Source organism: Hibiscus syriacus, unplaced genomic scaffold (genome assembly GCF_006381635.1).
Source record: "Hibiscus syriacus cultivar Baekdansim isolate YM2019G1 unplaced genomic scaffold, ASM638163v2 tig00111540_pilon, whole genome shotgun sequence".
NCBI lineage: Eukaryota > Viridiplantae > Streptophyta > Magnoliopsida > Malvales > Malvaceae > Hibiscus > Hibiscus syriacus.
In genome coordinates, this window is record NW_024063114.1 from 1,338,162 (window position 1) to 1,405,329 (window position 67,168).

General features: G+C 36.2%; 7 protein-coding genes and 3 pseudogenes across 8 annotated transcripts; 3 read left to right on the top strand and 7 right to left on the bottom strand.

The window, feature by feature from the left end:
- Positions 1–1,469: 1,469 nt before the first annotated feature.
- Positions 1,470–3,797, top strand: LOC120164555 (annotated as a pseudogene).
- Positions 3,798–6,372: 2,575 nt separating this feature from the next.
- Positions 6,373–16,212, top strand: LOC120164500 (protein PAT1 homolog). Its single transcript, XM_039174203.1, has 5 exons — positions 6,373–6,770; positions 7,724–7,869; positions 8,163–8,219; positions 8,870–8,933; positions 13,479–16,212. Exons 1-5 carry the CDS (start codon positions 6,725–6,727, stop codon positions 15,518–15,520), a joined length of 2,355 nt encoding a protein of 784 aa, XP_039030134.1. The 5' UTR covers positions 6,373–6,724; the 3' UTR covers positions 15,521–16,212.
- Positions 16,213–18,412: 2,200 nt separating this feature from the next.
- On the bottom strand, positions 18,413–19,766 carry LOC120164501. Its single transcript, XM_039174204.1, has one exon. It carries the CDS (start codon positions 19,625–19,627, stop codon positions 18,632–18,634), a length of 996 nt encoding a protein of 331 aa, XP_039030135.1. The 5' UTR covers positions 19,628–19,766; the 3' UTR covers positions 18,413–18,631.
- Positions 19,767–22,888: 3,122 nt separating this feature from the next.
- LOC120164503 (delta(3,5)-Delta(2,4)-dienoyl-CoA isomerase, peroxisomal-like) lies at positions 22,889–23,910 on the bottom strand. The gene is made up of 2 exons (XM_039174208.1): positions 23,223–23,910; positions 22,889–23,126 (listed from the first exon to the last, which is right to left on the bottom strand). Exons 1-2 carry the CDS (start codon positions 23,857–23,859, stop codon positions 22,936–22,938), a joined length of 828 nt encoding a protein of 275 aa, XP_039030139.1. The 5' UTR covers positions 23,860–23,910; the 3' UTR covers positions 22,889–22,935.
- Positions 23,911–37,548: 13,638 nt separating this feature from the next.
- On the bottom strand, positions 37,549–37,700 carry LOC120164659 (annotated as a pseudogene).
- Positions 37,701–39,426: 1,726 nt separating this feature from the next.
- LOC120164502 (delta(3,5)-Delta(2,4)-dienoyl-CoA isomerase, peroxisomal-like) lies at positions 39,427–40,720 on the bottom strand. Of its 2 annotated transcripts, none has more exons than XM_039174205.1 (3): positions 40,641–40,720; positions 39,722–40,435; positions 39,427–39,623 (listed from the first exon to the last, which is right to left on the bottom strand). In XM_039174205.1, exons 2-3 carry the CDS (start codon positions 40,356–40,358, stop codon positions 39,433–39,435), a joined length of 828 nt encoding a protein of 275 aa, XP_039030136.1. In that variant the 5' UTR covers positions 40,359–40,435; positions 40,641–40,720; the 3' UTR covers positions 39,427–39,432. The 2 variants fall into 2 exon arrangements, with proteins under 2 accessions (XP_039030136.1, XP_039030137.1); XM_039174206.1 differs by having other exon boundaries at positions 39,722–40,370; positions 40,641–40,679.
- Positions 40,721–55,857: 15,137 nt separating this feature from the next.
- Positions 55,858–57,096, bottom strand: LOC120164636 (annotated as a pseudogene).
- Positions 57,097–57,382: 286 nt separating this feature from the next.
- On the bottom strand, positions 57,383–61,036 carry LOC120164637 (probable glutathione S-transferase parA). The gene is made up of 2 exons (XM_039174307.1): positions 60,896–61,036; positions 57,383–57,727 (listed from the first exon to the last, which is right to left on the bottom strand). The coding sequence occupies exons 1-2, from the start codon at positions 61,034–61,036 to the stop codon at positions 57,383–57,385; spliced, it is 486 nt and encodes a 161-aa protein (XP_039030238.1).
- Positions 61,037–62,456: 1,420 nt separating this feature from the next.
- LOC120164551 (protein METHYLENE BLUE SENSITIVITY 1-like) lies at positions 62,457–63,113 on the top strand. Its single transcript, XM_039174248.1, has one exon. It carries the CDS (start codon positions 62,571–62,573, stop codon positions 62,883–62,885), a length of 315 nt encoding a protein of 104 aa, XP_039030179.1. The 5' UTR covers positions 62,457–62,570; the 3' UTR covers positions 62,886–63,113.
- A 1,716-nt stretch (positions 63,114–64,829) lies between these two features.
- LOC120164549 (tyrosine-protein phosphatase DSP3-like) lies at positions 64,830–66,585 on the bottom strand. The gene is made up of 5 exons (XM_039174246.1): positions 66,356–66,585; positions 66,028–66,121; positions 65,538–65,595; positions 65,395–65,438; positions 64,830–65,088 (listed from the first exon to the last, which is right to left on the bottom strand). Exons 1-5 carry the CDS (start codon positions 66,505–66,507, stop codon positions 64,831–64,833), a joined length of 606 nt encoding a protein of 201 aa, XP_039030177.1. The 5' UTR covers positions 66,508–66,585; the 3' UTR covers position 64,830.
- Between the last annotated feature and the right edge of the window lie 583 nt (positions 66,586–67,168).

Below are 67,168 nucleotides of genomic sequence, written 5' to 3' on the forward strand. Positions count from 1 at the left end.
GTGATCTCGGGATTGAGTGGAAACAACCCCCCAACTCACCTATAAGTACCTGCAACAGGGTAAAACAAGGGGGGGTTCTGATCCCAGGAGAAGGGAGAAGCAGAAACAAAGGCAGCGGGGGGACCTGCACAAACGAATAAAAAAGGGGGATTTTCTCTTTTTCTTCTCTCTCTCCGATCTCAATTTTCACGATGGCTGGGCAATGATTTTCAAGTAAAAACCGAGTAGAGAAAAAGAAAATGAAGAACAATACCAGCAATACCAAGCTAATCCTCATTCATCCTTACATTTAAAAACAAGGAAGTTCCAGCAAGCTATGGTTGTTCGCTTTCATTTCCTTCTTCACCATAGCTTTCGTTCTCACTCTCGTGTATACCCGAGAGTCGATAACCGGGAAAACCGCTGTGATGACCTGCGATCACGACCGGGTCAGGCAGTGGTAATGGTGTTACTGCGTCATTGCCGACCACCGTCTTCAACACCGCCTCCATTAGAGCCAACTTCGAGGATTTAATAGTCTTCGCTGTCATCGGCGTTCATTTTCAGTTGTCATCGTTGTTTACGATGGATCCATGCCCGTTCGTTCGTTTGATCGTCGAATCATTAGCTTTGAAAATCCCGCTTGCAACGACAACATATTGAATCTTTGAAGCGTCGGTTGGAGATGGAAGGCAATTCCAGCGGCTTTACTGGAAATGCTAGTTTGCATGGCTTCATGTACGTGATTTTCTTGCATGGTAATAGTAACTTTGTCATTAATTATGGATTGAGAATTGAAAGCAATACAAACTTGGTTAGAGCTTTTGTAGGTTATGGACCCCGACTGCATAATTGGTCCTCATTAGATTTGGCATGGTTAACTTTCACCTTTCCACCATTATAGGAAATCCGATTGTGATTACCAACGGGATTGGAACCAGCTCAATTTGCTTTGAGCTATTAATTGTTGCATTAGCAGTGATGTTTCCATTAACATTTTTGGAATGTTGTACACCAAGAGCGATGCTTTTATTTGTTTCCTGTTCCTCCTCTTATTTAATTATTTATTTATTTTTAATTTAACATTCTTTCTTAGCTTTTTCAGTAATACTTTCAACCAATTAAAGGTAAGTAATTTGAATCAGATTTTTTTTATTTTAATTTTAATTTTCGCTATTAAGACACCCGACAAATTGATTGGTACCGAAAGGGCGGTTCAAGGGTGCTAATCATTCCTTTACCGTAACCGACTCCCGAACTCGACATATTTCTGGTAAAGCATAGATCAAGTAAGATGGTGTCCGATCTACCTAAATATCATTTTAAAATGATCGGTGGCGACTCCTAACCCATTTAATCCAAGTCGAAGCCCAATTTCGGGGCCCAACCGAAAGACGGTTGCGACATAGACTTTTCATCTGAGGTCACTGCTGCTCTTCGTTTTACTGATGGTTCCCTTGTGGTGGTTGACTGTATTGAAGGTGTCTGTGTGCAAACAGAGGCTGTCCAAAGATAAGGCCTGTCTTGACTGTTAACAAGATGGACAGGTGCTTCCTTGAGATCCAGGTTGATGGTGAGGAGGCTTACCAGACATTCCAAAGAGTAATTGAAAATGCTACTGTCATCATGGCCACATATGAAGATCCTCTTCTTGGTGATGTTCAAGTATACCCTGAGAAGGGGACAGTTGCTTTCTCTGCTGGTTCGCATGGTTGGGCTTTTACCTTGACCAACTTTGCTAAAATGTATGCCTTGAGGTTTGGAGTTGATGAGGCAAAGATGATGGAAAGGCTCTGGGGGTGAGAACTTTTTCGATACAGCTACCAGGAAATGGACCACCAAGAACACTGGCTCTGCTACATGCAAGCGTGGATTTGTACAATTCTGTTATGAACCCATCAAGCAGATAATGTACACTTGTATGAATGACCAGAAGGATAAGCTCTGGCCCATGTTGAAAAAGCTCGAAATTGCCATGAAGTCTGATGAGAAGGACTTGATGGGGAAGGCTTCAATGAAGCGTGTAATGCAGACTTGGCTTCCTGTGAGCAGTGCCCTCCTTGAAATGATGATCTTTCACCTTCCCTCTCCAAGTAAGGCTCAGAAATATCGTGTAGAGAACTTGTATGAGGGTCCTCTTGATGATATCTATGCCAATGCTATCAGGAAATGTGATCCTGAGGGTCTTCTCGTGCTCTATGTTTCAAAGATGATTCCTGCTTCTGATAAGGGTAGGTTCTTTGCCTTCGGTCGCGTCTTCTCTGGCAAAGTTTCAACTGGTTTGAAGGTCAGGATCATGGGTCCAAACTATGTCCCTGGTGAGAAGAAAAATTTATATGTTAAAAGAGTGTGCAGAGAACTGTTATCTGGATGGGAAAGAAGCAGGAAACTGTTGAGGATGTGCCTTGTGGTAACACAGTGGCCATGTTTAGGTTGGATCAATTTATCACCAAGAATGCTACTTTGAATAATGAGAAGGAAGTTGATGCTCACCCAATTCGTGCCATGAAGTTCTCTGTCTCTCCTGTTGTTTGTGTTTCTGTTCAGTGCTAGGTTGCATCTGATCGCCCCAAACTTGTTGAAGGGCTGAAGCGTTTGGCCAAGTCTGATCCTATGGTTCTGTGTACCATTGAAGAATCAGGAGAGTACATCGTCTGGTGCTGGAGAACTTCACCTTGAGATATGTCTCAAAGATTTGCAAGAAGATTTTATGGGTGGTGCTTAGATCATCAAGTTAGATCCTATTGTGTCATTCCGTGAGACTGTCCTAGAGAGGTTTTGCAGGATAGTGATGAGCAAGTCTCCTAACAAGCACAACCGTCTGTACATGGAAGCTCGTCCTCTGGAGGAAGGTCTGGCTGAGGCCATTGATGAAGGTTGTATTGGTCCAAGAGATGATCCCAAGATCCATTCTAAAATTTTGGCTGAGTATGGTTGGGACAAAGATCTTGCTAAGAAGATATGGTGTTTTGGTCCCGAGACCACGGGTCCTAACATGGTGGTTGATATGTGTAAGGGAGTTCAGTACCTGAATGAAATAAAGGATTCAGTAGTTGATGGGTTCCAGTGGGCATCTAAGGAAGGTGCATTGGCTGAAGAGAACACGAGGGGTATATGCTTTGAAGTGTGTGATGTGGTTCTTCACGCTGATGCTATCCATGGAGGTGGTGGTCAGATCATTCCAACTGCTAGGAGGGTTTTCTATGCTTCTCAGTTGACTGCCAAGCCAAGGCTGCTTGAGCCAGTTTACTTGGTGGAGATCAAAGCCCCAGAGCAGGCACTTGGCGGTATTTATAGTGTTCTTAACCAGAAGCGTGGGCACGTCTTTGAGGAGATGCGGAGGCCTGGTACTCCACTATACCCGTTATAGTCTTTTGGATTCTCTAGCACTCTGAGGGCAGCAACATCAGGACAGGCTTTCCCCCAGTGTGTGTTTGATCATTGGGACATGATGTCATCGGATCCATTGGAGCCTGGTTCTCAAGCTGCTGCCCATGTTGCTGAGTTCCGTAAGAGGAAGGGGTTGAAGGAGCAGATGACCCCACTTTCCGAGTACGAGGACAAGATGTGAGCATCTACTGTAAGCTCTGCTATGGTTAGTTTCCGCAATGTTAATTTTTGTTGTTGGTCGGGTGGGGGTGGGTGCCATCACCTTCACCCATTTATTTTCCATCAATCGGGCGCACACTTTAGATGGTTTTTAGAATGGACACAAGATTTGTTCTGTGGTGTTTAAGCGTTTGCGATGTTTTTATTCCAATATACTTGTGCTTTGTTAATGTTTTTTGACCTCAATATGTTTCTGATTTATCTACTTTTTATCTTCTGTTCAAATTGCATTGTTGACTGCTTTGCTTCTTCGTATTATTATTAGAGAATTGTTGTGTTTGAGGTTCTATGAAAAATGGCGATGGGAAAAACAAAAGAAGAATAATTGTAGGCACAAGCCATATATCTTGTTCATCGGTCAAATTTGCTTCTTTTTTCCTCCCTTATTTATTCAAGAAGAAATAATTTACTTGTAATTAAAAATATTTGTTTTTTGAAAAAGAAACGTATCTTAATTTAAGGGGCTTCATGACCAGTTGAGTATTATATATTCTTTAACATGAAGTCTAATAGAAACTGTCAAATAATTTTACAAAACAAATTTTATAATTCAATTTGATTACTTTCACACACAAATGATTGGTATTCAAACATTCATGAAACTACTTGGGAAAAGGTTCAGACACTATAGTCCGACATCATTACATACCCAATTAAAGTGCTGCTATTACATCATACGTCAATACAAGTAAAATCCGAGCCTGAACATGAAACCCCATTTCTTATATTATCACCCATCTATCAGATTTGAAAATCACCACCAATAGACTCATTGTTCCCAAAATGATGTCATTTCGGCCAGCCTAGGGTAGAGAACTTTTCAGAAACAAGTCAATCTGTTTCAATGAGCAGTATTTTGCATTAATAAAAAATTGTCCGAATCTTTCATTGGAACACCTTATCCCTAGTACTTCTCATACGAATTCAGTAATCCTCCGTCCAAGTTCTGGCTTTGAATAAAGGACATATCATAGATTACTTGGCAACAACAATTGTATTAGTTAATCATAGAAACGCTTGTCAATGCTTGCAGGAGAATGTATGTGTGGTGGGTAATAACAGACAAACAAGTTACCTTCTAGGACTGCGGCTCCTACAAATCCTCCTTGGTTAAATTCAACAGCCAGATACTAAAAAATTAATAAATAACCCCTTGACGTATAAATAAATAGTTACTGTAGTCCTTTTTATTTTTTTTGAAGTATTTTGGTTTTTAACATTCTATTTTTAGGATAAAAAGATTTTTATTTTGGAGTATTGACATTTGTTGATTAACAATTTCATCTATGTAGATTTTTTTATCTCAAAATGAAACATTGATGGCCGAAAAAGAACAAGGATCAAAATGATAATTTAATAAAACGTTAATAACCCTTTTTTTTTATCATTATGCCAATAATAAACATAAACCTTTCGCGGGCTAGGTGATCTAAGGCCATCTCCAACGCATCGCTGGAATGACATTCATCTCCACTTTAGAGATGATCCTATGCTCCAGCCCATCGTCATTGTTATACTGGATTGTGGCGTCGGGCTATAGTGCACGCTACAACTGGCGTTGCACTGTAGCTATACTACATTTTTTTCTTCTGATTTTTTGTTTTTTTTTAATTTCTTTTGTGGAATGAATATTCTAATTCGGAGAATTAAAATATATAATTATGTAACTTATGTTTTTTCGCATTATTATTATAAATTGTAATTTTCTTATTTATTTGTATTTTCGCAGTGTTATTTATAAATGTTTTATTTATGTTTTTTTATCTTGATATTTATTAGAAATGTCTATGTTTTATTTTATATTTGTAAAATCAATATTATAATAGTTAAATATTATGAATAAAGTAGAGTTGGTGGTAATGTAGAGATAGTGCTGGAGATGAATTACTGTTTCATCTTTAGAGTAGAGATAGAGATGCTGTAGAGTAGAGATGAGGGCTGGAGATGATCTAACAAAATGACGAATATCACGTCTTGTCGGTGGTTCCCTCCCTCTATTTTAAAGATAATAAAATAAACAAGATCGGGAGACGTGGAAACACAGATACATGTTTCGTTAACAGATTCTTTCTTCTACCATAAACACTAGCTGTATAATTAAAGAAGAAGAAAATATAGGCCTGGAAAAGGGGTGGGCGGGGGGATATTACCACCACTAGTCTGGTACTACCAACACTTCTAACCCTAAATACACCATATATTTGTCACACATCCTCATGATGCCCTTGTCCAAACCCAAAATCAATGAGCAGGGGCATTAAGAGTAGAGAGAAATAACAAAAGAAAACACGTTGAGGTGAAGCTGATATTGTATAATTACATCATTTGTAAATGCATCGATTTCTTTTAGTCTATTAATTATAAGGTAATATATATTTGAAATGTTCTTGATCAATTGATAATGATTGTATACATTTTACAAATGTCATTATTTGAATTCAAAATCTCTATATAGAATAATACTCTTTTAACCATTATAATCGTTGATAGAATCGTAAATATATCGATTCTAAACTATCAAATTAATTACTTCAATAATTTTAATGATTAAATTAATTATTTAAATGCATATTTTACACTTATTTTTATTTTCAATTTTTTTCTCAATTATAGTTTTTAACTTTCTGAAGTATTCGTGTAAATTTTGCATCAATTGGAGTAATTTTATTGGCAATTAAAGTTTATAAAATTTTTAAATAAAAAATTTGATTGAGAAAATAAAATAAAACGCATTTATTTATTTGTTTATTTGTTTATTTTCAGTCAGTTCAATTCAATCGCATATACGAAAGTTCCTTCGTTATCTCTTTTGAAGGGTTCCTGTCTCTGTTTCTATTTGTCTCAACAAATTTGAGAAAACCAATTTTTAGAAAAAAGAAGGAAAATGAAGCTATTACCTTAACCATGAAATACATACAGATCTTCCCTCCACTAAACCATATTTCTTTGCCAAGGGTTTTTGCTTTTCAAACGATTTTTCTGCCCTTTCTCTCTTAATTTTTCTTTTCTTTTCCCTTGTTAGAGTTCAGGTTTAGATTCTTTTAAAGAAACCATTAGATTTGAGGTTCAGCTAATAAATAGGGTTTTTCTGCTTTGGGTTTTCCTTGTTGCGTCGTAATTTTGAAGTGCGGATAAGATGGATGTTTCTAAGGATCTTAAGCAATTAGGCGATAATTCTAAAGGTTTGATTTTCGATTCATTTTTGCTTCAATTACTCGGTTGATGCTGTTTTTAGATAAAGTTAGCTTTAGCTTCTGCTTTTTCCCCTTTTGTTAGCTTTTAGCTTAGAGTAGAATTTAGGACCTTTATAGTGTAGAAGTTAGTGTGATTCTGGGGTCTAAATCTAATCTGTTGTAGGTTGGAAGAAAATGAAAATTAGATCCGAAGTATTGTGTTTTGAATGCTAAGTGTATGATTCTGTTGCTAAAGCAATTATGGATGATGATTTTGGATTCAATCAGAACTTAGAAATAAAATGTTTCCCATTTGTGAACAATTTATACTTTTCAAATTGTTGCTTCATTTCATATTGGCATGGACATTTTTCCAGTTTAGTAATCATAAAGTTTGAATTGGATACTAAAGCACGTTCGTTAATGAGTTTCAGTTTATTTGAATTTGATTCCAATAACTTTACTAATGGAAATAAGCACAATTTATTTGAATTATGATTGAACTTGAGGAATTACTTTTTGTGCATATTGAGAAATAGTGTGCCTTTAGCTACACAAAGGGTGCTCAGTTCACTTGCTCCCTTATCGATTATCCCATTCCTTCCCATTGTCGTGGATCAAACTTGAGACTTTGGAGATAGAATATCCAAGTCCCGATTGCCTTGCTATCCCTTTGGGCATGTTGTACTTGTTGTGGTGGATTATATAGCTTCTTGCTTGCTGTTTGGCCTCAAAGCAAAGACATAAAAAAGGCCCCTTGTTTTTCCCCTTCTTAATTGCACTTATACTTTTTGTTCTGGAATTGATGAAAAACTGGACAAATGTATGTTTCAGATGTTTTTTATATCTCAATTTGTTTTTTCTCGAATGTGTTGCTACTGATTTTTAGAAAAATAATATGTTCTTTATGTTGTGAGTTGGAAGAGTTCATTTTAGTAAAACTTAGGTTTCCTGTAATGCAGGAGGTACATTATTTGATGCATCACAATATGCTTTTTTCGGAAATGATGTTCTCGAGGAAGTTGAATTGGGGGGGCTAGATGATGATGAGGAAGATTTACCCGCAATTGAACTTGATGAAGAGGAATTTTTGTTTGATCGAGAGGAGGTTAATATTCATGATTTTTCCTGTTTCAGTAGCTGAAGTCTGAGAATGCATGTGTCACTAACAATCAGTCAAATTCAATTCATATCTTCCCCTCCTCGTTCTCTCCTTGGAATTGTGAACTTAAAATGCTTGCTAACATGGTTAAAATTTGATGTTTTAATCAAGAATTTCCATCGCTCTAAATGTTTCTTTTGGAAGACCTAACTAATTTTCAAGGTTATTAATTTTATAGCTGTTTTTACTAGACTGTTCATGCACTAGATGCTTCATCTAACAACTCTTCATATTTGTAGGGTGGAATTTTGAGATCATCATCACAAATAGATGACCTTGAAAGTACATTTTCAAAGGTTAGCCTGCCACATAATTATTGTATTTTACAACTAGTAAGATCATTAAAGATATTTTCCCTTCCTAAGGATTAGTGTCTAATAGTGGTTCTGTTGACTATTGAATTATTTAGAGGTTGGTGAAAATGCCTTGGAACCACATTTACCATTGGCTTAGACCTTATTTGCATAAGATACACTAGTTTTGTCAACGTTTCAAATCACCCCCATTTTTTTAGTGCTAGTCTTTCTGGTTTCTTAAGATACACTAGAAATGTTTTACCGGCTTTGTCCCGAACTTCCTCGGACAATGTTATAGAATGATTGATCCTCCAAACTTTTATTTTAACTCTGTCAAGCAAGGACACTAGTGTTAATCTACTTTTATAGTGAACCTTAACTTCCCTTGCTATTGGCTTATTTTTTGTATAATAAATTAGAAAAGATAATTTCCTTTTAAATGATATATTCTTGCTTGCTAGTGGCTATCTCAAATCTTTGCTTTAAAAGAGAGACAAAGGATAAAATTCCTATCATTTTCTTTAGTATTTCTTAAAAATGACGATTCACCATTGGCACTTATTGGAGATGAATGTTTCTCGGTGGTTAATTCTGGCTATAAGCATTAGCCATGGAATGTTTGCTGATGGCATCTTGTGATTTTGTTGCAGTTGAACACAGTTGTTAGTAGACCAAGAGGCTCAGGGATAATTGGTGACAGGGGATCCCGAGAAAGTGAGTTTATTTACCTTGTTACTTCTACCAGGCAGTGATGATTGATGTTATGGAGGTCCAACCTTTTGTGGGTTTGTTTATTGTAGAAGCTTTTGCTATGTTTTATTCAGTATATCAGTGTTGATTGTTGACCTTTGACATGAGCATCTCTTTGTCTGTCTTAATGTGGAGTGTATCTGCATGGTCCCAGTGCTTTAATGGAGAAATATGTCCAACTTCAGGAAAACTATCTAGTGATTTGATAAGAAATTAAGATATGGAATATATATCAACGATTAGATTGACTTAACAATTCCCTTTTTGGTGGTTAATGATTTCATGGCTAAAGAAAAGAAATGATGGAGCATGAGTTAATTTTATCAGGATTATAATTGAGTTATTTGGTGGAAGTTCATTGTTTGTAACATTTGATAACTCATATACGACTGTTTAGATATTAAATGCTTGCAACGGACATGCCTTCACTGTGGATCGGTTGCAAGTAGTCATTAAGCTTGCTTTGTTTTAGCCTTGCCGTCTTTATTTTCTTTTGGGTTTTTTCTTGTGATAATTAAATCAAGAAATTTTGTATGAAATTTAACATTAAGCATCTAGATGTGAATTTCATTATTGCTATCTTTGAAGTTCTGATTCTTCTGAATATCCTTTATGCCATGACATGAAGTTGTTCTTGTTTTATGAGCCAGAATAGTTGGTCACTTGTTCAATGAATCAAAACATTTTGTTGTTTTAAAAGCATATCTTGTTACATTACTTGTGGAAATCCATTTTGATGACGCTTACCTTCGTCAAGCTGTCAAACTTCCATTCGCCATTGTTTTGGAATTTATTATGTGTTTCTCTAAGCAAGACATTTGTTGGAATAGGCAACAAAAATTTAAAAATAGCATTGATAGCATTCTCTTAGGTCATGGTATGTATGGTACTGATTTGTTAAAACGTTGGATTGTATTATTGTTGTTCTCAAAGTTGTTAATTATCGTAACACCCTAGACTAGTACGACACACAGTCGACCGATTTAAGGTGTTACATGGAACCACCAAAGTGGCTGACCAACTTTTTCTTACTTTCTTTAAATATAAAACAACTGTAAAATAAACTGAAGAATAAATAAAATCTTTGCACTGAGGAGCTCCAAATTAAAATATTTACACCTTACAAAAATGATGTAGACCGCTCTACTGACACTACGACTTAACTGGACAATAAACACAACAACAACAAAACTCTATTCCCATATGTAATGGGGTAAAGGGGAGGTAGGGTAGTAGGCTGCCCTCAACGCCAGGTTGAGAGCAACTTCCGTGGAAGACCTCCGGCAGTTAGAAAATTAAAAATAAAGATAAAATGCAATGTATGTATAAATAAATAAATAAATACATAGTTGGACAGTCTTCATATGCACGTCTGTAATAGGAAGTAATCCCTGCAAATAAATCCCTGCGTAAAAAACTCTGCATATAGACAGAAACGTAAGACCAGACAAAATTTAAAAGGAGGAAACATGAAGAGAAGGATACACAACAGTCAACGAATAGCAAGCTACGAGAAGGAATAAAGTCAAATGGGATAAAACCTAAACTAAGGCAACAATACTCATTACCCTAGTTCTAAGCCTTCATAAATTCCAATGGTAAAAACGTATAGAAAGTAGAAGTCATGGAAATTACTACAAAGGCATTAAAAGAAGACAGAGATGATACACCCTGTGGATGTGACCCGCACTACTCGGCTACCCTGGTCTTAAGTCTCCATATTTTCCTATCAGAGGTCATGTCCTCGGTAAGGGCTAAATCCTTCAGATTTAAAGCAGTCTTCCCACTTCCGCCTTGGTCGTCCTCTCCTTCTGGCACCGTCGACTGTAATCGACTCTACCCTCCTGACCGCATCCGACGGTTTTCGCCTAAGGACATGCCCAAACTACCGTAGTCTTCCCTCCCTTAATTTTTCGGATACAGACACCACCTTTAAGGACATCCTAATAGCAGAGTTTGGTGTCATGTCCCACAGAGTTCTACCACATGCCCATCGAAGCATTCTCATTTTCGCGGCCACCACCCTCCTTACGTGATCCTTCTTGATTGCCCAACATTCTGATCCATACAGCAGCGCTTGTCTTATTGTCATTCTATAAAATTTTCCCTTAACTGGACAATAAAGCTTACAAATATACATGCCCTTTCAAAAATGCTAAGACGTACTCTGAATATGCACTGGTTTGATCTGGGTTTTGGTTTATCTACTTCTCCTCACCTGTTGGATCTACTGGCCTGCCCATGGAAACAATCCGTTAGCTCAGCGACACACTAAGAGTTGAAACATACTAATTGCATATCACTGAAAGGCTAGCTATCAAGTCTACTGATCTGATATGCGTAGTGAATATCCTTGCGATACTCACTCTCTACACTACTGTAGACATCGTGATGCGGCTGAGGGATTACTGCATCTCGGAGCTCACACACTTCTCTAGTCTATTGAGATATGGCCCCTGGAATTCTGCATCGGACAACATACCCCTGACTAAACCACCCCTTGCGAGTGTCAGACCTCGGCCTTAGTCGGTTTTAAGAGCCTTGCGCCCTATCTAAGGATATATCCGGACTGCATCTATACTTTTGACTCTGCTATCTTTTCTAAAGGAACTTGAGTGTCCTGATCTTTTTCCCGAGCATTCAAACAAAGCTAGTCTTATTTGTCCCTAATTATTTGATTTCTACATTTGAATTAACATTAATTTTGCTCCACTTGTAGTCTTATTTGATGATATAATGAAGTGTTGGGGTACCTCGTGTATAAATCCCTCAAAAACTGACCTTTTTGCCCAAAACATACTGAAAGTATCGATACTAGCCCAAGAGTATCAATACTCCTGCAAAAGTTTCGATACTTTATATAAGTACCGATACTTTTAAACATCTTGTTTTGCCTAGTTTCGATATTTTCTGGGAGTTTCGAAACTATGACTCAGTTTCGATACTCTTGGAAGAGTATCAATACTTCTGCCCAGAAAACACGTTTCTACCCAGAAATGAAGAACAAGTATCGATACTAACCCTATAGTATCGATACTCTACCTGCAGAAGTCATAAAACAAGCATGAAAAACTCCATTTTTCAATCCCAAAGACCCTAGTGAGGTCCCCAAACATTCTAAAAGTCTTATGTGATATTAAGGGATCATAAATAAGGCTTAGAAACATGCTAAAAACATTAAACATAAAATCTTCCATGGAAGGCTACTAAACATGCTCATACTCAACTTTCAAGCTAAACTTTTTTCTAATGATCCTACAACTGGTATGGAAAAGCTAATAGTGGTGTTACCTAGATTCGTTGGATGCTAGAACACTTCTTGAATCAACTAGGGATCCACTTTTCCTTTTCCCTTGGCTTGAACTCTCTCTTCAACCTCTTTAACTAATCAAGGTATAAAAAATGGATTACTTACTTAACTAGGTGTTGGATAAAGCTTAGGTACACTCCCTACAACTCAAACACTCTCCTAAAATGACTTAAAACACTTGATTTCTAAAAACCCATTTTTGAAAAACTTAGCCAAACCTTGAAATTTATGGCTCTAATGGAAGCTTAGAAGATGAAGAATAGATTTTTTACCTTGATTGCTTCAATCTAGGAATAGGTTTCTTTAGAGCTTGATCTTGGCTAAGTAGAAGAAATGAAGAAGAGTTTGGAGAAGAAGAAAATGGGAAGATATTTTTGGGGAATGACTCACGTGAAAAATAAGGGAGATAAGGGCCTTTTTAACCTTTAAAACAAGCTACGGGTAAACTACACTTTTAGTCCTTTTCCTTTATAACTTAAATTAAAAACATTACTTTCCTTGACTTTTGGGCCAACCTTAAGCCCAATACCCTCTCTAAATGGTCCAAACTATCTTAGGAGGTCTAATGGGCTCTATCGACGGGTTTCAGGTTGACCGAAACTATTGACCAGGGTTCCGGGGCATTACAATTACAGTAAACAGTCCATATGGTATTGGGTCTCTCAAAATCTTCTACACATTTCCTCTTCCCTTTCATAACATTTCGGTATCTCTAGTTTAGTTTCATTTTAGGTAGTTTGATTGGATTGAGGTAGTGAGATGTCAAATCTGCAAGTTGCAAGTTTGGAGCTCTTTTCATCATTAGAGTGAAGTAAGGCATTGATTCCCACAGACTGATATACATATTATACGATGAAGATTTAGTGTTGTTATTAATATAAGCTTAGTATGTGTGTGTGTATATAACACTAGAGAGTTTGCTCCATTTCATTGCCAAATGTGTTATGTAATGATGCATGATCATAATTCATTAATTAATAGTCATCAACTGACTCTATCACAATGTTTCCTTCCTGACTATTTTTAATAAAAAGTTGTGTGAACTTTGTTACTGCTATTTCTCATGTTTTGAATCAGTATCTTAAGCACTGGGACCCTGTATCATCAAAATGAATTCAACTATATGGTGATACTCTTGTATATGATCCTATATTTATATTGAAATATTTTTCATTGTTCTGACCAAGTTCCCCTTTAAGGTTCATCTGTTGCTGAGTGGGCACATGGGGAGGAATTTCCTTACTGGCTTGACCAGCAGGCTCTTGAAACTGAAAGTATTCCTGAAGGCAAGCATTGGTCATCACAACCATTGCCCAATTTGGACCCGAAGCATCTCCTCAGGACATCCTCATACCCTGAGCCACAGCAGCAGCAGTCACAACACCACCATCTACATTTCTCTAGTGAACCTTTTCTAGTTCCAAAATCTTCTTACACTTCATACCCTCCCCCTAGTGGCAAATCTCCTCAAGCTTCACCAAATCAACATTCTGTTCAACTGAATATACCATATATGGTTGGTGGGTCACAGATGTCGTCTTCGTCAAATCTCTCCACAATCTCTAATTCCCATCCTCAAATGCCAGGTTTACATCATGGGTATGGTGGGAATATGGCTCAATTGGTTCCTGGTCTGTCTGTCAATAACCGTGCATCAGATCAATGGGGGAGCCAGCCCAAATTATATGGTGGAAATGGTTCTGGTGTTTTGAACAATATGTTGCAGCAGCAGATATCTCATCAAAACGGTTTGATTCGACCTCAATTAATGCCACAGATGCAGGTGCACCAGCAGAGACTGCAGCATCCTCTTCCGCCATCACCTAACCATATGTCAGGGATTCAGTCGCAACTATTTAATCCTCATCATTCCGTGTCCCCTCCTCTAATGAACCAATTTGAAGCTGTACTTGGCATTGGTGATTTGCGAGATCACAGACCTAAATCAGCTCAGAAAGGTAGGCAAAATCCTCGATTTTCTCAGCAGGGCTTTAATATTGGATGGCCTCAATTTAGAGCCAAATATATGTTGCCTGATGAGATTGAGGGCATTCTTAGAATGCAGCTTGCTGCAACTCACAGTAATGACCCCTATGTGGATGATTATTACCACCAGGCTTGCCTTGCAAGAAAATCTGCTGGGGCAAAGTTGAGACATCATTTCTTCCCGACTCATCTGAGGGATCTTCCACCCCGAGCACGTGCAAATGCTGAGCCACATGCTTTTCTCCAAGTTGATGCTCTTGGGAGGGTTCCTTTCTCTTCTATTCGGAGGCCTCGCCCTCTTCTGGAAGTTGACCCTCCAAATTCATCCTCTGTCGACAACAATAATCAGAAAGCTTCTGATATGCCCCTGGAACAAGAACCAATGCTTGCTGCCAGAGTTACAATTGAGGATGGTCTATGCCTTCTTCTTGATGTAGATGATATTGATAGGTTTTTACAGTTTAATCAGTTACAGGATGGTGGCGCACAGCTGAGACATAGACGGCAGGTTTTGTTGGAAGAGTTCGCAGCATCACTTCAATTGGTTGACCCTCTTGGTAAGAATGGCCCCACAGATGAGCTTGCTCAGAAGGATGATCTTGTCTTCTTACGAATAGCGTCCCTTCCCAAAGGCCGGAAGCTGCTTGCAAGGTACCTTCAGCTTCTCTTTCTAGATGGTGAACTCATGAGGGTTGTCTGCACGGCCATTTTCCATCACTTAAGGTTCTTGTTTGGAGGCCTTCCTTCTGATCCAGGAGCAGTAGAAACTACTACTAACCTTGTAAAGGTTGTGTCCTCGTGTGTTCATGAGATGGATCTTCATGCACTTAGTTTTTGTCTTGCAGCTGTGGTTTGTTCCTCAGAGCAGCCTCCTCTTCGTCCTCTTGGAAGTCCTGCTGGAGATGCGGCATCTTTTATTTTGAAGTGTGTTCTTGATAGGGCAACAAAACTAGTGACTGATTTTAGAGCTTGCAGTGATTACAGTATGAGCAATCAGTCCCTTTGGAAGGCCTCTTTTGATGAATTCTTTAATCTTCTTGCCAAGTATTGTTTAAACAAATATGATACGGTGATGCAGTCCTTGCGTATGCAGGTCAAACCGAATATGGTAATTGATGAATCAGATGCTGCAAAAGCAATTAAAAGAGAAATGCCAATTGATCTGTTGCAGGCATGTCTACCACACATTAGTGAGCAGCAGAAAAAGCTGTTATGGGATCTCTCTCAGCGGTCTATGCTTGTTGAGCAGTCATGATACATTGGTGGGAGAAGCTTAAATTCACACATTTTTAGACAGCCAAAGCAAAGTGATGCCATGTGTTCTGTAAGCAAGCAATTAGCTTATACCGTTTCATTTGTGGTTGATGGCAATCGTGGAGCATCCAGGGTGGTTCAGGTGAAGCACTAAGGGTACATAAGCTATGGTCCTACCGGGGCGGTTCAGGTGAAGCACTAAGGATACATAAGCTATGGTCCTATTTTAATTCTACAAGTTGATGTGTTTTAATCTTTAACGATAACATGCTTCTGCTTATTTAGCAAAACGTTATGAGTGGAGCTAGCAATGTGTATTTATGATAGAACGTTGCAGGGATTTTCCCTTTCCTGGGGTTCTTCCAATAGGTTGGAGATTATTTTGATGGAACTCGTGTACGGGGATGTAGTTGTCTAGTATATAGGATGTTCTGTGCAGAAGATATCCTACATTCCGGCTTATATTTTTGTTTAAAGGACGTGGGATGGATCTGTCGGAAAAACCGCTGTGCAATGTAGCAGATGCTGAATAAAGAATCAAATAATGCAGTCTACGGGGAGGTGTGTGATATTGTTGCCTTGTCAGTTCAATTGGAATGATAAATTTAGGTTTGATTTTGATATTTTTCTTTTTCATTTTCATGAAAGAGAGAATCTCTCTTGGCCCTGCACTCGGGCATTGGTTTAGTGTTGGTATAAATACTCAAATGTTCATGAATAATACGAGTCGGTAACAAGGATGATTTAGCCTTTTATCATGCATCTAGCTTCACTCTTCACTCTACTTGCTGGTTGCTTAGATATTGTCATTTTGTAGATTCTCAATATGTTAGAAAAACTTGTTTAAATCTCTTTAAGCTCTTTGATTGCATTAACAAGTCCCGGATGCTCAGTCGAAGTATCAAGGGCAATCTAACAGAAAATTTATCAAGGCAGGATTCATATTGGATAGTGCAAGTGAACAGGGTTGAGTGAAATGATAATTCTTTTGCAACGTATTTGAATATGAATCTCTCGCCACTGGAATTAAGTGTACAGGCTGATGTTGTACATACAAAGACTGTAACTTGCTGATGTTCCATAAATTAGAAGAAGAAACAAACAAACGCAGAAATGCTGTGAGTTATTTATTGCGTTTCCAGAGTGATGAGAAATCTTGTTAATGGAAGGCGTTCTGGAGATGTTAAATTTAAATATTGCAGAGAGAGGAGAATCTATGAAGGAAATCACGTTGCTTCATTCATTGATGTCCCAATTCCAGGGCTTTGCAGGATCCCTGCCTCCTATAATTATTATTATTATTATCATTTCATTGCTTGTTTATTTCCTGCTAATATTCCATTATTTGGCTGCAATGGGTTGTTGAATTGCGGGGGGTTTTTAATATCAATATTATAATATTTTTTTTGTCAAAATACATCATCTTCTCAATCATTTATCAAAACATTATTAATATTTGACTTAATATAAAAATAAATATTTAAACTATACTCAAAATTAATTTTTGATACCTAAAGAATTTTTCGTTAGAGAAATGTTGTGCATGTCACATTAAATGACTATAAATTACAAATCAACATGTATAGCGTATATGGTTAGAACTTAAAATTAGCAGATACTGTTCAACCATATAAGATGGGAAATTTGGATATCCTCGAGCCGAGAAGATGAGCCAACTAAGTCTAGATCTAGCCCTCGGAACATTTAAATCTTAAATACGAACAGATCTTATGTAATATACGATGTAAACAATTTTATTGATAAAATGATATGAATTTTATTTTAAAATGGAATGGTATTTCAGGGGGGGGGGGAAGGGACTGATTTTTGGGGAGGGAAGAATATCAAATATAATAAATGGAGAATTCCAATACAGAAGAGTAAGACTTGGTGGTTCCATTAGAGAACTAAGTTGACAAGGTCAAACTAAAAATCATTATTCATTTCCACATTTAATTTTGAAACCCCACAATTTGTTCTTTATATTTGCCCTTTTATTTTTTTTGAATTAATTACTGTTATCTGATTTATTGATCAACTAATTCAGATCGAGTACTTAGAGGCAAGGGCGATACTCTCAACTTAGTTTACTCTATTCTTAAATATCGGGGTTTGAACCCGTAACCCTACTTAAGAAATCTAGTGTCTTATCCCGTTAGAACAAGTATTTGGGGGTATATCTGCCCTTTTATTACACGATCCATTCATAAACTCTATCCCTACCTGACCTGGAATGTGGTGGATGTTAAAAGGGTTTGTTATTCTTTTGGATAAATTAAGAAAGGAAAGAAAAAAAAACACACAAAACAAGAGGGGCCAACGGAATAAATAATAATAAGACATTAAGATGGAAACAAACTTAGCACTGAACAATTGAATTATTAGTTGAAGATTATCCCACATGTTAATGCCATGTGGTCCTACCGCCACCCTAAATTTAAGCAAGATAGTCCAACTATGTCTCAAAATTTATAAATAACAAACATGATTAAAATAGATAAACATATGTTTTAGAGTTTAAGAAATCAAAACATTTGGATATAGTGGAGTTGAATATAAAATATTTCTTAAAAGAATTATTGAAGAGACAGGTCAGATTAGATGTAATCTCAAAGCTGCAAAACGAGTACTATTACCAAAAAGACTCGGACCAAAACAAAAACATATGATTTCAGTTCCCACGTATAAATAATTTAAATAATTTGATATCGTTTAAATAATATTATTAAATAATATTATAAGTTTGAGTCTTGGAGTATGTATAAAATATTTGTCGAAAGATTTATCTATAATTTTATTTGTACTTGAAAAATGTTCATCTCTTTGTTAAGAAGAAAAACAAAGAAGTGAGTCAGTCTCATAGACCACACAGTGTCAAGTCATCTATTCACGAACAGGGAAAAACAGAGATTCCATATCTTTCAGATCAGATCGATAAAACCAAAAACCTAGAGGACCCCTTTCATTTCAATCTCTGAATACACAAATCCCTGCTTTTCATCGTCTTTTTCACATCGAAATTACAATGTTCCGTTGCAGAGGCAAGAAAATGAAAATATAAAGATAAAATCTAGAAAATAACCACATGAAAACGTTAAAGTTGTTTTTTTTTTCAACTTCTGCTGTTACATTGACGCCCTTTGCTGTTGCTTCCTCCGTTTGCAGTCTTTTGTTGGGAAGACGAAAACAATCCGAAAACCGAGCCCGATTTTGAAGATCCTCTCAATGAACAAACGGGGACATTAAGTACCGGGGTGATCCTTACGTTAGCTGAATATGACCTTTCCATTCCTCTGTGTTTGAGCTTGGGACCACCATTGAATCTACTTGGACTGCTTGAGCTTCTTTCTAGGCTTTCAAACACGATCTTCCCCGACGAGTTCATTCTCGGAATATCCACTGAAACTCCCCGGTTCGTGTTTGGGTCCCTCCGGATCCGACTCCTTCCGGTTCTTGGTGGGTTCGGGTTTATACTTCTACTAGGAGCGAAAGGGTTGGGGCTGGGCTTGTCGGAATCAAGTGATAGCCTTGGAAGATCCTCGTGGTCGTGGCCCGAGGAAGATGATGATGATGAAAGGGATAGCCTTGATGAGGATATGGAAACCGTCTCGGAATCCGAGTCTTTCAACAGTGGGAGATTCAACGGCGGTGAAGACTTTGCGGTTCTGTTGAGTAAATGCTTTAGAGATTTGGGGGTTCGAGATTCCGGTTTTGGGTGTTGTTGTTGATTAGTGTTTTGGGAGGATTTTTTAAGACCGAGAAGCTCCCTCCACCTGCTGGAACACCTCGGAGCTCTGGGAGAAAACAAGTAGGGATCCATTTCTGGACAAGATTTGGCTGTTTCGAGCAACCTGGTATCAGACAATGGAGGCTGTTGTTGTTGTTGTTTGAGTGACGAGAAATGTAAAGGCAGGAGCTTGCCATTGGAGAAAAGCTCATCGGCCGGAAGCATGGTGACAGGATCTTCAAGCCTGAACTCAAACTCACCGGTCTCTGGTTCAACAATATCCGTAGGCTTAGACCGATCAGTCTTGGGTCTAGACTTAGTCGGCTCATCTTCTCGGCTCAACCAACCATATGGTCGTAAACTCTCCGGCAAGACACCCATGTTGGTTCGTAAGACTTGAGATCTAAACCAATGGGTACTTGCTTGCAAACACAGCTTTGGTTTTTTTTTTTTTTTTGGCTTTTGGGCTTTGGTTTGGATTTGTTAGGGTTTCGACGAAGGAAAAAGGAACCTGTTAAGATGAGGGGAGGAAGGGTGCATAAATTTTGTAGGGGGAAATGTATTATATATAAGAGTAAAAAGTCGAAGCTTTGGCCTTTTGGAAAGAAGGGTGCGCTCAAATTTTATTGATTTCTTTTAGCTTTTGTTTGTTTGTTTGATTCTCTTCAATTTGAATGCGTTTATATTAGTTTTGGTGTTTGGTGGTTAGGCGGTTATATTAGTTTTGGTGTTTGGTGGTCATTTATTTTTTTATATCACATCTTTGTTTTTCCGTTGATTTTTTAGTTTTCAATAGCTTTATTTTTATGACACATTTCTTCTCTACCTTTTAACATATTTCTTTTCTGCCCTCTGACACATTTTTGGTCTTCGTTATCAATCGTTTATCTTTTTTTCTCCCTCAAGGTTGGATTTCACATCGCCTCGATTGATCAAGATTATGCTTATTTGTTGTTATACTAATCTTCCATACTTTGGGCTCTCATATTGGGTTTGGATACATGATTTGCGTTTGTATATAGTTTTCTCACGTCGCTCGACTCTGATTTGTTGTTTGTTGATCCTATTTTATAGTTCATTTGTTGATGCAATCAGATATGTTCGTATATATCTTTTGTTCAAGTTTTTTTTGTTAGGTTTTTAACAGTTTCCTTATATAGTTTGTTTGATCTTAAGTGACTAGTTTCTTATGTCAAAGATTATAAGAAAATGTCCTAACAGTATAGCAGAATATGTTTGTAGGGGCTTTTTTTAGCGGCGTTTGAAAAGAAAACGCCACTAACTTTGAACATAACAAGGCGTTTACTGATAGAGCGCCACAAAATAAAAATATTAGCGATGTTTGTTGTTTAGCACTGCAATCCTGTTTCTACGTTTTTTATTTACAAACTCCGCTAATGTTTGCGGCATTCATTTTAGGGGCCATTTTTTGCGTTGGGAAGCTTTTATGTGGCGCTTAAAAACGTTGTTATAGGACTAAAAACGTCGTTATTGAACAGTTCTGTTGTAGTGTAACTATGTGTTTAGTTTTCGATTATGATTGTAAATCTTTATTATAATTTTAGATATTTTATCTTTTTGATAAAATGAGTGATCTCTATATTAAAAAAATGTATCCATAAAACTAGTGGTTTCTATGTATTGATTTTAATTTTAATTTTAGTACCTCTTATCTCGTTTTCAATGCAAGGTTAATGCACATTTTTTTCATATGTATAAATATGTCTAGGGATGGCAAACGGGTACAGTTTCGTGGATTCCGCATTGCACCCGCTCCAATTGGGGCGGGGATGGGTATAATTTTAGCGGGTAGTGGGCGGGTGTGGATTTAGAAAGTGATATCCGTCGCGGGTAGTGGGCGGGTAATGGGTTTGAGACATTACCCGCCCCGCATCCGCCCGCCCAGCTAAATATCCATTAAATTTTGGACCATTATGAATTTAGGTGTAATTTTAGAGACTAAGTTATAAATTCTAATATTGTATAAGATATAACATGTAATTTAACCAAATATTATGGATATTTAGTCTTTAATCTGATCTCTTCTTTAGTCTTTAATCTCGTTACTGCGCCGATCTTCTACATGAATTGGTGGATGAGTATGGATATAGAAATGTAAGAACCAAGCAAGTAAGAGCAAAACCAAATCTGTTGGTTTTTTCAATACCAAGGGCAAAGGAACAATGTTGAACGAGTTTGCTGAATTTCTAGAGCAAAATAATACTGCAATTTCTGAAAAAACTGATTTGGACAGGTACTTAGAAACTACTAATATACCATTTGTTGATGATTTTGACATTCTTAACTGGTGGAAAACAAATGGAAATAGTTATCCAACTCTCCAACAAATAGCAAAGGATATTTTGAGCATTCCTGTCTCCACTGTCCCATCAGAATCTGCATTCAGTACAGGTGGAAGAGTAATTGGTCCTTATCGTAGTTGACTACTTCCGGAGACGATTGAAGCATTAATGTGTGCTCAGAATTGGCTTTGGGCCGATATTAAATGTAATATTATTATTTAGTTTATATTAGTTGTTAAATTGTACTTAATTATCTTATTAAAGTTTAGTTACTAACTTATATTAGTTTTACTTTCTATTATATATGTAGGTAGTAGTGAATTTAAATTGGAGCGCTCTCAATTGGAGGAAATAGAGAATGATGATTGTAATACTGGAGTATCAGATGTCACAAGTATTGCCTAAAATTTTAGAATGTTGTGCCAAAGAACAAAAACATTATGTGTTTGTCATTTATGTTTCTAAACTTTAATTATGTCTTTTATTATGGTGTTTTCTGTACTTTAAGATAACACTTAACTCAGATAATCCTTGGATTATTTTATTATGTTTCTTAATGGACATGTTTTTTTATGTTTGTTGCTTATGTATAACTTAAGTTTGCTTTCAGGCGGGTCTAGACGGGTACGTCGCTAGTGGGTAGTGGGGATGGATTTGAAAATGTACCCGCGTGGGCGGGTGTGGATTTGAAATTTTGTACCCATTATGGGTGGTGGGTGGGTAGTGGATTGAAAAATATTAGGTGAGTATGGAGATGGGGAGGGGGTATCCTCACCCAACCCGCCCGTTTGCAATCCCTAAATATGTCATGCAACCAACATATCAAGGGAAAGAAAAGAAAAGGAAAGCATAGGTTAATAAATTGTATATAATATACCTTAGAAAGAATAATAAATACATAAAAGGGAATTAATAAATAAATGAATAAAAAGAAAGTTAAGAAGTCAGTTTGGCAATTCAAGACTTGAATTTTTTATTGGATTTTATTTCTTAATTACTATGTGGGTATAGGATGATGGTTATCAAATACCAAGACTTTTGAGGGTGGAATGGAAAATTAAAATAACTTTATTGGAATTAAGAAAATTTAGTTATTTTTCTTTGAATTTGTCAAAATTCAAATGTTTGAGAAAATTTTAATCAAAAAATTATTTGATGATGATATATAAAAGTATGTCAGATAAAAATTTTAATTTTTTTTCTATAAAATTACTTAACGATGTCGGTGAAGATAATTTATTTTATTAATAATAAAAGTACTATTACATTAGATTTTACATAGCAAGACTACCCTTGCATTTAAGGGAAAAAACATCATTATTGTTCACACCATAATATACTAAATGTAATCCTACTTAACAACAAGGGAAACAACATCATTATGATTCAAAGCTTAGCATAAGTAGGTTTCCTTTTGTGTTTCTGAGCAGAAATCGCCTGAGTTAGATCATCAGACAGAAGCATGGAAGAGTTCCATGTTGCAACATACTCTAACCCTTGTTCCACGTTCAGATCCCTGCTTCTTATCAACACCGCTTTTGTTCCCACCACCGCAAGCGGCGGCTTACTGCCGATTCCTGCATCCAGTTTAAAAACAACCCATTTCATGATCCATGAAATATCCTCAACATAAAATACTGAATTAAGATAAGGAAATCACAAGCTCAACTTACCCTCTGCAATGGTGCGAACACCTTTCATCAGCTCCTCCCTTGACCCGAAAACCCGGGAAACCAGACCCATTTCCTTGGCTTCCTCACCCGAGAACCTCCTCGCCGTCAACGACAACTCCATGGCGTTCCCAAACCCTACTATCCCAGGTAATCTCTGGAGGGTACCCATATCAGCGGCGATAGCCACGTCCACTTCCTTGACAGAAAAAAACGAATCCTTACTACAGTACCTTACGTCACAGGCCGTCACGATACCGACCCCCGTGCCCCGACACTCTCCGTGTATAGCTGCGATCACCGGTTTCCGACACCTCTCGATGGCGGTGATACCATCTTGCATGAACTTGATTTGTCTCCGTAATCGCTCCCCGATGCGGCCGTGATCTCCCGAGCTATCGTTGATGAAACCCGCGAGACTCTTAAGGTCGAGACCTCCACAGAAGTGATTTCCGGCCCCGGAAAGAACGACGACGGCGACGTTAGGGTTTTGGTCGAGAGCATGAAGAGCTCTGGGGAATTCAGCGAAGAAGTCGAGTGAAAGTGCATTGCTAACAGATGGACGGTTTATGATTAGGTTAAAAACTCCAGAAGCTGATGAATCTTGAATAATCTTCACAGTTTCATACTTGTCTTCCATAAATCTTCTTTCTCAAGAAAAAAAACTGATATGGTATCGAAATCAGAGAACAGGAGGATCGAGAGAGAAGCAAAACCTTTGCCAATAAAAAAGGAAGGGTATATAATATATATACACACACATATAGATATATGGGAATGAAATGTAATATTAACCAAATCCATCTAATTTAATAATATAGGCAGAAATAACTCAGAAAGCACCTCCTGCAATTGCGTATACTACAGCAATGACTTTGGACAGTTGAGAGTTGTGACTTTCTTTAATCAATAAAGATCGAGTCGATTTGGTGGGTGTCGTCGTTTACTTACTTACACCTTACCGAGTCAAGATCAAACTCTTAGATTTGAAATTTCTAAGGCTATTGTATTCCACACCAACTTCTTTCTTACAACTTGCAGTTAACAATTAATGAAAAGTAAAATGACGACTCAAGAGTCAAGGCATTGAGTCATTTAACGTATTTTATTTATTTATTTCTTAATTACATTTTCCCGGAATATTCATATATGAGAGAAGGAATGGCTGTCCAAGACCAAGACTTTGATGAATTTAGTTCAATGGTTGGAAATTTCAATTGCTAATTCCACCACATGCAAACATATCACTCATCAGTTAACCACATTCCCCCCTTTGGGTAAATTGAACATTTAATCATAAATTATGTGTATTTTATTTATGTCATTTAATTATAAAAAGTACCAATATAATCATCAAAATTGTTAAAAAAGTGACAACTCCATCATCAAAATTTAATATACTCCACCAACAATAACTAGTCTAGCGAGATGAAACATCACGTCTTTTATTATAGGTTCAAATCCTTACCATACGAAATGAGCAAACTACGTCACTCTTAGCATCCATTTCAAATTTGTTGGTAAATAGGTCAAAACGTAAACATCGTAAAAGGTGGATGACCAAATAAGTAATTTTCCCAAAACTCTTTTACGAAATTATAAAGAATCTTACAAGAAAAAATGAATAAAATATAAAAGGAATACTACAAATATTCTTCAAAGATATTTTACTAAGTAAAAGTAAATATTGATTTTATGTATTATTACTCGATATATAAAATTAATTAATTCGATTAAAATAATTTTAAAAAATTAAGACTAAAATAAAATGGATTGAATCGTTTAATTTATTTATTTTAACCAATCAAAATCGAATCGTTGTGGTTGGTTTCGTCATTTGCTAGTCAAGATCCAAGTCTTAGATTTGAATTACGGTTGTAGGTAATGAATGAATTACGAGTAAAATGAGGAGTCAAGACATGGAATTCTTCCATGGATTTTATTTAATTACTTTTGGGTGTGGAAAGTTTCAATGGTCGGAAAATTCAATTGCTAATCCAACCACATGCAAACATCTTGTGGAAATTCGATGAGAAATTGAACGAAACATATGTAACTGTAGACACATATTTTCGTCTGATTTTTATTTATATATACATATCTATATATTATATAGTTTACAAATGTTTTAAAATACATATTATATATATAATTTTGAGAATATCTTTTTGAAAAGTATATATTATATGATATATAATATATGTTTTTTTCGAAAACATTTTAAAAATATATATAATATATAATCTTTGAAAACATTTTGAAAATGTATATAATATATATATATATATTTTTTGAAAACGTATATAATATATAGTTTTGAAAAACATTTTTGAAAATTTATATGATATATAGTTTTGAAAACATTTTGAAAACATTTATATATTATATAGTTTTTTTAAAAAATATTTTAAAAATATATAATATATAATTTTTTTTAAAACATTTTTTAAATATATATATTATATAATTTAAAAAAAAAACATTTTGGAAATTATATATTATATGTTTTTTAAAATATTTATATATATATTATATTATTATATTATTATTATTATTTATTATTATTATTTATTATTATTGTAATTATTTTATTATTATTATTTCTTATTTAATTATTTTGTTATTGTTTTTCTGTTCAGGGTCCAGAACGAGGTCCAAGCAGATCAGGTGGGCCTGACCCAACCCAGTTGCCAAGCTAGGGTTTCTAAACTTAGTCCCAGCGCCGCACAACTTACAGCCGTTAGATCAAGCAGTGATCAACGGCTCAAATCACATGATAACTAGGGTTCTGAATCACTAAATATTTCATCAAATGAGCAGCCAGATCTGGACCGTTGGATCTGACCCAATCCAACGGCCAGAAGCAATTTCAACGGCCAGAAGCATCAGCCGTCACCGGAAATGAAACCGGTCAAACATGCAACAAACACGTTCCATAACAGAACGCAAATCTCGCAAGAATCGAGTCATAACAGCTCAGTCTCCCACAGGCCGAAAATCGCGCCACCATACGGGACTGACCCATCCCGTGAAGTTCGGTAACGCTCACCGGCCGAGAGAGTATAAATACCCCCAGAGAGAAGACAGAACAGGGGGGAGAACCCACACGGAACCACAGCACCGAACACCACACAGTACACTGCTGGAGAAACACAAGCATCATCGAGAGATACCGAGAACCATCGACCACAAACCGGTCTACACAGAACAATACCCAAAACCACAAAAACAAAAAAACAACAGAAACCAAAAGCCAAAGCAACAATCACTAGAAAAATCACAGAAAATCGAGGGTTACTCGGTTTTGGTCATCGAGAGTACGCAAAAGCCTAGCCATAACCGAGGAGTGGCCGGAACTCAAGAGACGCCGGTTTTAAAGGGTAAAAAAAACCGAAACTTACACTTTAGATCTGCGCCGTTTTGGGGATATTTGTGGGATTTGGACTTTGGATCGACGCTCGGGGTATCAAGGAGAGTGTTCTGGGCTTGTTTAGATTTTTCGGCCACCGCCGGCGGTGGCCGGCGGCGGCGTCTGACGGTGGCCGGAAATTGCCTGGGTGGAGGTTTTCTCTCGTTTGAGAGAGATGAGATTTCTGAGGAAATGAGGAAAATGAAAGGGAAAGGGTCTTTTGGCCCATTTATATACGGAGGACCATTTTGCAAATAGCTTATTCTTAAATTCTTTCCGCCGTCCCTGGAACTTTGAATCGCTTTGCAATTCGGTCACTACCTGTAAATTTGCCTCCGAATTTCCAATTTAATCAATTTAATCCCTATCTATTTATATTTTTTTTTGTATTTTGTGATTTGGTCCCCTAACTTTTTATTTGTTCTTTTGCAGTCCATTTTCTAACTCATTAAGCTCAATTTGTTCCAATTTGATCCTAAGTTTTTATATTTTTTTTTACCTATTTTTATTTATTTTTTATTGTTAGCATTGTTTGAGTAATTTTTTTTTTTATCTAACATATTTTGTTTCAGTTGTACTTCCAACCAATCAAAAGGTAAGTAATTCGAATCGGATTTTTAAATTTCAATTTAAATTCTTAATTTTCGTAATAAAAGACAACCGACAAATTAATTGGTACCGAAAGGGCGGTTCAAGGGTGCTAATCCTTCCTCGACCGTAACCGACTCCCGAACCCGACACGTTTCTGGTACAACGCAGATCAGGTAAGATGGTGTCCGACCCACCTAAATTTGTTTTAAAGTGGTCGGTGGCGACTCCAACCCAATTATTTCAAGTCGAAGCCCAATTCCCGGGGCCCAACCGGAAGACGGTTCCGACAGCTTGGCGACTCCGCTGGGGACAGGTAAGTGAGTCAGGCCAGAATTAATTTTTCGTTGTCTTTTTATGCGAAAGTTGTAAATTTAAATTTTAATTTATCTATTCGATTCCAATTATTTACCTTTGATTATTTTGTTTCAAATAAATAGTTGTACTGATGTTTTTTAATGATTTCAGATTTTTTTCAAAATTGTCATCTCTAAGCTCTAAACCCGAGCTCCGAACCCTTTTAAGTGGGGGTGAAAGCGACGCATTCGTGTGAATTTATTCACCGCATATGCCTAGCAAGTAGCCTTCGGGATTCATATACCTTATGTCTTCGTGTGAATTTATTCACCGTATGGGCATAAGGGAATGTGTCCTCTCGAGTTTAACTTAGTCCACACAAGCTTGTAATGAGCTTAGGACTAAGGGTCTGGCAAGCCCAAGGGGGCACCGGTAAGGAGAACTCGAGTACCTTTTTTTTAGAACCTAAACCGGGAGAATACAGGGAGTTAGAGCCCACCCCGAAACCTCATTCCAAACCTTAGGCTGTTTTATTTCCTACTTTATTTTTTGTTCAAAGCATGCGAACTAGACAAACATGTGGTTAGGTTTTGTTTAAAATTTGCATGCGGGATAGAGATCATGTCAGGGTAGGAATAATAAGCATGTGGGGTAGATATCATGTGGGGTAGGATTTTTCATTTTTTTTTATTTTTTATTGTTTTGATTTACCTCACTAACCCTTTTATTTTTTGTTCTATTTTATTTTGTGTTCATCGTTTGCATCATTTAAAACGATGTGTTGATCCACCAAAAATGTGTTTGTTAAACATGAATAATCTGCATTAATGGACGAATGGGTTATAATACAAAGAGATAAAAAACAAAAAAACACAGAAGTCCAACCGTGGTCAAAGAATACTCAAAGGCAAAGTTACAGGGGCAATACGAGGAAAAGGTCACTGACCCGGTCGATCCTTTCGAAAACTACAAGAACAAGATGGTAAAACACTAGCTGAGCTGGATGTCATTACTGACGAATTCAAGAGGCAAGCTTCGGATAATTTCTCTCGATGGAAGGCTCCAATGACACTTTCGTTAGAAACAAGCTCGGTAGAAAGTGAAAGTCGAAGATGCAGTCCTTCGAGATCTTTTTTTTTGGGGGCAAGCATCTCATTATTTGCACATTTTAGCCAAAGGAGCCGGAATGGTGCGACAGGATATTCAACTAGTGAAAAAGACGAATTAACTTGTCAGAAGCTGTACAAGATTTGTACCATCAAAAGAGTTTTTTTTGTCTCTTCAGACGTAACACTTTTGTCACCAATAAGGGTTATTCAGAATAACAGGCACATTTTTTGGATCAATGCCTCGGACATTTCATGCATCACATATTTAGACATTTTGCATTTTTTATTTTCTTTGCATTTTGTTATTTTCTTTGCATTCACATTAACTAATATATACATGTCTCATCAAAGGGGAGTAAATACTGGATACACCGCCTCAAGTATTGGACACACCCCATCCACATAACACTCGTTTGAAGAAGAAGATGATGGAAGCCAGAATTACACAAATCGAGGAGAATATGGTAAAACTACAAAAAGAGCTAGAAGACAAGATAAACCAGAACAGTCGAAATACTCTAGAAACAATCACAAAGAACCAAGAGTCCTTGGTTGATCAGATCGTTGCCAAGTTAATTGGCCTACAACAGACCAGTGCACCTGGGGCAGGTTCATCGGAAGGGGTAACTATACAACCTACCCCACAAGTGGTTATCTCACCTGAAATCTTACCAGAACTTCGAGGGGACTCATCTGCTGCAAAAGCGAAGCCCTCGTCCTCTGTATTTAACCCTAAGAACAATCCGGGTTATTATCATGTACCGGATTTGGACGAAGAGGAAAAAGCGAGGAAGATGGAGGAAAAAATCAAACAATTGGAGGACCAAATGAATATAGTCAAAGGAGACCGTGACTACCATGAAATCGATGCAACGAAACTTAGTCTAGTCCCGGACTTGGTTCTTCCCCCGAAATTTAAGTCCCCGGAGTTCGAGAAGTTTGACGGGAATAGTTGCCCATCCGCTCACATCACCATGTTCTGTCGAAAGATGACAGGATATGGAGGAAACGACCAACTCCTGATCCACTGCTTTCAGGATAGTCTGTCGGGCTCAGCCATTCGGTGGTACAACCAGCTCAGCCGATCAAATATCAAGACCTGGAAGGACCTGGCCAAGTCATTTCTAGAACAATACAAGCATAACAATGATATAAGGCCAGATCGAGTTATGCTACAAAACATGGAAAAGAAGCATAACGAGAGTTTCAGGCAGTACGCACAAAAATGGAGGGACTTGGCTGTGCAAGTTCATCCACCGTTAGATGAAAAGGAAACTCGGAAACTTTTCGTGCAGACTCTGAAGGCTCCATACTTCGGGCATCTGGTGGCGATCACATCAGGAAGTTTTTCAGACTTGGTTATGGCCGGAGAAATGATTGAGTCGGCCATAAAGCAAGGCAAGATTAAGGATGGGGAAGCCAGTAAGAAGCCTCCTATGAGGGAGAGGGATGGAGAGGTTAATAACATCAAACACTCCAGCAAAGGTGTTACAATCTCCAGCCCAAAATCAACTGCAGCTGTACCGTTAGGTACTTCTAAACAAGATTCCAGGAGGGAAAGGGAACATTTCGACCCAATTCCCATGACCTACAAAGAGCTTTACCAGCAACTTCTTGACACCCATGTGGTGTCACCATATCCAGTAGAACCCATGAAGCCCCCATACCCCAAGTGGTATGATGAGAATGCGTATTGTGAATATCACGGCGGAGTCCCAGGGCACACAATTGAGAACTGTTACGCATTCAAGAGGGTTGTACAAAAGATGCGTAACCAGAACTGGATCGACTTCAACAACTTGGGGGCATCCAAGTGAGGAATATCATTTCATCAGTTGAGGCATTTCTGTTTGACTTTGTTTTTCTTCCATTTTTTTTCTCAAGTTTTTGTAAAGACATTTTTCTTTAAAAGATGTTAAGCAATGGATCATATTTGCAAATTTGCAATTCTTTGCATATCATTTGAATTAAGAAACTCTGTAAACGGTTCAAAGTTACGAATCTTTGACAAAGTAACATGATTTAAAACAAGGACTTTGACCTTATCATACCCTCAAACACCATACCCCGTTCTTGGAATTAACCAATTTTCCTTTCATAAGGTACGGACAACATGGGGCATCATTTGCATATTACTAGGTTTTTTATTTAAGACGTTCAATGACGATGATGATCTTTACAAATGAAAGAGTCGAGTAGGTGAATCCAGTTTAGGTCAGTTGCTTGAAAATTGAACTATAAAGATGAAATTTTTGACTTTCAACAAATACCTAGGCTATAACAGGTTCTTCTTGACAATCTTAAGAAATTAAATCTGTAAAAACTGAGCTATTCCGCTAAGGCAATTGGTTATAGAGGAAACTTGAAAGCCCTGGCCTTATGAGTAGATTACGTTCAAACCATGACATTGCTCGGACACTTGGCAATTCGGTGTTTGCTCCACTGCTCTTGTCAGGCTGAAGACTCTGTGATGAGATGAACCCTTCAGTTAACTTGATAAGAGTGATTATAATATTAAGTTGTCCCTCTAAGGCAATTGGTTAAATACCCCGGCTTTATGGATTCAGCTAGCCAGATAATGACAAGTTAAATCAAATTTATCTAAGCAAGAAATTTTCGGTGAAATGGACTAAGGGAGTTAAGGAACACCTGTTATAGTCAACTACACACGAGCACCCAAGAATTTCATTTTCAGACCGATGTTTCTGCACTACCTTTGTTAGAGGAGCCTACAAAACTTGAACAAATGAAAGATTTCAGAGAACCGAAATAGAAGGCCTAGTAATTGATTAAGTTAGTTGCATCATTTTGTCCGTGCCTAATCGAAAAGCCAAAGCATGGTTCGATATTTCAAAAAAATGACATTTTTTACCAAAACCTTAGAAAGGAGGCCAGACTAAAGCCAACCCATCCAGTCAAAGAGCTGTAACTCTGAAAACGTTAAAAGAGCTATTGATTCCTTTGATATTCTTTGAACTCACGTTTATAATTTGATTCAATTGCGAATAATATTTTACATCATTTTTATCATTTTCTCTCCTGAAACAAGAAAAATGAGAAAAACATTTTCAAACAGAACAATCTCGGATATGAAATGTCTGTAAAACCCAAGCTCGAGAAGCAAATGGGGCACGATCGATTCCATGGACCAGATTGGCAGGCAAAGCACGAGACTCCATCCAAGAAATAACACATAATTTATTCATGTTGCATGCATCTTAGACATACTTAGGTGCATCACATTCATCATTTTAGCATACATAATTTTGCAGCTTTCAGAGTCAAGCTTCGACTTCAGGATGAAGGCTACTCGACTTGCAAGCACCTTTAAAGAACGATGGTGTAACTCAGCAGCAAGAAGCTACACCTCAACCGACTTTACATATCTACAGAACCAATTTCAGATGGGTTCGAGAACCAATTCAGATCAAATTCAGATCATCTCAACTCAACAATGAGCAATATGTTTCCAGTTTATGTATTCAAGCCAGATTTCAATTCCACAACGGAAGATATTTGGTTGTCAGAATTCATCAACGGGCTTTCCCATAAAATGGGAGTTATCCAAAGATTGTCTTACTTAGTTCTCGCTCAGAGGAATCACCTGAAGAATCATGACCGGCTCCGACTCGTTAAGGGAAGCCATTTTTTTCCAAACAAACTATTTGCAGCATAGCTTAAGTCAAGAAGGGCTATCTGCCAAAGACCCCCGAGTTCGATTACACTCTGCCTCGGGGGCACATCATTTGCAGCATAACTTAAGTCGAGAAGGGTTATCTGCCAACCAAAGACCTTCGAGTTCGACTACGCTCAGCTCCAAGGCATATCATTTGCAGCACAACTTAAGTCTAGAAGGGTTGTCTGCCAACAAAAGACCTTTGAGTTCGACTACGCTCAGCTCAACGGCACATCATTTACAGCATAACTCAAGGCTAGAAGGGTTATCTGTCACCAAAGACCTTCGAGTTCGACTACGCTCAGCTCCAAGGCACATCATTTGCAGCATAGCTTAAGTCGAGAAGGGCTATCTGCCAAAGACCCCCAAGTTCGATCACACTCAGCTTCGGGGGCACATCATTTGCAGCATAACTTAAGTCGAGAAGGGTTATCTGCCAACCAAAGACCTTCGAGTTCGACTACGCTCAGCTCCAAGGCATATCATTTACAGCACAACTTAAGTCTAGAAGGGTTGTCTGGCAACAAAAGGCCTTCGAGTTCGACTCCGCTCAGCTCCAAGGCACATCATTTGCAGCATAACTTAAGTCGAGAAGGGTTATCTGCCAACCAAAGACCTTCGAGTTCGACTACGCTCAGCTCCAAGGCATATCATTTACAGCACAACTTAAGTCTAGAAGGGTTGTCTGGCAACAAAAGGCCTTCGAGTTCGACTCCGCTCAGCTCCAAGGCACATCATTTGCAGCATAGCTTAAGTCAAGAAGGGTTATCTGCTAAAGACCCTTGAGTTCGATTATATTCAACTTAGAGGCAAATCAAGTTTACAGAATAGCTCAAGGCAAGAAGGGTTATCTGTCAATAAAATTGTCGAGTTCGATTCCAATAAACTCGATGACACCTCAATCACACTATTGTCCGGCTGCAATCAAGGTTTTCAAGTCGAGAATAACACCTGGGTGAACCGTGCCTTAGTGACAATAAACCGTTTTTCCGGCAGTATAGCTTAAGACGAGAAAAGCTATTTGTCAACGAAGACCTTCGGAGTTCGATTTTATTCAGCTCGAGGGCCTATCAACCACAGGGTGGAGTCAAGAGACTACATTCAAGTCGAATTTTCCAACCTAGATCTTTAAACCGAGAAGAAGACCGAAGTTGACTACAATTTGGAAATGAGAAGCCACATCCAGATTCAAATTCCGAATTGCAGCTTCAATTCCATATCATTTCAATATGGACTCGACTTCATGACGGAGGAACCATCTACAACTCAATTCGACAGGGAGTTATTCTTCAACTCCACCGAACGAAAATTTGTGTCTTTTTTTGTCTTTGTCCTATTTTTCGTTCCACGAAAAAGGATAAAGAGGGGCAGCTGTAGACACCTATTTTCGTCTGATTTTTATTTATATATACATATCTATATATTATATAGTTTACAAATGTTTTAAAATACATATAATATATATAATTTTGAGAATATCTTTTTGAAAAGTATATATTATATGATATATAATATATGTTTTTTTCGAAAACATTTTAAAAATATATATAATATATAATCTTTGAAAACATTTTGAAAATGTATATAATATATATATATATTTTTTGAAAACGTATATAATATATAGTTTTGAAAAACATTTTTGAAAATTTATATGATATATAGTTTTGAAAACATTTTGAAAACATTTATATATTATATAGTTTTTTTAAAAATATTTTAAAAATATATAATATATAATTTTTTTAAAACATTTTTTAAATATATATATTATATAATTTAAAAAAAAAACATTTTGGAAATTATATATTATATGTTTTTTAAAATATTTATATATATATTATTTATTATTATTATTATTATTATTATTATTATTATTATTGTAATTATTTTATTATTATTATTTCTTATTTAATTATTTTGTTATTGTTTTTCTGTTCAGGGTCCAGAACGAGGTCCAAGCAGATCAGGTGGGCCTGACCCAACCCAGTTGCCAAGCTAGGGTTTCTAAACTTAGTCCCAGCGCCGCACAACTTACAGCCGTTAGATCAAGCAGTGATCAACGGCTCAAATCACATGATAACTAGGGTTCTGAATCACTAAATATTTCATCAAATGAGCAGCCAGATCTGGACCGTTGGATCTGACCCAATCCAACGGCCAGAAGCAATTTCAACGGCCAGAAGCATCAGCCGTCACCGGAAATGAAACCGGTCAAACATGCAACAAACACGTTCCATAACAGAACGCAAATCTCGCAAGAATCGAGTCACAACAGCTCAGTCTCCCACAGGCCGAAAATCGCGCCACCATACGGGACTGACCCATCCCGTGAAGTTCGGTAACGCTCACCGGCCGAGAGAGTATAAATACCCCCAGAGAGAAGACAGAACAGGGGGAGAACCCACACGGAACCACAGCACCGAACACCACACAGTACACTGCTGGAGAAACACAAGCATCATCGAGAGATACCGAGAACCATCGACCACAAACCGGTCTACACAGAACAATACCCAAAACCACAAAAACAAAAAAACAACAGAAACCAAAAGCCAAAGCAACAATCACTAGAAAAATCACAAAAAATCGAGGGTTACTCGGTTTTGGTCATCGAGAGTACGCAAAAGCCTAGCCATAACCGAGGAGTGGCCGAAACTCAAGAGACGCCGGTTTTAAAGGGTAAAAAAAACCGAAACTTACACTTTAGATCTGCGCCGTTTTGGGGATATTTGTGGGATTTGGACTTTGGATCGACGCTCGGGGTATCAAGGAGAGTGTTCTGGGCTTGTTTAGATTTTTCGGCCACCGCCGGCGGTGGCCGGCGGCGGCGTCTGACGGTGGCCGGAAATCGCCTGGGTGGAGGTTTTCTCTCGTTTGAGAGAGATGAGATTTCTGAGGAAATGAGGAAAATGAAAGGGAAAGGGTCTTTTGGCCCATTTATATACGGAGGACCATTTTGCAAATAGCTTATTCTTAAATTCTTTCCGCCGTCCCTGGAACTTTGAATCGCTTTGCAATTCGGTCACTACCTGTAAATTTGCCTCCGAATTTCCAATTTAATCAATTTAATCCCTATCTATTTATATTTTTTTTTTTGTATTTTGTGATTTGGTCCCCTAACTTTTTATTTGTTCTTTTGCAGTCCATTTTCTAACTCATTAAGCTCAATTTGTTCCAATTTGATCCTAAGTTTTTATATTTTTTTTACCTATTTTTATTTATTTTTTATTGTTAGCATTGTTTGAGTAATTTTTTTTTTATCTAACATATTTTGTTTCAGTTGTACTTCCAACCAATCAAAAGGTAAGTAATTCGAATCGGATTTTTAAATTTCAATTTAAATTCTTAATTTTCGTAATAAAAGACAACCGACAAATTAATTGGTACCGAAAGGGCGGTTCAAGGGTGCTAATCCTTCCTCGACCGTAACCGACTCCCGAACCCGACACGTTTCTGGTACAACGCAGATCAGGTAAGATGGTGTCCGACCCACCTAAATTTGTTTTAAAGTGGTCGGTGGCGACTCCAACCCAATTATTTCAAGTCGAAGCCCAATTCCCGGGGCCCAACCGGAAGACGGTTCCGACAGTAACCACGGAGGGCATTTCATAATTCGAAGGTCTTCTACGGAAGCTGCTCTCAACCTGGTATTGGGGCAACCTACTATCTTACCTCACCCTTATCCCATTACATATGAGAACAAGGGACAACCATATGAATTTGAAATACATATTTCATTATCCAGAAGTTGGTTTACAAGATTTGTGAGCTCAAGCATAAAAGAAAGCAACTTATAATTGATATATTAATGGACTCACTAAATGGTCTCAATGGTTAAAAGGAAGTATTATTTTCTCTTGAGGTATTGAGTTTGAACAATTATATCTACCGAATGTGTATTTTTTTTGTCAATATTAAAACAAATTCAAAATAAATACTACTATTATAATTATCCAGACTATTGAAAAACAGATATAACTAACGGGGTTGGTTCAAGTGGTAAGCAGCTTGATATTGCTTAAGCAATGTCTCTCAGGTTCGAGTCCTTGTGTATGCAGAAAATCCCCGTTGGGAGACTCACCCACTAAAGTCAGGTGTGCGACTCGGGTCGATCCAAATTAATCAGACCGAAGCCTTGGAACTAGAGGACAACAAAAAAAACATATATTAATAAAGCAACACCAAGTTGAGCGAAACCAATGTATCACCCATCAGTAACCACATTTTGCCTTGTAAGTTTATGATTGTAAATATAAAACTCGTCTCATTTTGCACCTAATTAAGAAAAAAAAATACATATTATACTATATTGTAGGTGATGGAACATATGTGATTATAATTTTATACTCATCCTATCCTCCTCGTCTTGTATCATTATTTTTATAAAAAAATGTAATTCAATTACATTAGTCATAAATGACATCAGAAACTAAAAAATTCAAAATAAATGGTGGCAGCTCATAAGCAGGTTACATCAGCATGATGGGTAGGGATGACAAACGGGTATAATTTCGTGGATTTCGCATTGCATCCACTTCAATTGGTGTGAGGATAGATATAAGTTTAGTGCACAGTGAGCGGGTGTGAATGTAAAAAGTCATACCCGTCGTGGATAATAGGTAGATGATTGGTTTGAAACCTTGCTCGCTCTGCATCCTCCTATCGTATCTGCCCGTTCACTAATTACCCCATATATAAATTTTGGGCCATTATGAATTTAAGTATAAATTCAGAAAATATTCTATAAGTCTTAAAATTTTATAAGACATCACTCGTAATTTAACCAAATGTTACGGTATAAACTCAATTAAATCTTCATTTATTTTATTATGTTTCTTAATGGATGTGTTTATTTTTTGTTTTATTGCTTATATATGTAATCTTTAAAGTTGTTGTGGACGAATACTAGAGGGTCCGCCAATTGAATAGTGGGTATAGTGTAGGGCTGGCAATGGATCGAAGATGGGTCGGGTGGAGCATCATCCACCCCATCACCTGCGGTCTAAATCTCCATCCACACCAACAAAAAATTTTATCCATATCCACTCAATCCATCAAGGTGGAACAGATGAGAAATGTATGATACTATTTAAATGTAAACTCGACTCAAAAACTCACGAGCCTAAAATTTTTAAGCTCAACTCGAATTTGAAAGATAATATTAAAACTCAACTCAAACTTGAAAAAACTTGAACTCAAAAAAATTCAAGAACTCAATTGAAACTCGAGCTCAATTGAAGCTCAATTTTGAGCTCGAACTCACCCATTACCAAAAATTATAATGTAGGCTCTCCTATAGTGAGAGACCTTTGGCGAGCGCTCCTCCCAAGTACAATGGAGGTCGCTTACCTAGGCCATGAACCTTGATGATAGTCTATTAACCCCATCCAGGTAAATATGTTGAAAGGTGGTAGATGCCTTTTATTTATAATGCCAAATAAGTGATCCACTCATGTACTTCTCCAATGTGGGATATTGCTTCAGCATAAAATCACTCTTTACTCAAACTACTAATGGTTTTTCCCATGATTTGCCTATATTCCCACCTGGTAAGCTGTATTTTTATGCATGTTGGATAGTTTTCTGCTATGCATCCAAAAATTTGTATGCTTAAGACCTTGAAGAATTCCAAATACTTGCATATTAACTCAGGAAGCAGATCAAGAACACAGACCGATGAAAACTTCAGGGAGATAGAAAATATCAGGAAATTACTATCGAGTTGAAATATTCTCAAAATAATTCCACCAACATGGTATACCTTAAGAATCTAACAAGCCATCACACGCACAATTCTATGCCATACAAATGACTCTATAGTTAAAATTACAGGCTATCAAAATATATCTATTAACCAACCAAATGATCATAAACACTTCATCTACCATCAAAATTCGGTACATTTAACTTTCATATTTCAGTGATTACTGCATTAATTTCCAGACTTCATAATTAAGCAATTAAAACAAATATCAAGCCATTGGCTTTCTACGCAACCTCAATTATCTGTAATTTGGATGTTAAAATCAGATTGACTCAATGCACACCATGGTAGAAGATTGTTAATGTGCTTACTTCACTGGTGCCACCATCTCCAATATACGAGACAACACATGCTTTCTTGTTATCCATTTTAAGAGAATAAGCAATGCATGCAGCTTGAGGAAGTTGTGTTCTAAAAAATAAAGTCCAAAAGTTGGTAAACTGAACTAGATTTGAGCAAAATTTGTGCAGAATTAGTGGAAGGTTTAGATGTATTTACGCAATAGGGGAAGAAATGGTGAAGAAATTATGCTTTTTGTACCCATATTAATAGACATATTTTCAATGGGATAATATATATATATATATGGATGGAGGATATATTAATGGGTGGATGGATGATGCGGGTGATGGGTCAAAAAAAGTTCATCCATATCCGACCCGACCCATCACCCGATCCATCCATCACCCGCCAATCATCCGTTTCACAGCGAGCTTTCGTCCATTTATTCGGGGCGAGTGGGTGAATAATCCACTCACCCATGGATAATTGCCAGCCCTAGTGTAGGGTAATATACCTACGTGGACGGATGCAGATTTAAAAAAAATTCCCTTAGTGGGTGATAGATAAGTAACGGGTAGTGGGTGATAGATAGGTAATGGATACTAAAATATTAGATAGGTACAAGGATGGTGATAAATCTGTTATTTGGGAGATGACACATAAAACCTTTCTTTTATTCCAAAGGATAGAATCGTGCATGCAATAAGATCGAACTCTTTTGACGGGTTCGGTTGTGTAATCGAGTATAATGAAGTATTTACCAGCCAACCAAACCTAATGGGATCCATCACATTTTAAACGACAAACAATGCTTTTCATTTCCTAAAATCCTGTTAGAAAAACATAAAAATGAAATGAAATGACCACTGAAAATGAAAAACATAACTAGTAGTAATTTTTCTAGAACATCGTCACCTAAAAGGATTTGACATAACTGCTTAGATTTAAAGACCACCATTATTACATTAACTTGAAATGTGCTTTAAAGTTTGGCTTCTATCATCATCCATGCCGGCCATATCTTATTATCAACACTGAACAGAGAGTTTAAAACAACGCTAGGGGTGAAAGAACAGCACTCAAATTCAAAGCTTCGCATAAGTAGGTTTCCTTTTGTGTTTTTGAGCAGAAATCGCCTGTGTTAGATCATCTGACAGAAGCATGGAAGAGTTCCAAGTTGCAACATACTCTAATCCTTGTTCCACATTCAGATCCCTGCTTCTTATCAACACCGCTTTTGTTCCCACCACTGCAAGCGGCGGCTTCCCGCCGATTCCTGCCATCCAATTTCGAAACAACCCATTTCATCATTCATGCCTAAATCCTCAGCAAAATGTATTGAATTATGATAAGGAAATTACAAGCTCGACTTACCCTCTGCAATGGTGCGAACACCTTCCTTCAGCTCCTCCCTTGACCCGAAAACCCGAGAAACCAGACCCAATTCCTTTGCCTCCTCACCGGAGAACCTCCTTGCCGTCAACGATAACTCCATGGCGTTCCCAAACCCTACTATCCCAGGTAATCTCTGGAGGGTACCGAGATCAGCGGCGATGCCCACATCGACTTCCTTGACAGAAAAGAATGCATCCTTACTACAATACCTTATGTCACAGGCTGTCACGATATTGATCCCCAAGCCAAGACACGCACCGTGTATGGCCGCGATCACCGGTTTTCGGCACCGCTCCATGGCGGTGATCGCATCCTGCATGAACTTGAGACGTCTCCGCAACCGCTCCCCAACGCGGCCGTGATCTCCAGAGTTATCTTTGGAGATAGATGCGAGGGTAGTAAGGTCAATGCCTCCGCAAAAGTGATTGCCGGCTCCGGATAGAACGATGGCGGTGACGGCAGGGTTTTGATCGAGCGCACTGAGAGCTTTGGGGAACTCACTGAAGAAATCGTTTGAAAGTGCATTACTGACAGATGGGCGGTTTAAGATTAAGTCAAAAACTCCCGAATTTGGGGATTCTTGAAGAATTTTCAGGGTTTCATACTTGTCTTCCATGATTCTCTCTCTCTCTGGGAATGAATGATGAACTAAATTGATCAAAACTAAGCCTTGATCTTCGTTATAATCTACAGCTGCCGAAATCAAGAACAATCATGATTTAACATTTAAGCACACAATTTCTCTATGAAAACCAAGCAAAAGACATATAGACTGCAACAATATAGCAAAATTACAAGACCTAAAATCCAACAAAGAAGACTTCAAATTAAGATTTTGATTTCATCCCAGAAGAAAAAGAACATAAACCCAGAAAATAATTAAAAGTAAGAAACAAACCAGAGAACAGGAGTCAGGAGGGCTGAACCTGGGTGAGAGAAGCGATGTCTGGCAACGAAAATGGAAGAAAACAAGTGATATACGCTATGTAGACATCATTTTTTTTTTCATTTAAATTTATTATTATTATTAAATTTATTATTATTATTATTATTAAATATTATTATTAGTATATTATTATTAAATAATTATTACAAACCCATTTACAAAGCCCAAATAATAACCCTAAACCCAACTTGGGTTTTCCATCTCATCCCCAGCCGCCAGACGATCTCCACCGTTGGATCTGGCAAGATCCAACGGTCCAAAGTTTTACAACAAGACGCCCTAGGGTTATGATACCCTAGGGACCACGCGGCCGCCGCTGTCGCCACCACCAACGACACCCTCGCCAGAAGCCTCCAGAAGGTCAGCTGCTCCCCACATGTCACGGCTATGGGGTGAGTCACCACATAGCTCGGTGACTCACCGAAATTCCCCCTCTAGACCGGTCCGAGCATGGCTCGGTGGTGGCTATAAAAGCCACCGGATCCTGCAAGAAAAAGAACGGACAGCCACGGGGAGACAAAAAACAGAAAAGAAGAAAAACAGGAAAAAAGAAAGAAAGAAAGGAAAGCTTACCGAGGAAGCCACCGGTGATCGAAGACGCTACGGGCCGACCAAACTATTCGAAATACCCGAAGGTATTTCTTCAGATCTACTCCAATCGGGAGTTTTTAGGGGAAACTAACGCCTGATTCGGCCTAATAGGGTTTAGGAGGTTATTTTGGGGTGTTTAGGAAAAATCCGGCCACCGCGTGTGGTGGCCGGCGGTGGTCGCCGACGCCGGAGTGCGACTGCCGGCCGGGTCTCTCTCTCAGCTTTAGAGAGAAATGAGAGAGAATTTAAATTCTCTCATTTAAGAGAGAGAAGAGAGAAATGAGAAATGAGATGATGGCCCTTCGGGCAGCCAGCATAGGGTATTTATACCCTCTCTTAAACGGCGTCGTTTAAGGGAGGACCTGCGTGTAATTTGGTAAAGGTTAAACCCTTTCCGCAGCCATCCTAACTTGTAATCTTTACATTTTAGTCACTAATCAAATTTATAATCCTTTTAATTTGGTCTCTAAATTTTATTTATTTATATTTTAGCCATTAACCGTATAAATAATATATTTATGATAAATAGCAGATTTGATCCCTTAATTTTAATAAATAATATTTTAATCCCTAGTTTATATTTTTTTTTATTTGAATCTAATATCCGAATTTTAGATAATTTTATTTTAGTCACCAAATAAATAAAATAAAGAAATAACATATTTAATCCCTATAGTTTTGATTAATTATGAATTAGATTTTTTAATTTTATTTTTACTATAATTTAGTCATTTATTTTATATGTTTTAATTTATTTTATTGTTTTTTTTATATATTGTTTTAGTAGAATTTTTTCTTTTATTATATTGTTAAATATTTTTATATATTCATAAATATATATATAATAAATAATAACTTTTAAATATTTATTTTTAATATCGAAGAAAAGGACAGTCTTAATACAACTGGATGTCCTATTCTGATATTTTAAAATTAAAAAGTAAACAATATTATTTAAAATTAATATTTATCAATATCAAAGAAAAGAGCTGTCTTAAGGCACCTAGAAGTTCTTTTCGGAGATTTTTAAATAAATAAATATTTTTTATAATTTTGAAATAATAGAATTATAAATTAAATATATTTTTGAATATTTTTAAATTTTAATAATAGAGACAATTTATAATTAAAAAGTACCAATTTTGGGCGTTGTAGGGGTGCTAATCCTTCCCTAAACGTAACCGACCACGAATCCCTTTTTATTATTAAAAAGAATGAATTTTTGGTTAAAACGCAGATCAGTTTATCTTTTAATTGGTGTTTTCTTAAAAACTCTTTTAAAAGAAAATTTTTAGGTATTCGACCTACCTGATTCAAAAGGTCGATGGCGACTCACAAATTATTTTCAAAATTATTTATAAACATCAATTTACCCGCCAAATTTAATATTTCGTGCCCGGACGAAATCCGGTTACGACAGCTTGGCGACTCCGCTGGGGAATGTCAAACTTTAAAATCAATTATAAATTGTCTCTATTAATTAGAAATTAAAAATTCATTTATTTAATTTTTAATTCTTTTCTTTCAAATTTTTATTATTTATTATTTTTATATTAATATATTTTTTTTTTATTCAGGTATTAATTATTTTATTTATCTGTTAGAGGTTTGAATATTTCTCCTCACACACAACAACACTTGCATAACATAAAGCTCTATAATTGAGTTTGTCCTTTTAAGTGGAAGTGAAAGCGACGTCTTCGTGAGAATTTATTCTCCGTGTTAGACCTAGCAAGTAACTTTCGGGGTTCATATGCTCTATGTCTTCGTGAGAATTTATTCTCCGTGTCAGGTATAGAGAAATGTGTCCCCTCGAATTGAACTCGATCCGTTTAAAGTCTGTAATGGACTAGGATTGAGGGTTGACAGCCCAAGGGGGCATCAACAAGGACAATTCGAGTACCTTTACTCCTAGAACTGAAACTCTGCATATAATAAACCCTAGAAATTCACCTAATCTAAGACAGTACTGAACCTCTGTTCATAGGTGTACACAAAGGAGAAATAAGCTCTAGCTTTTAATTTATTTATTTATTATTATTTTTTCTCCCTGAATAAATGCCTGCGAACTAAAAATCATGCGGTTAGGTTAATTTTTCCTAACAAAACATGGAACTAGAAAGCATGAGGTTAAGATTTATACCTTGATAGATAGATTTTTTTCATTAGTTGGTACTAACTATTTTATTTTTTCTCATTTCTTTTGTTTGCATTGCATGATCATAGCATAACCAAAAGGTGTTTACTTGAAAGACTGTTCATCATATTGGAAAGAAATCGTAAATGGACAAAAAGTTTTATGATCAAACAAAATATGATGCGGCCAAAGAAAGACATTCTGAGGAAACTCCGAGGATAGAAGCAAGCTATGTACCCAAGATCGTATGACCATTAAGGAGCAAGAGGAGATACGAGAAATAAGAGAGCAGATGTCCAAGATGATGGATAGAATATCTGTGTTGGCCAAAGGAAAAGAGATTCCAGCACAGAAAGAGAGAGAGCTCAATGAACCTAACTCTGCAGTTTCAGATACGCAAGGGATTTCGATTCCTAACCAATTAGAGAAATTACAGACATTCATCATTCGTATTCACAAATCGTATGGAGATACCAAAGAAATGGTGACAACCGTACAAGCTCCCAGAGAAGAGAAGAAATCATGTAATCAGAAATCATCAAAGTCTGGTCTGCTCCCGATGTCTAAAATTCGTTCAATCCAAGACAAAAGGTGGCTCTCATCTTGATACTATACCCATATCATATAAAGAGTTGTATGAGAAGCTATTTGAAGCACAAGAAGTGGATCCATATTATATAAAACCGTTCCAACCTCCGTATCCAAATTGGTATGACATCAACGTTCATTGTGAATATCATGCTGGAGCTCAAGGACATACCATCGAGAATTGTCTTGCCTTCAAACGCCGAGTCCAAAGTCTTTTGGATCATGGAACCTTACAATTTATGGTAAATGATCGACCTAGTTTGGTAATTAAGGGTCCTGATAGATTAATACCAAAGTCTTCAAAGGTAAGAATATCAGTAGGGGCGCCCAGAGAGAGAAGATTTGCTGAGGTTTGAAGCTCAAATACGTCATTTGAAGATTGAAAACGATAAATTGAGCACCAAAATGGAAACCATACATGAAGACTTCCGGAAGGTCAGTCAAGCTTTTCAAAATGCTGGTATAGGAACACCCCAGAAGAGTGGATATCAGGGGTCACTAAACTGAAAAAGAGTTGCAGCATACATGAATATCTTCTCCAAAAACTTTTTGAACACAAATGTTCTCTCGCAAAGGAAAATGATCAACTACAAGAATTAACATAGGAGATGAAAGAACCCCAGAATGTCATGAAAGAAGCTGCAGTCCAGACAAGCAATATGGCCCATAAGCTGATAATCTAAATTGGTTTTAGAGAAGAAAATGGGAAAGTTATTCCCTATATGTAAAGTTTTGTTGAAATTAGGATTAAAAGTTGTCCCTACATGTAAAAGTTTTGTTTGATGTACTGAAGCTTTTGTGTTCAATGAAATCTGTTCTAAGATGATCACTCTTAAGTAACACCTTTTCATACATGCATTTACATTTTGTATCTGTGCATTTTCATTTTGTATTTTTATCTTTGAATTGCACATTTTGCATTCTTATTTTTCCATTTATGCATTTTTTCACATTTTTATTTAAGTACTGTCATGTACTTTAATTATAAAAACATATAAATAATTCATGAAAGGTTTCTGTAACAGTAAAAACCAAGATCATTCATTTATTTTACTGTACCATCATCATGAAAACAATGGAGCAATCTTATGAAGGACTACAAGACTGTTGTCCAGAACCATTGACAGGGTTACCTCGGGATACAAGGAAAGAAGTTTCAGATTCAGTACCAGATGGATCAGATCAAATTATCCAGGGAATGGAATCTGATAAAGAAGATACAACTGCTATAGAGAAATCGTGCTATCAGATTGAAGAGTCGAGAAAGATAACATACCTTGGGGCATCCCACTCAAACCCAAAGAATAGCCTCATTAATTATTCACAATATGAGGAGAAAGTCAAGAGGACAGAGAAAGCAATCAGAAACATGAAAGATGTTGATACTTCCCACAAAGAATTAGAAGCAAGATAGCTCAGCTTGATTCCAGATTTGATTATTCCCCATGAATTCAAAATGCCTGATTTTGAGAAATATGATGGCACAAGTTGTCCCTTAATCCATTTGAGAATGTTTTGCAGAAAAATGGAAGGATATTTGAGTTCTAATTCACTCTTTCCATGATAGTCTTGTTGGCCCAACAATAGTATGGTACAATCAGTTGACCCAAGAACAGATCAAGAAATGGGTAGATTTAGCTGATGCATTTTTGGGACAATATCGGTTTGTTAAAGGCTTAGCTCCAACACGTATGGATCTTCGAAGAATAAAAAGGAAAACCAATGAAAGATTTCAAGAATATGCCTTAAGATGGAGAGGAGTGGTAGCACAAGTTCAACCTCCAATGTTAGAAGAAGAAATATCACGTATGTTTCGTGATTCCCTTCCCTCGCCTTTCTTTGAGTTAATGCAGGCAAATCCGACAAAGGAATTCGAGAATCTTGTGACAACTGGAGATTTAATTGAGAATGTAGTCAATGAAGAAAACTCAAAAGTCATATCTAAGATCCCAATTGATCAGAAAACAAAAGCTGATGATGTAAATGTATGTCGCATCCAAAATCCCGGCAACTGCAAAAGAAAAAGAGAAAGTAACTGTTCGGATCGACCAAAGAAAGTCATGCGATCAAGAAAAACTTTGGAAGTATTCCAAACTTCCATTTCAGATTTGTATCCTCATTTGGTTAAAGGTCAATACATCACACCAAGACCAACTAAAGTGATATCAAACCCTTCTGCTCATAGTTATGATCAAAATAGTGTTTGTAATTTCCACTTGGGGGTAAAAGGGCATTCTACAGGCAATTGTAGGCCATTGTTAAAAGAAATTGAGATGCTTGTTGACAAAGGGATTTTGACACAAGAAATGATCAAGAAATGGGGGGTAAATGAAGAAAAGAACCTTGATCCTATTACATACCATTATAGGAGTAATAGGGCATAATAAAAAAACAAGTGGAAGTGTTATCTACCACTGTAGTACTTTCTATTTTCAGCATCTTGTTTGAACTTGTTTTTGTTCCTTTCTCCACCTGTTGTGCAATAAATAAATGTGTGTTACTTTTATGGTTATGAGCAAGGAATCAAGTTTTAACCTTGAGATTATTGAGTATCAAGTAGATTAATTATTCTTTTAATTTTTCAAGAGTTATAGATCTTTGGCAAGTGATAAAATTATATCTTCCATATCCCATCCAACACCAATACCGACCTTTACCAAAACCAAATCCTGACACTACATTTATCTGAGACTCTGAAGAAATGTCTCTACCTGTTTTTGAGACACAAACTCTAGATGTTTACCTTCTCGGGTAGAGTCGATTGATTGATGATACTACATTCCACCATATACATGACTTCAAAAGTCATACATTTGTCCTTCCAAACACAAAACCATCATAAACCAAAAGACTTCAAAAGAACCAAACTTTCAATTATCCGTGAATCTTACTGCAAGAAGAGACGAGATGAGGCATCATGGACCAACTCATTGATGATAATTTCGAGTGATTAGGGCATACTCAAAGAAGAAGGGGAAAGTGATTGATTGAAATAAATATATCATGCATTAAGTACATTTTTCATGTAAATAAAATTAATCTTGAATATTCATCCCCCTGTGGATACCTCTTTTTACAAAGGTTTCTGTGTATGAGATGATGAACGGCATTGTTTCATTTATCCTTTAATATATATATATCCTTTGTTGTCCCCATTTGAGCCTGAATAATTTTCTTCTAATTCAACCCTAACCAAGGATCACCCTCCACATTAGGGGGCAAGGTGAAAGATATTTGCTCACAAGAATGAAGATTGTCAATACAGTTTTATTACGAAGACAAGTTTCCATGAAGTCAAGAAAGTTTTGAATTACAAAGTATGTCAAATACAGAGTGCTTGAAGATCAATCCAATCAAGAATAATGGAAAATCTCCAAAATGCAAAAGGAAAATGAGGTGCTCAAAGCAGTTGAATTATTATACTCATCCAGCAAAGAAAAAAATAGAAAGAAAAAAAAACAAAAAAGAAAAAGAAGAAGGAAAATTGAATCAAGATGGGTGACTTATTGAGCCTCAAGTTACAAAGTTGATCAAGTAAACAAGAAGAGCAAGAAAGCTTTAAGATATGAGAAAATGGAAATGAATCCAAAATTTGGCAGTCTAGAGGGATCCCCATTTTAATCATACATGGATTTCTAAGTAAAAGATGATCTTTAGAATTCATTCCGCCTTCCAAGATTGATTTTTATTTGCAAAATTGTTTTTTAAAATCTTTAATGCATGATATGAAAAATGATAAAGGGGGGTTCAAGATGTAAATTTTTAAATAACATCTTGAAACCAAAGGAGGATTCGTGTTGAAAACCTAAAAAAGGGCGGCTCGAATAATGAATGGTGCACACACATAAGAGTGATCTTAAGCTCTTAAATGAAGCACCACACATCCCAAAAGACGTTCCTGAGATTCTGGAATCAAGAAGTATCTCTACAGATGAGCATAACAACCATTTCTTCAAGTTAGTGGAAGCCCGAAGCGACATTGAACCAACTTGAAAGAACCTACTTTACCAGAATCCACCTACACCTTAATCAGTCAATAATTTTGACACTTGCCATAGGACTATGATTTTGAATGATTAAAAGTGTAGTTGATTTATTTGATATTCATTAAACTCATTGTTTATAATTTGATTATATTGTGAACCTGAAAGGGGTAATACTTTGCAAAATTCTTTCATTCTTCAATAAAGAAAGGAGAAAAACATTTTCAAACACGACAGTCTCAAATGGAGAAGGTCCTTGAAGCAAGTTGTTGCCTAATCTACATCTATTAGTGATGCCAGATGATGAAACACTTCACATTTTTGAAAGCAAGTGGTCTGAGAAGTCAGAAAGACTGGAGAATTGAACTTGTGACACTCCCCTATGACATTATTAGCTGCTCATCAAGAAGGATTATCGTTTATCTCATGTTGAGGTCGATAAGCATCACCAGACAAATTATTTTCCCAGCCATTAATCCATGTTTATGGCAGATTACATCACAGAGATATAGGTCCCAGTAAGATGTATTATGGGAATGAACAAGTTAATACTTGCACTTTGGTTATACCGTGATGTTGGCTCAAGTCTTGATACATCATTAACACTTCTTCTATGCCAATCACTTTCTTTGTCAAGATGATACCCATTATGTCCTCTAGAAGATTGCTGAATTTGAGGACTATTGTACAGAATAAGACATTGGAACAAATTCTACATTTGTATGCGTACAAGATTCCAAAAGTTGAGATAACCAGTTTACCATCAACTAAACCTTTCCCTGGTTAGGGAAGAGTGGGATATGACAATATGTATTTTGGAGTAGTTGAGATAACCAGTTTTACCATCAACTAAACCTTTCCCTGGTTAGGGAAGAGTGGGATTGACAATATGTATTTTGGAGTAGCCAAAGAGACAGTCACTGTGGCAGTCATTGCAAGAAAATGCCCAGCAAAAATCTTTTATTTCATCCTGATGATGTTTATTTCTTCCAGTAAGGTTGTTACACTGATGTCACCGACAACAAGGTGAATTCGACAAATCTACTCATCAATTGCTCCACCGATCATCATTCAGTTCTTGCACATCTGTTTTCAAAAATATGCCAAGACAGTAGAAGACAACCTCTGCATCATTGTCCCAGAGAAAAGGGACAGGACATTGAATCACTGGGAAATATGTCTTATACAGATCCTTGTGTATGGTTTTTAAGGAAACCTAGAAGCATTTCCACTCATCAGGTTCAAGTGGAGCAACTTTATTTCTTCCAACCATACCAGATTCCATTTTCGGCACTCATCAAGAACATACTTCTGGACACTCGAAGGTAGCTCATCGTCATAAAGCTTCAAGAGCCTTACAGATCCTTTCTGTCAATCTGGAACTTCTTGTACATGTTTGTAAGCAGTTCAACTTTGTTCTTGGATCCCATGAAGACTATCATTTCTTTGTCAATGGAAAAGCATCAGCACATGGAGGAAGCAGAATAAGAGAAAATCTGTTCTTAATTGGCAGAATTATGAATATAGCCATTTTCAGTGTAGTAGCATGGAAATACTTCGAATCTATAAATTCTGGCTCTACATCAAATGAGCATTATGATATTCTAGTCCAAACATTAATTGGAACAAATGTAATGTGCTCCAATAGCATCTTCTGGAAGTGTTCTTTGAGTTATCTGATCTGATTCGGTAGGAACCCCAGAACTGATCATTGGAATTGAAAGATGAACTGCATGATCATCTTCATTAAGAAGCTTCTTTTCAAGCTTCCTCTGCTTCTTCCTTTTTCACAAATCATAGCTCAAGTTTCGCCTTTGCTTGTAATTGGGATCATTGCATAATGGCTTCCTATCTTCTACCATAAGAAGTGCGTCAGTAACCTTAGCCATTTGATCAGCACATATAAAATCTGTTAACTCTAGATTGATGAATCTGAACCACATCTCTCCATGATTATTGAAGCCTCAGCCTCTGAGAATCCCATTTTTGTCAAGTATAACAGTTTACTCTCCTCATCAGAATCAGAATTCATGATTTCCTCGATATCAGAAGAACTATCAATATCTGTGAAATCATCCTGAAGGATCGCTTCATAATCAGATGAGTTGTTATCAGAATCAACATGTTGCATGGGTACGGATTTTTGATGAGCTTGTACCATTGTATATGTAGTCTTGCCATTGCATCAGATTATTGTTTGCATAAATTGGTTTCTCTCCCACAGAAAAGTTTATTTCAGATATGGCCTTCACTGAAAGATGATAAGCCACTGTGTCAGCCTAGAACGAATTACTAAGCTATTTTTACTTCACTGTCTGACTAAATCCCTCCAGATACAGAAAATGGTCACCTCATTCAGAAGACACATATCTCAGATGTTTCTGTTAGAATGATTGAATACTTATTAAGTTTGTGATAACATAAAGAGAATTTCAGTTACTTGATAACACTACTGTTTAGTGACACCAGAATGAGAGTATTCGAGACGAATAGATTTGGGGCATGAATAAAGCTACAAGTACCTACAACAGTGCATTGTCAAAATTAGACCTCATGAGGATCATGATATTCCAGTCAAACAGACATTAAGAGTAAATCAGAAGCAGAATATTGAGGCATCTCGAAAGCCCATTTCAGATAAAAATGTTTCATGTGGGACATCTTGAGGGCCCATTTCAACCAGAATAGAATATTGGGGCATTTTGAAGGCTCACAGCAATATGAATTTGGGTATTCTTGGAGGCTCATCTCAACAAGAAGTAATGTAGAGCACACTTTTAACATCTGTATCAGCAAATATTAGGGCATTTTAAAGCTCATTTCAGATAGATCCATGTGGGGCATTTTGAAGGCTCAGATTAACAAGAAGCAAATATTGGGGCATGCTGAAAACCCTTTTCAAACAGAATCAGAAATGTTGAAATGTTCTAAAAAATGCTGGGGCATGCTGAAAACCCATTTCAATCAGAATCAGAATTGTTGATGCATTTTGAACACTTGTATTAGCCAATGTTGGGGCATGCTGAAGGCCCACAATATCCTGTGTAAAGATCATTGACTTGAACCAATATTTCCAATGAGACAGAAAGATATGACGAATGAAAATGGTGAAACAGTGACAGTTAAGTTGATTATACATAATTGCTTCGTTCATCAGGCAATTACATTATGATCATGATGATTGAATAAATGTTTACTCAGCAAGTATGTTTTCAAATACTTAATCTGCTTAACCGTATGTCACATGACAGTGTGTTCTTTGATAAATTACATTACGGTTGCATGAATAAAGATGATCCCCAGGTAGACTACTTAATCCAGGGTTCAGTTCCTTAAGATCTCAGCATTGAATTTGCCTTCTGTGTTGGCGATAATTGAAAATATTTCTTTGAGATTCCTGGCAGTTAGTTTCAACCATACTGTTGGGATTATGAGTTGTTTTTCACATCAGTTCTTGCTTCCTTGATGACATTGAAAAGGGAGACTCGACTCTCACTTATATTACTGTTATTCCCGTTATTATTTGGGATCATCATTGCTAGCCAAGATGAACTGAGTTTTCATCTATTTTGGTTTTATCATTTATATTTCATCCCCAGCTGCAAAAATTCCACGGATATCTTTCTGTACATTGATCCTACAGTTGATGTGTTTATACTTCCTACCAAAGATCATTATAGAAGAAAATGTGATCAGTATCACATTTGTCTTTGCCTGAGATGATATCAGATCAGAGGTAGTGTCTCCTATTCAATTCAACACTAGCATATCTTAAGAAATTGACCAACTTTTTGGTCATACCAACATCACACTTGAATCCCCATGGAGTTTTGTTCTCAAATGGTCTTGGGACATTATACAAAAGTTCTAAACACTATGTAAAGAAGTTTCTTGACCGGCAATCTAAGCAGAAGCCACATGAGATGATGAATGTGTTGTCAAATGTTTTATGAACAAGTGATTATGGTGTTGAACCAGTGTTGCAATCATATGGTTTCCATTTATTGACCCAAGATGAATTTTGTCTTCTTCAACTTCAAGATTAAAAGTGAGATATAATGAAGATTTCTTTCCACAGAAGGAGAGCTGAAAATTTAGACAACAAGAAACTAGTGGAGCCAACTAAGGTTGAACGACAAGTTGTTGTTAAGCATCTCAACGTGATATGGTCCAAGTTGCCTTATTCGAGATCTGATTATTGTGGAAACATGAAAGAAATTGAAAAAAAATCTTCCTTGTGATATGTTTCAAGAGTTAAATTAGAACAGACTCTACTCTCCTAATTAATCCCTGCTGAGTCAGATGATTGATTCTCTTTTCAAAGATGAAAGCTTTATGGGATTTGCACACAAGTCCAAGCAAATAAAGTTGATTTTATCCAAGACAAAATGGGGCATCAGGGTCATAATTTTGACTACGACAAGAGTTCCACAAGTGAAACATTTCTTCTAAGACTTTTATGAAGCAAAGAAGGCACCACGATACAAGTTGATCAGATGATTCTGGTAGAAATGCAAGCTTGATAGCATAAGTTACTACAATGATATCCAGAGGTAACCCTGGCAATAAATGATGAACTAGAGGAAGATCAAGTTTACCACTTTGAAGTCAAATGAAGATTGCATCAACATTCATGCATTCATAAGAACATCATTTGCACAATAGACAATGCATTACATTGATACATCTGAGTGCATTCAAACATGAAGTTTTACAGATCTTCGGAAGAACGAAAAAAAAAAAAAAAAAAAAAATATACCTTACAAGAAGAAGGTATTCAAAACCAAAAATACAGGAATCACGCAAACATCTGAAGAAGAGATGGACGCAATCCACAAGAATGAGTATTATCTTGAGATTGGGGCATGTTACCCAATCAACATGTTATTTTGAAAAATAATGAGAAAACGATTTCCATAGTTTCTCATTCAATCTTTTCTGAAAATGAAATTGTTGAATAGTAAGAAAACAATTTCCATAGTTTCTTACTTAGTAAACTATTCTCACATCTGTAAGTCCTTCAGTGCATGATGTTTCCAAAAGCCTTCGGGAGCTTTTTGATGTTTTCAAAGCCTTCGGTCATCTGTAAGTCCTTCATGCATGATGTTTCCAAAAAGCCTTCGGGAGCTTTTTGATGTTTTCAAATCCTTCGGGTCATCTGTAAGTCCTTCAGTGCATGATGTTTCCAAAAAGCCTTCGGGAGCTTTTTGATGTTTTCAAATCCTTCGGGTCATCTGTAAGTCCTTCAGTGCATGATGTTTCCAAAAAGCCTTCGGGAGCTTTTTGTTTTCAAAGCTTCGGGTCATCTGTAAGTCCTTCAGTGCATGATGTTTCCAAAAAGCCTTCGGGAGCTTTTTGATGTTTTCAAATCCTTCGGGTCATCTGTAAGTCCTTCAGTGCATGATGTTTCCAAAAAGCCTTCGGGAGCTTTTTGATGTTTTCAAAGCCTTCGAGTCATCTGTAAGTCCTTCAGTGCATGATGTTTTCAACATTTCCATCCTACTCAAAAGAAGCCAAATGAAAAAAAATATATTGTCTTTTTCGTCTTTACTCTATTCTTGTTAACACAAGGATGAGCAAAGAGGGGCAGCTGTAGACATCATTTTTTTTTCATTTAAATTTATTATTATTATTAAATTTATTATTATTATTATTATTAAATATTATTATTAGTATATTATTATTAAATAATTATTACAAACCCATTTACAAAGCCCAAATAATAACCCTAAACCCAACTTGGGTTTTCCATCTCATCCCCAGCCGCCAGACGATCTCCACCGTTGGATCTGGCAAGATCCAACGGTCCAAAGTTTTACAACAAGACGCCTAGGGTTATGATACCCTAGGGACCACGCGGCCGCCGCTGTCGCCACCACCAACGACACCCTCGCCAGAAGCCTCCAGAAGGTCAGCTGCTCCCCACATGTCACGGCTATGGGTGAGTCACCACATAGCTCGGTGACTCACCGAAATTCCCCCTCTAGACCGGTCCGAGCATGGCTCGGTGGTGGCTATAAAAGCCACCGGATCCTGCAAGAAAAGAACGGACAGCCACGGGGAGACAAAAAACAGAAAAGAAGAAAAACAGGAAAAAGAAAGAAAGAAAGGAAAGCTTACCGAGGAAGCCACCGGTGATCGAAGACGCTACGGGCCGACCAAACTATTCGAAATACCCGAAGGTATTTCTTCAGATCTACTCCAATCGGGAGTTTTTTAGGGGAAACTAACGCCTGATTCGGCCTAATAGGGTTTAGGAGGTTATTTTGGGGTGTTTAGGAAAAATCCGCCACCGCGTGTGGTGGCCGGCGGTGGTCGCCGACGCCGGAGTGCGACTGCCGGCCGGGTCTCTCTCTCAGCTTTAGAGAGAAATGAGAGAGAATTTAAATTCTCTCATTTAAGAGAGAGAAGAGAGAAATGAGAAATGAGATGATGGCCCTTCGGGCCAGCCAGCATAGGGTATTTATACCCTCTCTTAAACGGCGTCGTTTAAGGGAGGACCTGCGTGTAATTTGGTAAAGGTTAAACCCTTTCCGCAGCCATCCTAACTTGTAATCTTTACATTTTAGTCACTAATCAAATTTATAATCCTTTTAATTTGGTCTCTAAATTTTATTTATTTATATTTTAGCCATTAACCGTATAAATAATATATTTATGATAAATAGCAGATTTGATCCCTTAATTTTAATAAATAATATTTTAATCCCTAGTTTATATTTTTTTTTATTTGAATCTAATATCCGAATTTTAGATAATTTTATTTTAGTCACCAAATAAATAAAATAAAGAAATAACATATTTAATCCCTATAGTTTTGATTAATTATGAATTAGATTTTTAATTTTATTTTTACTATAATTTAGTCATTTATTTTATATGTTTTAATTTATTTTATTGTTTTTTTAATATATTGTTTTAGTAGAATTTTTTCTTTTATTATATTGTTAAATATTTTTATATATTCATAAATATATATATAATAAATAATAACTTTTAAATATTTATTTTTAATATCGAAGAAAAGGACAGTCTTAATACAACTGGATGTCCTATTCTGATATTTTAAAATTAAAAAGTAAACAATATTATTTAAAATTAATATTTATCAATATCAAAGAAAAGAGCTGTCTTAAGGCACCTAGAAGTTCTTTTCGGAGATTTTTAAATAAATAAATATTTTTTATAATTTTGAAATAATAGAATTATAAATTAAATATATTTTTGAATATTTTTAAATTTTAATAATAGAGACAATTTATAATTAAAAAGTACCAATTTTGGGCGTTGTAGGGGTGCTAATCCTTCCCTAAACGTAACCGACCACGAATCCCTTTTTATTATTAAAAAGAATGAATTTTTGGTTAAAACGCAGATCAGTTTATCTTTTAATTGGTGTTTTCTTAAAAACTCTTTTAAAAGAAAATTTTTAGGTATTCGACCTACCTGATTCAAAAGGTCGATGGCGACTCACAAATTATTTTCAAAATTATTTATAAACATCAATTTACCCGCCAAATTTAATATTTCGTGCCCGGACAAAAACCGGTTACGACACGCTACAGTGACTGTTATTAAATACTACAACTTCAGGCGACCACGTTATATAGGATAAGGCCCGATGACCCAAAAGTTGTACTTCCTAGCTATGTTCTATTTTCATGATAATATATCTTCGTATGATTAATTGATTGGGTAAAATTTCTTATAAATTTTTTATAATTAATTATACTATATAATTTATTAGTGATGTATAAAATTATATTAATAATAATGTATTATTAAAATACATTGACAATGTTGACAAATGTTGAAGATTTGGATTAATTATTAAACGTATAAATTATTTATAAATACCATAAATAACTTCTTATTCTCGATCTATCAACATTTTCGCTTCTTCAAAAAGCCCAACTCGCCCAAGAAGCTCCACGACACATCCGTAATGCTCAATCATGGGTTTAAAACCATAGTTCTGAACCATCTTCCTAAACAACTCCTGCCCCTCAACAAACAACCCTTCATGGCTACATGCAGAGACAAGAGACAGAAAGGTCACCTCATTTGGAGCAACCCTCAACTCCGTCATGTCGGAAAACAGCTGCAAAGCTTGTTTTCCTTTGCCATGAAACGCACATCCAGTTATCATAATAGTCCATGAAAACACATCTCTTGCCAATATTTCATCAAAAATCATCCCAGCAACACCGACGTATCCACACTTTGAATACATATCCATCAAAGCATTACTCAAAACAAAATTCTTCTATGCATCCAAATTGACTTTCTTAACATAACCATGAACACTCCCACCAAAATAAAGAGCCCCATTATCTGATAACCCGGCGAGAACAGCGACGACAGTAACGATCGTGGGATTAACTTTCCCCCGACTTCTCATTTCCTTAAAGAGCTTCATTCCTATCAACGGTTCCTTCCGTTTTACATACCCAGATATTAAATTCCTTCCGTTTTACATACCCAGATATTAAAGCCGACCACGAAACTTCATTTCTCTTCGGCATTTTATCGAGCACGCGGTGAGAAGCCTCCTGATCATTGCACAAAACAAAACCATTCAGCAAACTATTCCAAGAAGCAACATCTTTAACATACATACAATCAAAAAACCAGTTCGGCCACTATAATTTCTCCATTTCTACTATACATATCAATAAGAGCATTTCCAACAATTGAGCTCTTAAAACCCAAGTTATATTTCAAAACAAGTCCATGAATTAGCTTCCCATTAACCAAATCTTTGCTTTTACCGCAAGCGGGCAAGGCGGCGACGACAGAATAACTTTCGGGTCTTAAACCGGTACGCATCAACTGGGAGAAGGCGAAGACAGATTTGACTTGTATCGTGAGAAAAGGCTAATGAGGCAAGCCCATGAAAATGTCTGGTTGCTCGATTCGGTTGAAGACTTCGTTTGCTTCATTTGGGGAAGTTCAGATTGGCGTAGGTGGTGAGTATTTTGCAAGACAAGGCTTGGTTGTGTTGTGGTTTTGCAGTAGCCCCCGAGTTGTCGCCCTGGCATGGATTTTTTGCTGGGTTTTAAGATTTGGACATTTATAGGAATGCGAGCAGCAACTTCTTACGTTCCATCTAACCATTTGTTTGTTCTTCACAAACACAATCCACTAGTAAATAGTATAGATAATTTTATTATTTTTAAGATGATTCAAGTTCAAGCATATGTTATTAATAAGTTCGAGCATATGTTATTAATGATTAAATTTTGAGTAGATATCATTTTGTAATCATCTTGAAATTTTTTAAAAAAATATATAATACGCATTGCTTTTTTTATTCAACTGATATCACGCAAGAATATTTTGAGATGAGACAAAACGACATGGAAAATACTGGAATCAGTGGACACATGCTTGCTTTATGCCAATCCGAGCCCCTTCTTGAGCTGCACTAGGTAATCATAAATCTGGTGGGGATGAGGGAGTGCATTAGCCACACTTTGATGATTCTGCTTGCACCTATTGGCCCATGCAACAAGCTTGGGGCACCCTGCCTCTATGCTGAAATTCCCACAGGTCTCGTAAGTATAAAACCAAGGGGTGAAAGGTACAAGGGCCACATCCACCAGCCCGATGGTCTCTCCCCCAAAGTAAAGCTTGTTTCCCAGCTCTTCTTCAAGGGTCTTCAAGTATTCCATTAACTCTTCTTTTGCTTCCTCTTGGTCTTCTTTCCCCTTCCATACTCTCCTCCCAATGCCATATATCTACACCCGGTTGCACATGCAGCAACAACAACGTTAAATTAATCCGAAAGGGAGAGTCAGCTTAACCACATGGGTTGTCCCTTGTTCCCATATGTAATGGAGTAAGTGGAGATAAGATAGTAGGCTGCCCACAACACTAGGTTGATAGCAACTTCCGTAGGAGACCTCCAAATTATGAAACGCCCTCCATGGGACTCGATCCCACGACCTCAAGGTTAAGAACCTTGTGCTCTACCAACTGAGCTGGATGCTCTACCAACTGAGCTGGATGCTCTACCTCAAGCTTAACTATATATATAAAGGTATAATACCAAAGTTTACCTAAAATATTTCATTCTTCTTTCAAGCATTTAAGTCCCAATATTTTAATTTAGAGTAAAGTACCTATTAGTTTGATTGATTAATGGTCAATGTTTATCGTTAACGTGATAATTTTTGTGCCCAAAGTGATGACGTGGTATATGTCACACCATTACTTACGTACATGTGACATTTTTCATATCATCACTTATGTACGCGTGGTATGTGAATGTGTCACATCATCACTTATGCATATGTGACATGTATCGTGTCATCATTTTGAACATATTGTAGAACCAATATTTTGATATAACAAATAAGAGCAAAAATGTTTATGGACTTAATTGAATTTGTTTCAACATTGCAAAAATAATTCAAGTTTTAAGATTTAAAAAGTGAAATCATACAATTTTGGGTTTGGTTTCGAAACCTCCCTAGATGGTTTTGAAACCACTAAGGCAGAATGTAAAAATGGCCTACATGTTTCGAAACCCCCCTCACATCCAATGGTCAAATTTTTAAGCGAGGTTTCAAAACCTTGGTGGTTTCGAAACCCCTGTGTAAAATTGCAGATTTTTCAGCTCCAAATCATCCCCAACGGATATAAATGACTAGTAACTCATTCCAACATATAACAACAAGTTAAAGACACTTGAAGAATGTGACACGGCACCTTCCAAGCATTGATCATCAAGAGAAAAGTTTTTCACTATTTTTTTCATTTTTCTCTTGTAAATAGTGTGTTTATTGTGAGCTTAAATTGCAAACACCTTCATTTGAGAGATTTATTGTTTACACTCTTTTTATCCTTCGTAAAAGGGGAGTTGTTTTATCTTAGCCAATGAAAAGATAGGGAAATTATAAAGGTTACTCTTAGCCTAAAAAAAGAAAGAACAAAATAGTGAGTTTGTTATAAATCCTTAGTGATGAGCTAAGGTAGTGGATGTAAACATCATTAAGGAAGTTGAACCACTATAAATCATTATGCAAATCTTTTCTATCCTATCTCTTTATTTCCCTAAATTTTCAAAAAGTCAATTCACCCATCTTGACATTTTTCGGTTGATCGATTGAGCCAACACATGTGACGTGCCACGTCGTAACTTATATACACGTGACATGTGTCATGTTATCACTTTGGACACACAATACTTATCTGTCACGTCAGCGACAAGCGTTAATCGTTTGTCAACTAACGGTTTCCATCCAACCATGTTTCATTTTTTTCCCAAGATAAAACATTAATAATAAAGTGATCCAAAAGAAAGGAATCAAAATGACTATTTAAACGTTAAATGTATTTTTATCATTATGTTATATATATAATATCAAAATAATTTTACATATAAAAAATATAACTAAAATTTAAATTATTTTTAAATTTTAATAATTTTAAAAATATAGCTATATCAATACATCATCTAATAATTTTAAATAAATTCAGGATATGATCATATATTTTTGTTGTTTTAGTTTATAATACCATATGATAGCATCTAAAGTAAGGTAGTTTTTTTTTTGTTTGGTAGACAATAATAATTTGTAAAAATTGTTAAGTCTAAAATTATAATAAAAATTAGTTAAAAACTGATCGGTTTCCTCCACAATCTTTATGAAAAGTGGCGGTAAAAGTCCTTCACTATCTTTTATTTGATAACACCAGTTCAACCAAAATTTAAACGATCAATAGAAAAAGACTTAAGTTAAATTATAAATAAAAAGGAGATAACGATATTTAACAATTAATGGTAAATCAATGAAAACAAAATTTATAAACTAAAGTATTATAAAAATTATAGGTGGGGAATTATTAATAAAACCGTCAATCATTGAAGTGGAGGTAGTGTTTTTGATTGGAAAGGCGACATCATTGTGGTGAGGAGGCAGTAATGTGTGAATTTAAGGCAGAAATATAATTAGGTTTCAGGACTCCGTTAGCCCATTGACTTCCCCATTGATCCGATCAGCTTAACTTACTATTTCTTTTGGGAGCCCCACAACATTGTTGGATTCTCCCATTATGTTGCCCAATGCTCAATGTCACGGGATTAAAATGTGAGTAGTTGATTTGTGCGGCCTCAAAACATATTTTTTAGTTGGGTGAATGATTAAGTCAGTTAAACACTAAATTCAATTGCTTAGAATGATGCCAAAGAAAACTCACGAGATTGATGTGCAACACAAAGAAACAAGAAAAGAGATTTGACGTGAATGTTTGATTGTATTCACAAATCTCAAGTGTATACAAAGAGGTGGAAAGGGGTTCCTTTTATAATGAACTTCCTTTATATCTAACTATTTAGATATAATTACATGGACGGTTAGATTAGTTCCATCTTATTTACAGTTGCAATACTACTCTAACTAAAAGACTAATTACATGGACTGTTAGAGTAATTGATGTCTAGCATCAATCGCATGTGATATTTGTTATGGTTGATATACTTTATAGATATTTATGGGTAATTCTAATGGGGTGAGTTCATCCTGGTAGCCAATCCCTTTCAGCCGTCGCATGTATATTTAAACATTTCATATAAACCACTATTTCTATTAGTGATCAATTTTATTTGTGTAGGTTTCTTCCTCGTTGAATGTAGTTCAGAAGGCTGAGGCCAGTTATCAACCCCTTGTCCATTTGGTGGATACACCTTTAAATGTTGAATTTCCAAAGAAGCTACTTCATCAAGTTCTGTAACAGATTCAGTCACCGAAGTCAGTTTTAAATGACACTGTGAATGACAATGCTAATTTGGGATTCCATCCTTCTAAATCGGCCGATGATCAAATGTCTATGCAGAAAGTTCCTTCGAATGGAAAAGTTGTCGGCACAAATCCTTCAGAAGGTGATCCGAAGGGGACAAACACCTCAACAGGGACGGTAAGAACATCAGAAGATGGATACAACTGCCGATACCCCAGAATTTTTATCAACAGTTGCCAGTCACGATGATGGCCATTTGGATCCTTGCCTTCCCATTGTCGACCATGAATGTGTAACATCATCATAGGTCTATAGGTGGGCCGCTAGACATTTTCGATCCTAGATCGAAAATCACTTCTTACCCGAGCCTGGTAAGTTGTTGGGGTATACTTTAGGTGCTTGCTCTTTTTATGTTGTTAAATCATCATATATAGGTTTGATTCCTCGTATTGTGTTGTTTCTTATACAGATTTTACTACTATATGTGATCATATATGATTTTTAATTTTATATTTAGAAATTAAATATTACACGTTAAAATTGGTTGTACCTAGTGATTTGTGCACGATTGTTCAAATGGTCTTTTGTTGTATTCTCTATTTTTATTATTATTTTGTTAAATATAATTAGAATTAGAATTTAATAAAATACGGGACAAACATGATTACAATAAGGGTATGTTTGATAGACTGTAATTGATTTTCTGAAAAATAATTTACGTAAAATGAATTACTGAAAAATGTTTTATGTAAAAACGAATTACATGAAAATTACGTAAAAATGAATTACATGAAAACTGTTTTACGTTAAATGAATTACTAAAACTGTTTTACGTAAAATGAATTACTAAAACTGTTTTACGTAAAATAAATTACATTTCATGGAAAAACAATTTTGAAAAATATATTTTATAGTGTTTTGATGATATTTTGTAAATCATTTTCACTAATTGTTGGTACATTATAATTAATTTTATAGAAAATGATTTACATAAATTGAATAAAGTTTGATTAAGTTAATATTAAAAAAACAGTTTGATTAATGATTAAATAAAAAAGTTAGACTAATTCGATTAATGGTAATTCAATTCGATCGGTGGTTGAATTAACCGTTTGAACATTCCTAATTTTAATTATTAGTATTTTATTAGCATAATACTAAATTATTATATTAATATTAAATGTAAAAATTAATATTATTCATTATTAATAATTTAATAATATTATATTTAAAAAAATAAATACTATTAACTATATTAATAATTTATTATACATTATTAAATTAAAAAATAATATAATATATTATTATAATATAATTGAGTATATATTAATATAATATTATTAAAATTATATTATATATATTAAATACTTTAATAATTAATATTTTCATTAAAATAATATTAAAATATTATATTAATATTAAATAAATAAAATAATATTTTTTGAGTGTTTATATTCTAAAATGAAAAGTTAGAAAAATGTTTTACTAAAAATCAGATGTAAAACATTTTACATAAAATACAAAGAATTAGAAAAATGATTTACATTAAAAAAATCAATTACAACTATTCATCACTAAAAAATATTTTTCAGCTATTAAACACAAAAAAAATATTTTTCTGTTATCAAACTAAAAAAAATGAAAAAAAACATTTTTATGCTATCAAACACATCTTGTTAAATATATAAAATATTATATTAGTTCCTCTACTTCTCTCCCCCACCATAATATCTTCGGTCCCTTAGCCATTAAGCATATATTTTTACCGAATAAAAGGCAAAAGGAGGGGGAAAAAACCAGTAAGTCTATTGATTATCAACGCTTGTTTCTCAATCGATCATGACGGGAAAAGCCAAGCCGAAGAAGCACACAGCCAAGGAAATCGCAGCCAAGATCGACGTCGCCACAACCAACCGAGGAGGAGGCAAGGCCGGATTAGCTGATCGTTCGGGAGTGGAGAAGGGTGGACATGCTAAGTTCGAGTGTCCCCATTGCAAAATAACGGCCCCAGGTGTGAAGTCGATGCAGGTGCACCATGAATCCAAGCACCCTAAGATTCCCTTTGAAGAGTCGAAGCTTGTGGATCTTCATGCTACTCATGTCGCCGATTCTTCCAAGCCTCGTCCCGGTGTTAGGGGTAGCTTGAAGAAGTGAGCTTTATTAATAAAATTAGACCATTTTCTTTAAGATTTCGTGCTTCTGGGTTGTCTTGAAATCTGGGTTTGTCTTCTTTAGTAGTATGTTTGGATAAAAAAAAGCTGGATTAGCTTTGTAAGGCGCCTCCCTTGACTATGGAAATGATGGTGTATATTAACCATCTTGAATGCGATGATGGTGACTATGTTACACCTTCTTTATTTAATTCTGATGAAGTGTTTGTGGGTATGGGATTTTTTTCATGCATGAACTTATTTCTTAGAAACCTGAATAGCAACTAGGTTTAGTTTCTTTAGCTAATTTATTGAGTATAACAGCTTGGATAAGAACTTTACTAGTTGAAGTGCTTGGATGTTTCAATCCAAGAGATTACTGATTAGGAAGGTGAAAGAGGGTGTTTCCTTGATGCCCCTGTTGCATTAATTTATATATGTGCTTGCCTTGCAGTGCTGCCTTTATGTCCAAGATTTTGTATCATCTGGTTAATTTATTGTGGGATGCGGATACTACAATGCATCTAATTACTGTTTTTCGCGGTTCATTTATATACCAATGAATTCGAGTTACAAATGTTACATTATTGCTTAAGTTGGGTTAGAATTAGTGATCGAGTGTTATGTTTATGTACTTGGATCAACAAAATTGTTTTCCTTCTGTAGGGTTGTACTCAAAAGTCCCGAGAACGATCTTTGTGGCAGGTAATGTGATTCCTTCAGTTACTAATACTGCTGCAGGGTAAAGCTTCATTTTGGTAGCCTTAAATCGTTCTTCAGTGCTTAGTTTTATGTAATATTTGAATGTGATCGGTCTTCTCCGGTATTGAATGATATGTTACTGCTCAAGTTAGGATAAAATTAGTAACCGAGTGTGAAAATGTTTATCGATTTGAAAGGCTCAAGAGGCGATGTGTTGTTATTCGAGTTTCTGCTGGTTAGAAGAAAGCTTCCATTGAATAAGCTTACACTGTTCTGCATCCCTATATATACTGAATATGTTATAATTATGTCTGATGTTAGAATGTGATTCATCTTATACTGCAAATTTGATGTTGGGAGATGATCATGAAGATTATTTCTTAGTAATAGACTTCCTGCTCATGCTTTCCCTTTAACTGAAATATTTATCAAGTCTCCAATTAAATTCCATGCATCATGAGGACTAATAAGGCTAGCACAATATGCACAGCAAATGTATGCTTTAAAGGAGACATCAACCAGATACAGAAATAGGAAAATGCTCTTCTTTTTATTATTAACATAGATTGGAGATCTCTACATTACAAGTAAGGTCCCCCACTCCTACCATTGACTACTACACATGGGAAGCATGTCTCTCCCATACAATAAGAAAACACACACCAAAAAATAGCTCTGCAGCAATTGATCAGTTTAAAACAGTACCGGAATATATGGGGCTGACCCAACCCCCCTACATAATGGGACTGTTGCTCCTACGCAGGTAGGTTCGGGGCAGCTGCCGATACCTAATCACATCAGAAACATCAGCTGGAGAGGTCGAGCAAGCAACAATCAAACCTTCGCGCAAACATAGCAGTAAAAATCTCAGGCCAAGCAGGACGGGGCTAGAAGAGCACCTAATTTGACAAGTAAGCAGGCATGCACGTATCATTAGAGCATCATTTATCAGTACCATATTTGCAGCTCGAAAGAGGCGGTTTTGGTAAAGAGAAGATTATTTACAGCTCTAATTAACCTCAACCTGATCTCTCACATATAACTTATCAGTTTTGTCTGTTTGTGGTCTTTTTAATTTTTAATTTAAAATGACATGTTTATTTTGTACTAAAAATAAAAAAGAATAACAAATTTAAAATTTGAATAATAGAATAAAACATACTTGAAAAACTAATGCACTTCACACAATTTCTATTAAGCTGTATAAACAGCAACTGGAAAACTAATTTGTAAAAAAACTATATCATCTAAACAGACGCTAATCGGGGCTTTTGTACATTGTCTTCTCTGTACAGCAGCCGCCTCTTTTTTGAACCATATCCATGGTACTGGTAAATAAGGCTGTAAAGACACTGCCTCAGGCACACAACGTCAAACGTTTCAATAAATCTCATATCGGTAGGTCGGGATTTAATGCCAGCAAAATGCTGGTACTCCTCAAATACAGATGACAAGCACCAATTCTGCAATTTCCTCAAGCAACCAACAAGGCTACCCGTCCGATGCTGCACTAAGGATAAAAAGTTAGATGCCATAATTTTCTTTAAAGAAAAATGAAACCAGCCCCTTTGATGTCACTGGGAAAAAGAACAAAAATCAAGTACTTAAAGAGTCATACAGTTCTTTTCATGTAGCTTTCATTTAATTCAACTTAAAGTGTCATATATATATGGATCAAATATCTTATCAGCCAACCTAAACACTCAAGGAAAACTCGATGCCAAAAGGCATAAATGCATCGTATACCCGATATTTAATTCATACTAAGCTAATATTTCTAGGATAATAGCTGAATTTGGATTATTAATTACCTTTCCTTGCTTGCAGTGGATCAAAACAGGATGATTCCTCACATCTGTGAAGAAACAAGTTTATATTAAAAGTGGTCAAGGTAAACCACCATGGTACAAAGATGAAACAAAAGGGGCAATTCCAATGTTTATGAATTCCATACCGATTAAAATCTTGAGAGCTCCCTTGATTGCATCCTTAAGGGTAGTAGCTGAAGGCTCCTGAGAAAAAAATGAAGGAAAAAAAATAATAGTAAGCTATTGGGAATCAAAAGTACAGTTAATAACAGAATTATCATATCCCAGATTTAAAGAATAAATTATCTTTGCTTCTAAGATTATAATTTTTTTCTGAATCATTTATAATTTATTCTTATTCGCATTCAAGATTCTTCTTAATTCATCAGCTTTCTAAAATTTATATCCTAGTAAGTCCAAGAACTAAAGAATTACATTCTTGACCAAATTCAAATAGGCTGGATAGTCAATGGTAACCCAAAAGTCTCGTAGAAATCTTAGTTACTCCTCAAAATTCCTTGAAAAAAAATCTTTATTAGACTGGCAACTGATTCTTCACATATTCAAAGATGAAAACGACTTAAATTCAATATGTGTATACCAGCAGTGATCAACTTAAAAATCTAGGGGAAATACCGTTTTCCCTTCAATCCCGAACTGGAAAAGCGTGATATTATGAGTTCGAAGAAACTCCATATTCTCCTCAGGGTATGGCTCCGGACATAAATATCTGCAAAATTGAAAGGAAAGAAAAAGATAGTTAGTTTTCTCTTAATTTTTCAAAAAACCAAACAGTCAAACTTAATTATCAATAAAACCGACGGCACTAAGGAGGAGAATCAAGCTTCCAAAAGAGCTTTAAAAACAAGGAAGAAAAGCACATCACCAATGCGACGAAAAAAAAGCACTTCGTCAATGCAACCGAGAACCAAAATAAAGAAGAAGAAGAAGAAGAAGACGTTACATGATGGATCGGAGGTTTAGGGTTTCCAAGAAGGAGAAATTGGCGGGTCGAGGGCAACTAGATCTGTAAATCCCTTCGTCCACCATAGAAAAATTGGATGGCGGCTCCATTATGACGTCGTCTCCATCGTCTTCTTCCACAATGCACCCCATCTTTCGGATTCAATAAAAGAAAGAAAAATAAAGGAGAAAAGGCCGCGTGATCAAGAGCAATCGGAAGAACAATTTACGGCTGGTTTTACAAGAGAGGATTAAGAGAGGGTTTTTATTTTCTTTGAAAACGACATAGCATTCGGTTGGGATTCAAGTTCTTATAACGAAACTCTTTTCTACGGGGATGGTTTTGGGAAACCGGGACTCGTATTTATGGTTGGGTCATTTATTTTTCTTGTTCTTTTTTCTTTAATAAAACTCTTTTATTTTATCTTTATAAAATAAATAAATAAATTAAAATAAATCATTTTTACTTCAAAATAATAATTTATTTGGATACATAAATATGTATATATGATTTCTATTAAAGAATAGAATGGTTGAGATATTGTGGCATTTAATTTTTTAAAATATAAAAAAGGAGGGGTAATATTTTGACTTTTGTGACCGATCCTTTAAATCACGCCCACACGTGGTAATCTTTTCCAGTTCTATAATTCCTATGGGTGGTGGGGAAAAAGGTAATTTACACATATTATTACACTCTCTTTTTTTACCGAACTCAGAATTCATAATTATATATTAAATCAAAAGGAAAATTCTATAACGCGTGGAGCACCGTAATACATTATTGAAGTGACATATCAAAATATATTATTAA

What these genes read in the sequence shown, in the direction of transcription:
- LOC120164502 (XM_039174205.1), bottom strand. Translation starts at nt 40,358, where the DNA reads ATGGAAGACAAGTATGAAACCCTGAAAATTCTTCAAGAATCCCCAAAT. An exon ending in TGTTCGCACCATTGCAGAGG is followed by an intron (nt 39,624 to 39,721) that starts GTAAGTCGAGCT and finishes ATTGGATGGCAG; the next exon opens with GAATCGGCGGGAAGCCGCCG.
- LOC120164551 (XM_039174248.1), top strand. Translation starts at nt 62,571, where the DNA reads ATGACGGGAAAAGCCAAGCCGAAGAAGCACACAGCCAAGGAAATCGCA.
- LOC120164637 (XM_039174307.1), bottom strand. Translation starts at nt 61,036, where the DNA reads ATGATGATGTTACACATTCATGGTCGACAATGGGAAGGCAAGGATCCA. An exon ending in TTCTTACCGTCCCTGTTGAG is followed by an intron (nt 57,728 to 60,895) that starts GTGTTTGTCCCC and finishes AACCGGGTGTAG; the next exon opens with ATATATGGCATTGGGAGGAG.
- LOC120164501 (XM_039174204.1), bottom strand. Translation starts at nt 19,627, where the DNA reads ATGGGTGTCTTGCCGGAGAGTTTACGACCATATGGTTGGTTGAGCCGA.
- LOC120164500 (XM_039174203.1), top strand. Translation starts at nt 6,725, where the DNA reads ATGGATGTTTCTAAGGATCTTAAGCAATTAGGCGATAATTCTAAAG. An exon ending in TTTTGTTTGATCGAGAGGAG is followed by an intron (nt 7,870 to 8,162) that starts GTTAATATTCAT and finishes TCATATTTGTAG; the next exon opens with GGTGGAATTTTGAGATCATC. An exon ending in TGACAGGGGATCCCGAGAAA is followed by an intron (nt 8,934 to 13,478) that starts GTGAGTTTATTT and finishes TTCCCCTTTAAG; the next exon opens with GTTCATCTGTTGCTGAGTGG.
- LOC120164549 (XM_039174246.1), bottom strand. Translation starts at nt 66,507, where the DNA reads ATGGGGTGCATTGTGGAAGAAGACGATGGAGACGACGTCATAATGGAG. An exon ending in CTAAACCTCCGATCCATCAT is followed by an intron (nt 66,122 to 66,355) that starts GTAACGTCTTCT and finishes TCAATTTTGCAG; the next exon opens with ATATTTATGTCCGGAGCCAT. An exon ending in AGCTCTCAAGATTTTAATCG is followed by an intron (nt 65,439 to 65,537) that starts GTATGGAATTCA and finishes GTTTCTTCACAG; the next exon opens with ATGTGAGGAATCATCCTGTT.
- LOC120164503 (XM_039174208.1), bottom strand. Translation starts at nt 23,859, where the DNA reads ATGGAAGACAAGTATGAAACTGTGAAGATTATTCAAGATTCATCAGCT. An exon ending in TGTTCGCACCATTGCAGAGG is followed by an intron (nt 23,127 to 23,222) that starts GTAAGTTGAGCT and finishes AACTGGATGCAG; the next exon opens with GAATCGGCAGTAAGCCGCCG.